This window comes from Phocoena phocoena, chromosome 3 (genome assembly GCF_963924675.1).
Source record: "Phocoena phocoena chromosome 3, mPhoPho1.1, whole genome shotgun sequence".
In the NCBI taxonomy this organism is placed as follows: domain Eukaryota; kingdom Metazoa; phylum Chordata; class Mammalia; order Artiodactyla; family Phocoenidae; genus Phocoena; species Phocoena phocoena.
In genome coordinates, this window is record NC_089221.1 from 25449930 (window position 1) to 25522018 (window position 72089).

The following is a 72089-nucleotide window of genomic DNA, read 5'->3' on the forward strand; positions in this document are numbered from 1 at the left end:
GCACTTAGTAGAAAGCCTTCACAAACACATGTCAGCAGAAATCACGGAAATTATAAAGCTATAGAAAGTTCATGGGAAAACATTGAATATTTTTCTCACCCCAAATAATGTTTTCTCTGACAACTTTATTTTGTACCTAGTTGCTTTAATATTTTTAATCATTTATAACATATTAAAAGATTATTATGCTCCTGACTCAGGATTCAACTTCAAACTTACAGTGTAATACTGATTTGGGGAAAATGGGAAGCACAAGGATAAAAGAATATTAGTAGACTACAAAAGTGTGTTAATTACGAATGCATTTCTTTAAAAATACCAAGAATAATCTCACCCACATAAAGAACACATTATCCATAATGTAAAGTGGAAATACATTAAATGCTGGGCATGTATTCAACAATATTAACTTTGTGATGCTTATAAAAACTGTGAAAAGTGTAAAATTTTACACTTTTGATTTATTGTTCAGAGTCTGTCTTCCATACTAGACTGTCAACTTTCTGAAGGTAGTGGCCGTGCCTGTGTTCTTTAGTATTCAATCCCATCATACAGACCCAGGTGGCCAATACTAAGGTTACTAGCCACATGTGGCTATTGTACACCTGAAATATATGGCTAGTTCAAATTGATTTATAACTAAAACACGCTGAATTTTGAAGTCTTAGTAAAAAATTACAGTATATCAATAATTTTTATGTTGAAATAATACTGTACAGATATTGTGTTAAATGAAATTTATAAAAAAATAAAATTCACCTGTGTCTTTTCTACTCTTCCTAATGTGGAAGTTACAAAATTTTAAATTGCACATGTGGCTTAAATTATATTTCTGTTGGACTGTGCTGATCTCTACTGTGCATAACACCTCATAAACCTTCAGTAAAACCCCCTTATATGAATAAGTGAACACATTTCATAATAAGTTAAAGTAGCTGTATCTTGCCTCAATTATTTATTGTCAGTTTATAATATTAACTGTTTAAAACCATATTTTAAATTTTATTTTAAAATATTTATTTATTTATCTTGCCTGCACTGGGTCTTAGTTGTGGCACACGGGATCTTTGTTGCGGCATGTGGACTTCTTAGTTGTGACATGTGGACTCTTAGTTGCAGCATGCTTGTAGGATCTAGTTCCCTGACCAGGGATCTAACCCCAGCTCCCTGCATTGGGAGCACAAAGTCTTACCCACTGGACGAGGGAAGTCCTTAAAACCGTATTTTTTTTAAATTCTAGAAAATTTCAATTTTATGCTCAAAAAATCTGACTTTTTTTTCCAATATACTACTATCTTTCACATTATTTATACCATGCAGCACAAATAAATTTTATTTTTTTCTAGGCTGTTCATGTGACACATTAAAACATGTCTGTTTAAAATAAAATCCAAATTTTCAATTTTCCACATAAACCAAACAACATATTTCATACTTAATTTAAAATTGAATTACTCTTTTCTTTGAATTGACTAGATGTTTTGACATTGTTAATTTTTTGGTGATACATACTATCATATTTACAATAAATATTTACCAATATACCTTGAAATAAAGGTATATGCCAATATATCCCCCAGCAAGGTTGTTCTGCCTCCACTCTGTTCTACAGACAGCTTGCTCACTGACACACAAGTTCTACTACGAAGAACCAACCTATTCACCTATGTTAGTCCTTACAGGCAAGACCAAACCTCTCTTGAATACTAAAATTTAATAGAGCTTGGGAAAGTCTAGCCTAAGAATAACTAAATTAAGAATTACAGTTAGAGCCTGGATTTTTTTTTTTTGTTTTTTTCTGCGGTACGCGGGCCTCTCACTGTTGCGGCCTCTCCCGTTGCGGAGCACAGGCTCCGGACGCGCAGGCTCAGCGGCCATGGCTCACGGGCGCAGCCGCTCCGCGGCATGTGGGATCTTCCCGGACCGGGGCACGAACCCGTGTCCCCTGCATCGGCAGGCGGACTCTCAACCACTGTGCCACCAGGGAAGCCCTAGAGCCTGTTTTTGAGCACACCATATTGCCATCTGCTTCTCCTCTACCTTAGGCATCCATGGTCTATAAAATTGAGATTTTTGATCTTAATGACAAGAAATAATCATGGATCCTGACAGAATGCAAAAGCAAGAGGAGCTTTCCAGTAGCACAAAGATATAGAACTGCTAAGCAGCACTTTTTTCTCCAGAAAATTTTAGAACTGGCCAGTGAAATCTAGCCCAACCCTCTTATTTTACAAATGAATCAACAGATGCCTTGAGAGGTTGAGACTGCTCATTGTTCTGAGTGAGATCACTGTGATCCTCATCCAATTCTCTTCCCTTTGTAGCACATGATCCTCCTTTCACCCTGAATTTTTTTTCATAAGACACATCCATATTGATTACCTGAACTGGGTTTCAAACAAGACATCAAAATTCCTCAAACTGAGCATATAAGAGAAATAATCAGTAGAAAAGAACAAAGATTGCTTAAATGCAATGAGAACAGTGAAATAAATGAGGGCAGCCATAGATGATAACAAATCACTTTTTTTAGCGTGATAACTTCCAAGGATACCATTTTCATTTTAGTTTTTTATACTTCCGAGCATGTACACGTTTTTCCTTCTGTATTTATGCGTACATTTTCCCTAATTACAAACTAAAATCATATGCAATGGAGGCACTCTGAATCCTCATACCTTTCCTCCTTCTCTTTAGAATCATTATTCTAAAGAATCACTCTTTAAACTCTTTAGAATCATTATTTCTAATCGTCATCTACGGGTATCTTATATGATTTTTAATACTTTAGGCAATCTTCCTTTATAACTAGATTGTGATTACAAGTGTTTTGAGAACAGCTACTATGCTTTATAAATCATTATTGTCCTAAGAGACTTTCACCAGAGGTCTAATACTCAGCAGAGTGCATTTTGCATATTAGACAATCAATAGATGCAAGTTGATTGACTGTTATGATCCATTGAGTTTGTGAGAGGGAGATGAACATGTTCCAGAGGCTGAAGGCAAGATGTGTGTTGTTGGTATTAGCAACTGGCAATACCTATAGTTGATTATGGGTCATAAGGACCCCCGATCAAATACAGAAGTGAAGAGCCAGGCTACGCAGCATTCCATGCTAGGGTTCTATAATGTTTACACAAACTCTGTGGCCTCACACCTCTTGCACTGTTTCTCTGGATTACAGGTCATAGCACTTTACAGACAATGTCATATTTACCTTTACAGTGTTCTCTGATTGTTGAGAAGGGGCTAATGCTTAGCCCATTTCCCTCTATTACCACAGGGAAAAATAGAAGCAAAGAGAGTCTGAATCATTTATACAACGCTGCACCATAAGGCAACGAAAGAGGCAGGTGCAGGTCTCAGACGGTTGTCCAAGTCCAAATTCCACGCTCTATCTGCTAGATAATCCTGCCTTCCCCCTCAATAGAATATTTCCCTAGATAGTTCCTGAAACATTTATAGCAGAAGCCTGCAGAGTGACTGTTATAGAAGTTTGTGGAAAACTTCCAGGCATCTAAAAATGTAAGAAACAGCCACATTTCACTTTGGGTATTCACATTTGAGAAGTGATTTTTTTTTTTTCTCCCCTCAAATATTCAAAAGTTTGATCTAAGGCAAAAGTTTTACTATTCCTCCCTAAAGTGGAGGAGTGAAAACACCCATGAATTTTCATCAGTTTGCTGTAGGCAGAAATTTGCCAGTTTGCAGGAAAATGGCTTAAAAATTGAAGCTGAGATGAAATACTTGAACTTCTTGTGTGAACCTATGAAAGTAATATTTTTCTTTATCAGCTGATATGAAGGTTTGCACGACCCTACATTACTTCAGTATAAAAGTGACTTTTCCTGTCTGAAATATAAAACTGTTTGGAATCTTCAGAACACATTCATAAAAAGATTCTCGTCCCCTTAATTTTGGCATAGGCCATCATTTCCCTTTTATTCTTTATCTATTCCCATATTTAACAGAAGTTCCTTATAACTAACTTCCTATATCCTTCACTATGAGGTACACTTTGGGAGGAGTGGTAAATGGGATAAAACTGGAAAACTTTCTCAGGGTATCAAACCCCGCAAAGGCCAGAAACTTGCCTCCTATCTAGCTGGAAACCATAATCATATTAAATGCAGTTGAGCCCCTGACTGAGTTGCATGCTGAAATATACATGTTGGGTTGGCATTTGCCCAAATCATCAACTACATCGTGTTAACATGGTGCTCATTTAGGCCATTCAGATGTCAGCAATAATTACCATAGGCAAAGGCACTTATGCTGCAGTGTGGTTCTCCCACTAATGGGACCAGAAGGATCCATTTGATGACACCTTGCTCTACTTATTTCTTTGTCACCCCCAGCTGGTGAGTCAGTTTTACCTTTATGGCATGTATTTAATTAAACCCATTTCTCAAAGATATTTTTCATTTCAGACCAACAAATATTTCTGGAGGCATCAACTACCTGAAAGCTGCTATAATAGATGCTGTAAAATATTTTTGCTGATAATGATATTAGCAATGTAAACATGAATTTATAAATCCATCCAATCACAGGCAACCGTTTGCTCAAGAAATTAGTTAGCATTGTAAGATGTGTGCTTCCTGTTTAACTGACTTATGGATGAAGGACGCAATAATCCTTTCACTAATATTCTCCTTCTGCAAACCACCTTGTGAGCTTTCTTAATTATTAGAATTTTAAGCCAATGAAAAGATTAAACAAAGTGGACATATCAGAATATTGAAGCAAGTGGAGGTTTTGACTTTCATTATTTTTTGACTCATACATATCTCTATTTCACTTTCTAATATAGATCCTGCCTTAGATGTATTCTGTTGTCAGACAGGCATGTGTTTTTTAGTTGCTTGTTTAATAATTGTGGGGAAATTGTACATATTCACATGCTCTTGTTGCTGATCCTTCCTGTCTTATATTAAGGAAGAAAGAATTGAAAGGTTGCTGGGTGGATTAGGTGCACTGGTTATCACTACTGAATGAAGAAAAGCCAACCGGTATTTACAAGAAGCAAGAAATACTCATGGCCTTATTAGTATTACGAAGCAGTCTAGATTTAGGATACAGTTTACTTAAACTCCACAAATTGACCTATGTTTCAACACCAATGTGTACTGAAGGTTCTCTGAGAAGCAGATGCCAAGACAAGATCAGATGGGCACGAGATTTGTTAATGTCTGTGAGAAAATTAGAAAGGAACCAGGAGGGTCTTCCCTCAGACCAAGATGTTTATCCGACTCCTGAGAGGACAGAGGGAATAAATGTTGACTGGAAGAAGGTAGATCTAAGAAATCTGGCAATGTCAAAGGCCAATGGGAAGGACTGAGCCAAAGTGGCCCATTAGAGGAGTTCTGCATCTCCAGTAATGATCTAGCCTGCTGCTCTCAGCATTGCTGTCAGCATTGGCTGGGAACAGTGATTGAGAAGGCAGCCTTGGTGTGATAGTGGTGATGGATTTCAGAGCACAGTGCTTGGAGCCATTGCTGAACTATGCTCCCCTCAGTTGGAGCTCTGAGAAACACAATTTGACGCCTGCCACAGGCAACCTATTGCATCACATGTATCTACTTTCCTCACTGGTTGGGGAGCATCTTATCCATGGTTCCCATGGGACTCTCTACCTGACAAGAAACTCAGAAGAGGCAGTGTTGATGAAGTCAATCTCGAGACCATAAATGATATTCAAACTATTCCTCCTCTGTTATGCATTCAGAATTGCCTTCATACTCAGTGATCACCTCAGCACGCTGTTGGTGGCACACCTCAGTACTCGTGTGACCCAAACCTTCTTTCCTGAGAGGTCTGTATCCTTAGTTAATCAGACCCTCAGATGGCGGTTGATGCACATATCCATTCACAGTTACAATGGGGCAAGTGAGTACTAGGAGGTGCCCAGCTGAACCAACTGGGTGCTGCATATATTCCTACCCACTCCTACTGTATGAAGAGTAGCCCTGTGACCTCTTGTTATCAAGGTCAATTGCCTCTACCAGTATGATGACTTCTCTTCTACCCTGGTGGTCTCTGGGCACAAGGAATCCAAAATACCCAGACAGCAGCTGTAACATGCACTTCAGTGGAACCTCTTATGTGTCCCTTGGCAAAAGTATGTCCCTTTTACTCACCAGGAGCTCCAACTCTGCAAAACCCAGAGCATTCCGTATAAAGGAACAAAATCCCTCAGCTGGTCATTGAGAGTGATGGTCCATGAGGATAATCCTGCTTCTATTCTATGGTTCCCAGTTCCCTATATTCTTTCCCTTGGGGACACAGCATCACAGAGAGGTCTCTGATTTAATGAATACACTACATCCTAAGACTGGCTCCCTATAAATTCAGAGTGTTGCCTCTGGACTGACACTTTGTCTGGATTTCTAGAGGCTGTTCCAGAGTTCTGTGGGGCTGGCTGGTACACTATGTTCTAGATGGTACACTATGTGATATAACCAGGGGCTCCCAAGGTCATCTGGCTTTACCTCACTTCTTTCATTGTGAGGTGCGCCCACTGTTTGGATGTTATGGGTTCAATATCTGAAAATTGGCTCATGCTTGGGAACTGAGCAAGAGATTTTTACTTTTTACTGAGGAGATTGTCCTTAATCCTCAGCCTCCTGCTTCTCTTTTGTTTCCTTTTTTTTTTGGTTGTAGTTATTGAACAGCACTCTTGTTCCCAGGGACGCCATGTTCCATTAACCATCTTTAACCACTCCCTGCGAGTCAAGCTCATTTGGCTGCCCCTTTGACCTTGCTGATCTTTAGAGTAATTGTGGCCTCCTGGCATCTGGTGCCTAACTTTGCTATCTGGTTTCTAAAGACTGTATCTGCTTTTCAGCCACATAGCACAGGGAGATCAGCTCGGTGCTTTGAAACCACCTAGAGGGGTGGGATAGGGAGGGTGGGAGGGAGGCACAAGAGGGAGGGGATATGGGGATATATGTATTCGTATAGCTGATTCACTTTGTTATACAGCAGCAACTAACACAACATTGTAAAGCAATTATACTCCAATAAAGATGTTAAAAAAAAAAAAAAAGACTATCTGCTTTTCCTACCATCAGCTCTGGCTTGCAAAGGAGGCTCTTCAGAATTTCTGATACTAGGGTCCCTATCACCAGCATTTTGATGATGGCCTTGGAGAGTAACCTCTGGTTCCCTCTGTGGAACACATTCATCTGCTGGATCTTCTGGCCTCAGATAATATATCCACTCCAGTATGCCTGCTTCTCTCAGCCTCTTTATTCCTGCCTTTAATGTTAGATACCATAACTCAGATGCTTCTACTGCATTTAATGTTGGCCATCATTTTTCTTAGGTCTCCAAGAGCCACTGCAGCAGTGAGTTTACTTCATCTCCTAGGGTCCGTGCTAGGATATGCCTTGTCCCAGGAAAGTCAATTAACTGTCCCACATCAAGAATACTTGCTTACATAGTCTTACATTCTGGTCTCTTTAATGAAGCATCTTCAAATTCCCATCACAGGGGTATTCTCCTGGTTCAAGTACTTATTAGCTATTTCTTTCAACTCATTCATTGTATGTAGTCTCTCTCCTTCTTTTTGAGGCCTTCTTTTTGAGGTAATCCCGGGACTTACCAGGTATCAGCCTGCAGCAAGAAATGGAGAACGGGATCACCTGTCTCCTTGGGAGGAGAGTTTTTCATTTATCTTGTGTTTTTGTTTCAACAGCCACTATTCTTATTGCACATCTACCACATGTCCAATCCTTCCATGCGTGATGCCATTCAATCCTCACAATTAATTACCACAACTAGGACTATGACCAGGACCCTCAAGAAACTGAGGCTCAGAAAGCTTAGTCACTTGTCCGAGTTCCCCAGCTGGTAAGTGTTAGAGGAAAGATTCTAATCCTGACCTGTCACATTCCAGAGCCCATGTTCTTTCCACTTAGCCACCAGTTACTCTTCTCAGTGAAGGGTCCTTGGTGCAGTCTCTGGTGTGCACAAATAGTCACTCCTGTGGAAATTCCTGATGGGTGTTAAAAGGCAGGGTTGGATTTGACGGGTGTTGGTAATAGGAGTCAAGACATTTCAGGGATCCCAGATACTTCTTGGCCTAGAGACTCCACGTACAGCAGACAGGCAGACTCTCACAGTTCCATGGACAAAAACTGGGGTTCCAAGGAGACATACATTCACCTTCCTGTGGTATGAATGTGTAGGTACCCATAGGCTCTGAATCACATATCATGCAATCCCACCAGAGGGCTATACAGTCCTGGGATATGCACCTACTCAAATACGCTCACCGTCTTCTTCACACACACACACACATACACCACTCAGGATGTTGAGGCAAGTGATGGAAAGAAGGGCTCTGGCTAGGTCATATGAGGCTGGATGTGGTTGCATGACCCTGGCCAGCAGACAACCATCGTGAGATGCTGAAGATGCTTCCATTGCCACTGTGGTGGTCACCTTGGGCAGCAGGGGGTGGGCAGGCAGCCACACAGAAGGGTAGGCAGTGTCCAATCACACCCACTTGATACAGCAGCAAACCCAGCAGCAAGAGTGAGCCTGAGGCAGCCAGAGCAATGCCTACTGACAACATGGCAGCCAGTGGCCAAGCAGGGCAAATGGCCAGGCCAGCCAGCACCAGGATGGTGACCAGTAGACAAGGCCACCAAGCAGCACCATGGTGGCATCATCACCTCCACAGCTGTGCAGCTGACACATGCAGTTCATGTCCAGCTCAGCTGAGCTCATCAGCTGCTTAACCAGAACCAGAGGGGCCAGCAGACAGAGCACAGTGCCTACTACCAGCTGCTACTTGCTCAAGCAGCTGCTGGTGGGGGAGAGCAGCGCCAGGCTTGCCACAAGGCCTTCAGTAAGAGTGATAGCTCGTTCTCAGGAAGGTAGTCCACCTCTGAAGCCCAGAAGGTTCATGGACAAATGCAGAACTAGTATCAAGATATCCCCATCCTGTCTCAGGGCCCCAGGTTTTCCCAGCCAGCACCCTGGCTTTGGCATAACAAAGCAGAACACTGGGTGATCATTCAAATGTCTCTGAAGCCCTGCAACTCTATTAGATCTTCAGCCTGTTGAACAGCTCTGTGTTTTCACTACAGGAAATAAGGGCCTCTTTGTAAGATACCAAAGCTTGTTAACAGCCCTCAGTCTCTTACTATTATCCCTCTGCAGGGCATAAATACAACTTAGAAAGAACTAGCCAAGTTCACTGTCTTTAAAGGCATTGTTAACAAAACGCTTTCAAATGCCTGAATCCTCATCCCCTATCACAGCCTTGTTCTCCACGGAGACATTTTCCTGCCACCAGCAGTGAAATCCTTAGCAATTAACATTGCTTTGTACAAGGGAGTACCATTGCCCCACCTACCAAACAGGACAATGTCCTTCCTCTTCACCCACAGGGCGATGAGTAAGCCAGTCCTAAATACCTATCTTGTTTTCTTGGATAACTCCTGATACCACTTGTGTTATTTGGGTACTGTGAGAAGCAGATGACCCCTAGACAGAATTAGACGTGCAAATTTTTTTTAGGGAAAACATCTGTGAAGGAAACTGAGGAAGGAGCTGGAGGAGGGTGGGAGAACTGACAGTATGCAGGGCTGACCCCTGTGAGGGGAAAGAAAAGAAAGGAATGTCAGGTGCACGAGTAATAGAGAATGTGGCAGTTTTAAGAAAGCTTGGCAAGGCTGTTGGTGAATCTTCAAGCCAAAGTTGCCCATCAGAGGAGTCCCCCATCTCCCAATATCAGGCCTGACTTAGCATCCTTCAGACCCTATAACAACAGGATTGCTGATTAAGCTAATGAGTTAGTGTTTAGTTTCATCAAAACTTAAAAGTAAAAAAAGTAATGTAGAGATCTTCATGGACTGTATGTCTTTATTTTTCTATGTTTGTGTCATTACTGTAACCCCTACATTCTCTTGTTCTATAATTTTATTTAATTTAATTAATTAATTTATTTATTAATTAATTAATTTATTTATTTATTTTGCGGTACGCGAGCCTCTCACTGTTGTGGCCTCTCCCGCTGCGGAGCCCAGGCTCCGGATGCGCAGGCTCAGAGGCCATGGCTCACGGGCGCAGCCGCTCCGCGGCATGTGGGATCTTCCCGGACCAGGGCACGAACCCGCGTCCCCTGCATCGGCAGGCGGACTCTCAACCACCGCGCCACCAGGGAAGCCCTATAATTGTATTTTTATTAGCTCTTTGAAGTCCTCAAGAATTTAAAAGTGATTTTGTAAATTGCTTTATGATTAAATTATTATGTCTACATTGTTATGTAGAGAACTCTGGATGAATCAGTCTGTGGGGGAGGAGGGGAGATTACAACTGATTTTTTTTTATAGAATATGCATTCTCAATTATAAATTGAACATAATTAAAATACTAAATTGTTTTGGTAAAGATTAATCAATCATCATATGGTACCGCATCAATAGATATATCACTTCTACAGATGCACAGCAAGCTTCAGCCTTTCCTTCAGTTTATCTGTACTAGCTTTTATTTCCTATTGCCATATTCATCTGTGCATAAAGCCTGGAGATAACTAATTTTACCTGCATCTCCATCTTTGATGGAATCACATCAGGCTGTTTTAATTTCTGTTGAAGTGCAGTGTTCACCACAATTCAGCATTAAATGTCTGGAGACAAGAGAGTGCCTAAATACTCCAAATTATCTCTGTTATAACTTATTTGAGATTATCATTTCACATGTTTGGGGTTTATTTTGTTACTTTTATGATTTCAAATCTTTCCATTTTTACCTGAGTCTCTCCTATATATTTAATACCCTATTCACATTATACATAAAATATGTTTCTAAAGGTCCAAATGTTTCTGGGGGGAGACACAGAGCATAAGGACTTTTGTAACCAAAGTTTTCTTCTGAGTGAAATTCACATGGATGTCTTTTCAAATGATTTCAGAGAAAACAATAAACCTTGTCAATACAGTGCAATTGATTCCAGTTGCCTGTTATTATTTTACAAAATGGCCCATCTCCGAAGAAATTATCAAATCGACCATGAAGAAACCCACACTGACATTAATATTGGCATTAGAACAGCAGAAAATAATGTACTCTGCTCATTTTCAGTTGGATAGACACAGCCTTAGACAACAGACAAACATTTTCAGTAAATAGTATGGTGAGTTAATTTCCTTTGAATCCTTTATGAAGACAAGGGATTTATCACAAATGGAGTTCCCATTATGAGTCATGTTCTTTACCAATTCTCAGTGCAGTCTTTGCTAGGTTTGAAGTATACATGAGCCAAATACACTCCTTTATTGGTTGCAGTATACCTGCTTACCCTGTTGTCATCACAATACGGATGGGATCATGTAGAAAACCGAACAACCTATTTTTGGACTTTCAGCTTAAGTACTTTAGTAGAAGCCACTCTGATAAATGATTTTATCTCTCATTTTCATAGGTTCATAGGTTCATGCTTAGCCTTCAAGGGTGAAGGCAACTGCCAATCAAGGAATATACCCACATCCGCTAGAAGTATAGATATAAAGGAAGAGAGAAGATACCCACCCAAAGAGCAGCCTGAGGAGTAGAAAAAAGAAACGAAGTAATAACCAAAGAAAGTGAACATGTCTCTATGCCTTTCCATTTATTCTCACTTTATTCTTTATAATTAAAACCCATATGCTGCAATATGACATTATCGTGTTTCTGAAGATTCCATTTTTCCATCTAGATATAAGGCTCCCTCAGGCTGGCTACAGATTTAGGGAGGAAGTCTTATATGTCCCCTAAAGTAAAGGTCCTTAACTCAGTGTAAGAGAGTCATCTCACTTTCTAAAATTGTTTGCAAAATAGTATAAACATGCATTTATCTGAGGGGAGGATTCATAGCTCTCATCAAGTCCTTATCCAATCTATAAAAACAACTACAACATTAAATAACATTAAGGATTACTGTTGTACTTTCTATGTGTTTGTTTGTTTTTTTCCTGCTTCCTGTCATATTTCTTTCACTGCTAAGAATTTCTGCAGCACTACAGAAGTACTTGCCTTTGAACTTAACCTGAAAGTCTAGTGCAACTTCACTCTTCCTCCGCTCCAAATCTTTGCTTTCAGAAGATTCTTGTATCTCTATTTCGCTGAAAAGATGTCACGTGATGTGATCATTCCAATTTAAAAGTGCTTTTTCTCTGACAAAGGTAATTTCCTCTTTTTCAGATGACAAGTTCCTCATATTCTCTAATATTTATTTATCCACCCTAGACATCAATCACATTTCTTCTAGTTCCCCATGATCCCAGCTATTAAACTTTCTGCGTTCCCTCAAGCCTCATCAATTCTACCTAGGCCTTAATGCAACTTGTTGAAATTCACCTTCTCCTTTCTTCTTTACCAATACATTCTTCAAATTTTATAACAATCAAAATGTCAAAGAGAATGAGTCCAACTGTAGCAGTTGTGGAGGAAGGCGCAATTAAGTTTCAGATTAGTCTGGGAAAGGCATTTCTAAATACTAATTATATATATATATTTTTATGTGCATGTATATATCTATCTCAGAAAGAAAAATAAGAATATATTTTAATATATATTTTTAAACTTATGAATTAAAAAAACTAAATTTAATGATAAAATACAAACTAAGAAAAATATTGGTAACATTAGAGTAGATACAGTGCTAATAACCTCAATAAAAAATTAGTTCTTATAAATCAATAGCCCATGAAAATATGCCTAAGAAATATCCCAAAAGAAAATGTGTAACAAACATGAACAGTTAATTCAGATACAAAAAAAATACCAAGTTATATTTGTGTTGAGCAAAGATAGTTTGAAAGCCTAATTTATAAGCAAACTTAGTAGGTAATATAAATGAAAAAGAATAGGAAGTTAGTTAAAACAAAAAACAAAACCAAACAAAAACAAAAAAAACTTTGATACACGCATACCACTAAACACCATACAATTTCAAAGTCATTTAAAAATACATCTAATAATCTAGAAAATACTTATATTATTATTTAAAGCAGCAGGTTATAAAACATTACTGCATAGCACCTTTATTTTAAAGCTGTATCTATATACAAATCTGGAAATATATAAACCAAAATGTTAACTTATTTTATTCTCAGTGATAGAATTCCAACTGACTAATTTTCTCTGGGATTATGTCATTCTATAATTTCTAAATTTTCTAAGGAAAAAGTTAGGTTTGTATGTTAGACATAAAAAAAGCAGAAAAAATAAATGTTATTTTAAAATAGATTACAAAAAGATGATTGAAAAATCTATGATTGAAAAAAGTTATTTTTAAATGGAAAATATTGTTGTTATACTAACTTATAAAGTCTACAGCTAGCAATAGAAAAATATTAAGGTACACCTTCTTGTTCTAAAGCCAGTGTTCCTTACAGATTTATGTAAACCTAAAAGGCTTCTGCTCAAAGTAGCTTATCACTATAAGAAAAGCAGTGATTTAATTTTAAAACTTTTCTCCATTAATCATAAATATTAGAGTCCTGGGGGGAAAATGACATGTAATTTTGAAAATCTGACTATCTTTGAAAAAGATAATCAGTTTTCTCTAATAAAATAAAAAGTAATTGACTGATTTTATAATTTTTTGCATAAAAATACAAGAGGAATGAGAAAGAGCCTTGTAAACTGCAAAATCAGTGCACACTTATTTTATTAGTTACACTATGATATTTAAGTGGAATATTTTCTTCTTTTGTTACCTAGGACCTCCGATAGTTAATAACTCTCAAATAATAAATCAATGTCCTAAATGCTGTAGACATACTGCATACTTTCTGTTTGGAATTACTTTCTTGAAAATAAGTTACTTTCTTTTAAAAATAAACTGTCAACTTTTAAAATTAAAAAGAATATTTTTCTGGCATTTAAAAAATGCTATGCTTGGCACTCTTGATTGATTAGATTAGACAGACAGATGATAGATAGATATAGATATGACACGAATTCATATATTTATATGCATGCATGTTCACATTCTCTGCCAAAATAAACAATTTAAAATATCTGAAAAAGAGGTTGAAGATAATTGAAAAGAGAATCCTTCACTCCTTACCAAAAAAATGACAGATCTAGCATCAAGACACAGATATCCATTTTCTTGAACCTCTAAAAGTTAGTTGATAACAGAGCTTTGTTTTTCCCAGAAATCTTACTTCCTCCTGATGTTCCAAGAACTTGATCATTTCCCACACTTCTAGAGAAGCTATGCTTTTCACAAGCTTTGCTGAAACTCCTCTAGTGGTATGAGCAAAATGACTGACATAGCTTGAGAAAGAATGCACAAAAATCACTAGTGTGAGGTTGGCCATGTCCTCCTGCGGGAACAGTCAGAATGTGGCCCAGCTTTAATAGCAAAGAAGGAAATAGAGAACATACATCTGGGCAAAGAGCAAATGATGGTAGCAATTGTACCCTCAGAGATGAAGGGATTAAAAACAGCAGTGCCATTACTCAAAAATACCCATCAAAATCATGAATGCTAAGAAACCCCAAAGAAATTAAGAAAATCTAAATATCTCCCCAAAGGGGCACATAATTTTAGTGATAGGAAAACATTTATACTTCATTATTCTTTTAAAGAGTCCTGCTAGCAAAAGACATCAATATTTGTTTGAAAATAGGATGAAAGCCATATTTGGCAGGAGCACATGTGAAATCTTTCCAGAATGTATTTTTGTTCTCAATGGAACAACAAAACTTGATTTTTCTCCAATTTTAGAAAGGCATACACATATTTATATATGTATATGCTTGTGTCAAAGCAAATGAAAAGTGTAATTTTAACAGGTAGTCCTCCCTCCTCCCTCACTCAAGTCATTCTTTTCCCCTGACCAACACGCGTAAACACAATCAGTAAAGACTTAGACAGTTATGATAGCTGTATTGATGCTTTGAAGGACTGTTTTTGTGTGTGTGTGTGTGTGTGAGAGAGAGAGAGAGAGAGAGAGAGAGAGAGAGACAGAGAGGAAAACTTTGTCAGGTGTCTTTTTTAAAATGTGCTTATATAAATGATATGTATCTATGAAAATATATAGTTTATAAATATTATCATGTTATGTCAACTGTCTGCAACTTACTTACGCTCAGAAATATGTCTTTGGGAACTTTCCATTTTAGGTACATATAAGTGTTCCTTTTAACTATACAGAAGGTCCATTACATAATACTAGCCGATATTTATTGAACACTTAGTATGTGCAAGACACTTTTGGTGGTTTATTTGTATTGTTTCCTTTAATTCCCACAAATGAGTTAGATGCTCTTATCATCTCCATTTTACAGATGAGAAAACAGTCACAGAAAAGTTCAGCTATTTCCCCAAGTTCACACTGCAGGGAAACAGCAGAGTTAGGTTTTTAATCCAGATAGGCTGATTTTTCTCTCAGTATTCGATATCATCCTTTATAAATGCCTAAGATTTTTTAAAGATATACTCTCATTAGTGGACAATTAGCTAATTGCATATTTAAAAAAAAGACAAAACATTGCTACAGTAAACTTCTTTGTCTTAACCCTTTATGTACACAAATGAGCACCCCCTGACGTATACATTTGGAACTGCAATTCCTAGTGGAAAGTTATTTGCATAGGTTGTCCCTTAGAGCTTAGTTTAAACTAGAGCCTAGAGGTTAAGACCCCTCAGCTGTAAAATCAGACAGACCTAGATTCAAATCTGTTTGTCTACTTAGGGGCTTTGGGGAAAAGGTCTCTCTGAACATTTTTATTCATATGTGAAAGGAGTATAATGACAGTACCTCTCTCAAAGTTTTACTAGAGATTAAATAAGTTAATACACACAAAGAGCTTAATCTAGTGCTTAGTACATAGTGAGTATTCATGATCATTATCAACTTCAGTGGGAAACCTTCTGTGAACCCCACGTCTATTCCCATTTCATCCCGCAGTAGCTTATAACCCATACATTATTCCTCCCCATTATATTGTAAGCAATCACTTTTTATGTCTCTCTCTCTCTCTCTTTGGATTTCAAGCTTCCTGATAGAAGGCACTATAGTTTCTATATGTATCAGAAGTACTGGAAGGTACCTAGTACCATTCATGTTTTATGAATGAATGATTAATGGAGTTGCAGAAAATAGATTCCTAAACTCCTTCTAATTCTTCCCCATCTTTTTGGCTATCAATCTAAATACTCTTAATAATACTGATTTCTTTACATTCCTTCCATCGAAGCATACCTAATTTTCCTTTGTTATATTATTTCATGGGGCAATGTAATTAAAAAAAAAAAAACTAAAGAAAATGAAGTTTAACCAGCTGAAGTCTCTCTGAAATATATAGCTGGGCCAAAGCCAAAACAACCAAAAATATTTGACACAGTATTCTGATCTGACCAAGATATGACAACCACACAGGCTCCTGCAGGCCACAAAGTAAAAATGTGGTTTCAGCTCTCAGATTTCATTATTCACATTGATCAAAATAAGTGGAGAATGAGAATTTTCCATTTCACTCTGTGTTGTATAGACACAGCATAAGTTGTTGCAGTTTGTTTTATTCTGTTTGCCTGGAGGAAAAGTTGTTTTGCTGTTTTAATAATACATTGAGACGGTTTAATGACAGACGGGGTTTCAGAACTCTTAATCAGCTTGCCACGATAACTGGGGTAAACTGAGCCTGTGCAGCCATAACAAAGATGAAGAGAAATGTCACCTAACTTACAGTGAACATGCTAACAGAACTTATCATATGCTTTCAAATTGTTTCATTAATTCTGCAAGTTTTTTCCATCCTCTTTTCCTGTCTCTCTACTTTTTATTCTTACTTCGTTCATTTGATTCTACCTTTGTGTGTTCGTAACTGACTCCAACCCCTATATTTGGAAATTTTGCTTTCATTTGAATAGGAATTTGGGATTCATTCTTAGTAAGGTCAAACGAAAAAAATATCTGCAGCTGAATTTGTGTGCTGGCCGAAGTACAAAAGTGAAATGAAACGTAGGGAAAGTATCCAAAATGAGAATGAAAAGAAATATATGAGTGCAGGGAATTGGAAGTGGTCTGGGTTTCATCTGTCTGATCTGTGTAATTTCTCCCTTTTACCACTGTTTCCATCATCCTGTATATGTATGTTCCCTAATTTGTTATAAGAAAACTGTAAGAGAATTTAAAGGATGCAGTAGAGAGTTAGGGGCTGAGTTCAGTTCTCACATTCATTTTCTGTACTGGGCAGTAAAGGGTTCAGGTCACAGAACCTAGAGAGAGCATTCATCCAGAGTGTGATAATGGGATGTGGAGAGACAAAGCATAAAAGAACAAGAAACAGAGTTCTGTCCCTGACCAGATGCAAACTTGCAAAGAAGCTCTGACAGCTTCTGCCAAAAGAGCAATACTGTAAGGCACAGGCCAATGTCCAAATGGCCCAGTCAGCCCCAATCCTACCACCATGTACCCAAAACACCCATTAAAGGTTGGCGCACAGCAGCATTAATCCTGTGCCCACTGTGATGTGCTCCAACTCTAGCTCCAAAAAGCAGCATGATTATTTCTGACTCCTCTCTTACGACTACACTAATGAATTGTTCCTTTAGCAGTCATGTAAGATTTTGAAAGAAATAATTGGCTTACTATAGGAAAGAGAAATATTAAAATTGCATCTTCAATGTCTTAGAAAAACCTCCCCATGTCATAATCAAAGTTCCAAAACAAAGATATAATTAGTTGGAGCTCTAGTGGAAAATATGTGCATGTATAATAAAGTTCTTATATTAAGTCTAGTGCCTTAGCACTGCATTCTCAGCTGTAGATGTCTCTATCTTGGTTTTATCAAGATGCTCTTCTCATGCAAGTTTCCTGGATTTTTTGCATCACCGTATAGTCAGTATCTATGACCAATACCAATCCATAACAAACTTGGCATTTCCTTATATTTGTGCTGATAAATATTTTCATAGAGCTCTTAGTATATCTTATAGTCATTGTTCACCTTTGCAAACCTCATGTAGAATCTGCATTTTTTTAAACCTCTGTGGCTCTAAGCACAGTTACTCCTAATTTGATATACCCACAGCCAAAATGCATTGTGGTTCAGTAATGTGAAATTGGTGTTGGGTAAATGCTCTCAGTAACTTATTACTTGGACAAGGTTGCTTACTGAGTTGCATTCCAACTACCCCAAAGTAATTGATTATACTTAGTTGTTGGACAGTCCTCTAAAATAGCTTCCCAAATTGGCACTAAGATGTTATATACACATCTCTAGGTCAATGAGGTATGGTTTGCTAAAGCATTTCTTCAGCCTCGTAACCATTTACAAATCACTAACTGAACACACACTTGTGGAGAGGCACTGGGAAAGTCCTGGGGCTATGAAGACATAGTTTATTCACAATCTGATGGAGAGAGAGATAAATGTGTAAACTAATGTGCATAACATGTGATAGATACTGTAAAAGGGATACAGCAGAAGAAAAAGGGAGTCGTCAAGTCTACTTGGAAAGAGTGGAATAGTCATTTCTACAGTTCAAGAATTCCTGGTATACCATCAAAAGAATATCAGATGCAGCTGAAATGTGTGTCATTAAACTAATATATTGAATAATGGACAAAATAGGATATTCAGTGAGCTCTCTAGAATTCTTCCCTTCTTTCTATTCAGAAATAAAAAGTGAACTCATAGTTTGCAAAATGTTTATCTCGATCAGGAAAATAAGGAAAAATATTTGTTTCCTAGTATCTCTTCTAGAAACTCCCACAATCTTCTCACCTTGGGTTGTGTTTTAGCTCCTGTCAGGATATAGCAAAGTCAATCTTTCCCGTGAATAGTTAATGGCTGTGCTCACCCCAGAAGCAAGTCAGGGAAACGTATGCATTTTGTACATTTCACCTGCAGAATTATATTTAGGGGATTAATTTTTGTATATTCTATTCTCCTTTGAAGTTATTCTTTTAAAAAGCATATTTTCAAATTCTTTAATCAATATAAAATTTTAAAAATTATACATTAAATATTCTCTGTGAAATACATCTTGGTGGTACAGCCCCTCGTGTTTAATCGTTCAAACAAATTCAAGATAAAATTGTAGAACTATAGTATTAATTGCAAATGTTTTCTATAAAAAACTTTTGATGATTTTCATGTTTTAAGATATGCAAATTCCATTTTGAGGTATCTTTTTTGTTTTTAAAGTAGTCATCAATAGAAGTAAGTCATTCTTAGTTGTCAGACACGCAAAGACTAGTAACAACATTTGTTAGCTGATTCATAGGATTCTCGAGTTAAAATTGAGGTGATTATTTATTGTATAAAATCTCTAAAAAGCATGAAATTCTCTTTCCTACTCTCATCTTCCTGAAGTCTATGAAAATTGATCAATCGGAATACCTCACATTCTACTTCCTCTAAAAAATAAAATCAATCAATAAATATTAGGTAGAACTTGTCTTTATTGCAGACATTTTATAATCCAATCTTAAGAATAAGAATTTTGATCTACAGATGATGATAATACCTAATGCATGGTCCTTTGTTTCATAACAGAAGGAACACAAGAATTATTTGACCTATATGGTCAAATGAAGTTTTTGAAACCATTAAATACTGCCTGCACTTTAGCAGAAAACATAGGAAGGCATTTCAAGGAATATAATCACTCATCATGCTTTCCCCTAGGACAACCACTATTTTCTTATCCACACACAAAAAAAGCATGAACAAAAGCACCAAGAAAATTTCGATTACTATCACTTTCATAGCAATGAAAATTATGATGTAACAAAAAAAGATAGTGAACAAATCACAGCACACATAAATGCTCAAATTTTTGCAAATCTCTTTTGTCCATTAAAGTTAACAAATAAATTTTTTTCATAGTAATAATAGTTACAGACATTGCATAAAGTTAAAATGTCCATCAAAAAGGAATGTTATCACTGATAACATGCACATGTTGTGTATGTTTTGTGTATTTCTCAGGCTTAGAAAATGCCATTGAGACTGTGGGGAAAACAGGGCTGGCACCGGGAGTTATCAAATTAAACAAAACCAAGCAAATAAGTAAACCTTGTTAGTCACAAAGGCAGTGGGAGCAGCAGGGACTGGACTGGAGGCAGCGAAAGATGTGCTTTTTAATCTTACCTCCTACTTCCCCACAGGAAATATGTTGATTCTTGGTGCAATCGGTTCCCATAAGAACTCAAAGGAGCCCTGATGATTTCTTTACTTTCCAGGAACTACTATAATAATATTTTTTAATTATTACAAAGCTTCCACCCATATGCTCAGGGTGCTATATCAACAATTAAAGCATCATCGTAAACAATAATAATTAAAAACACATAAAGAGCACAGCACAAAACAGCCACAGAACACTGAGCACAAGCCGTGTTGAAGGGAGAAGGGTCCTTTTGCAGTGCTCCTTGTAATGTGATATTGCGTAGCCATTTTCTGAAGTTCAAAACCATAAGCTGTTCTAAAAGCATCCTCAGTTTATTAACTACAAAATGCCTACAGGTTGATCTATGGAACATGGCTCTCATACTTGGGAGAATTATCTAGTATCCATTGTCTCCTTTAAAATCAGAACTTTCAAAAAATAATGTAATGCCAATTAAAATGAGGAAAGAACCTGCCAACAGAGCTTCTGACAGAATAGAGAATCTTGGCAGGATTTTAATAATTCTGTCTCCTGTTTCATGTTCCTCTGGTTGTGATGATTAGTAAGTTGCTTAACCCATTTATGGTTTTATTTCAGCATCTGTGAACAAGGAGTAGAATTGTTTCTGGCACTAGAGAAATTGCTTTAAGTTGTACAAACTAAAGATTCTATTTCTCCACCAAGTAATTCACATAACCCTCGCCACAAACCTGATGTTTAACCAGGAATACCAGCTCTCTGATACGAAATACGTATTTTTTTAAAATTTATTTTAAGGAAATAATTCAGTGACATCTTCTTTATAGAAATGCCAAATATATTTTTAATAAAATTAACTTATTGAAGTCTTTTCTATACACTACAACATGAGCAAAGTATACATGTTTAGCTTGATAAATGATCAGGAAGTGAGCATACCTATATAACCACCACTCTGATAAATAAATGGAACAATTCCAGCATCACAGAAACCTCCTTTCTGTCCGCTCAAGTTACTATCTTACTTCCAAAAGGTAACTAGGAGGCTACCTTCTATGGCCATCTCTTTGTGCTACCTGGTTTTGATCTGTATGGAAATAGATCTCCACTGTGCCTAGTCTTTACGACTCTTCTTTTGCTCCACGTTATGTGTGTGAAATTCATCCACTATGCTGTGTGTAGCAGCAGTGCCTCCACTGACATTACTGTTTGGCATCACTTAGTGTGAGTATGCCACAATTGACTTGGTCATACCAGGTGTTCAGCTGCTCTTAGGAACATTCCCATACATGTCGTTGAGTGCACGCAGGTTTTCATTTCTGTTAGGTACACACCCATAGTAGAATTGCCTGGTCATAGAATTTGTGCACCCAAACGTTCTGCTTTAGTAGATATTTCTATTCAGTTTTCCAAAGTGGCTGGCTCGTTTTACATAACTACCATCTGAATGGAAGAGTTCTAGTTGCTCAATATCCTCATCAAGAATTTTTCATTTTCAGCTTTTAAATTTTTTAAGTTCATTTTAAGTTAATTCATTTGGTTTCATTTTTTGTATTACCTCATTAGGGTTTTAATTTGAATTTCTGATGACAAATGATATTGAGCAATTTAGTATATGCATATTGGACATTTGAATATCTTCTTTTGCGAAATGCCTCTTCAATAATTTTGCCCATTACTTTTAGACTGAGTTGTCTGTATTTTCCTTAATGATTTTAAGAAACTCTCTGCATACTCCTGATATGAGTCCTTTTTCAGTATTACCAACATGTTCTTCCACTCTGTGGTTTGTCTTTTCTCTTTCTTACTGGTGACTTAATGAACAGAAGGAATCAATTTTAATAAAGTCCACTTTAGAAGTCTTACTTTTATAGCAAAGGGTTTTTGTAGCCAACTCAAGAAGCATTTATCAACTCTCAAACCACAGACATTCTCCTTTGTTATTTTTCAGAAGACGCATAGTTTTACCTTTGCATTTAGATCTACAGTTCACGGAGACATGATTTCTTTTTTAATCATTTGAAGTAAGCTTCAATTTTAACTTTTATTTCCCATATGATGTCCAGTTGACCTAGAACCATTCACTGCAAACAACATCTTTTTTCCTATTGCACGGAAGGGGAACTTTATCATAATTCAAGTAACTATAATGAGGTTCTGTGTGTTGCTTTATTTATCTATTCTTACTTCATTAAATTCTGAATAATTCCTGAATTACTAGAGTTTTATAAGTCTAGATATTTGAAAATGTCAGATTCCCCACTTTATTATTTTTCAAGATTGTCATTTCTATTCTAGTCTTTTGCTTTTCCATATATAATTTAGCTTCAGCTTGTCAGTTTCCACCAAAATATTTTGATTGGAATTCCATTAAATGTATAGATCTATTAGGGTATATTTGATATTATTACAATATTGAATCTTACAAACCATGGATATGGTACCTCTCTCCATTTATTAAGTCTTCTCTAATTTCTCTCATGTCTAGCAGTTTTGTTTGTAGAGAGTTTACATATGTTGTGTCAAATTTATTCCTGGTATATAATGTATTTTAAAGCTATTCTAAAAGTTATAAGTATATAGTTTTTATGTTCCAAATTTTTCTTATATTTAGAAATAAATCTAATGTTTATGTTAATATTGTATACAGAAACATTGCTGAATTTATCGATTAATTTTACTAGTTTTTCTAAATTATATCATATGCAAATAATGACAATTTTTTTCTTCTCTTCCAATACTTTTCCTCTTTATTTATTTAACCCCATTTCACTGACCAAGATCCCCAGAAAAATGATGAATAGAGGTGGTGTTAGTGGCATTCTTATCTCATTTGTCTCAAAGGGCAGCTTTCAATATTTAACCACTAAATAGGATGCTTGCTAGAGGTTTTGTTGATATCTTTTATGAAATTGAGGAAGTTCCCTTCTATTCCTAACTGCTAAGAGTTTTTATCATGAAAAGGTGTTGGACTTTATCAAATACCTTTTCTGCATCTATTTTAATGACCATATATTTTTCTCCTTAATCCTGTTAACTTAATCCTGGGAAATTACACTGATTGATTTTTGAATGTTAATCTCAATGTTGAATTTCCAGAATGAACATGCCAAATAATTTTCTTTGCATTTTCTATGAGACTTTCAAATAAGAGAAAAATGTTTCATTGCAGAATTAATTGTGCCTTTAAAAATCTGTCCTATTTTCAACAATTTCTGACACCTTTTTCTAAGGCGTTCAAAGTTACCGCCAGACAGAGTTAACGTCACTGGTTTTCATTTACCCTCAAGCATGCTTTTGTAATGATCTGGGAAATTCACATTTTCTTTGTCCATTTCAGCTCCTATAACCTAGAAATCAGTTTCTGAATATCTTAATATAGGAGTAAATATTAAATATTGTATATTTATTTTATTGTAGGAAAATGGGTTACTCTTAAACCAGTGATTTTTTTTTAAAACATTGATCTAATAACTGGTTTGAAATGATACACACATGGCCTTTGTAATAATCAGCTCTGGGGTCCCCTTTAAAACACTGATGAAGGCCTTTATAATTATAAGTCAAAGTTGTCTGAGCTTTCTCAGATCTCAGAGTAGCAACGTATGCTTCAGCCCCTTCTTCCAACCTATCTTACACTTCTAGATGGCAAGTTTCATGCAAACAGGAAGATATGGTTTATGAAAAGTCCATATAAAAATTTTAAAAATCACACAAATATGTGTAGCCTTAATCACTCTAAAAACACATATTTCCTTCTACTATACCGCCAACATTTGGAAATGGAAATGCTATATACTAAGTACCATAGTATGGGAGTACTTAAGTTGGAAGAGACTTGGCTTTTCTAAAAAGTATTTGGAAAAAAAAAAAAGGTTTAATTATACAAAAGGAGCAATAACTAACCAGGAAGTGGGTGAAAGAATTTAAAAGCAATCCATTCAGAATTTTAGAATTGCCCCACATTTTAGGGGAGGCAATTAATAGCCAGTATTTGGGACTCCAGTAATGTTTCATGTTCAAGTAGAAAAATGTGGAAACTAAGCCAAGATGTTAGTCTGGGAAGCAGCTGCAGCCCATTTTAGAAGTACACACAGGCGGGCAGTCCATCAATGCTGTCACTAAGATACCAAATTTAGCATAAAACAATAAAGCTTGGAAAAAAATCTAACAAAAACTTGGAAAAAATCTAACAATCATCTTCACTGAGAACGTAAAGCTTGTGATAGGTTTGCTGTAATATGGTCATATGATTTAGCTCAGCTAAAACTTTTTTTTGTAGTAAAATACGTGGTTTTCTCTGTCTTCACTCTTTGAAGTCTACTAGCATAATCCATTTTACCTAATTTATGAGAATGTTTAATCAAACAGGATTTTGAACTTTTATTGTACCCTTCAAACAATGTCTGAGGATCATCTCCAAATGTTTTGAATTCCTACCAAGTAGCACTGTGCCTGCCATTTCCAATATAGGTAATAAGAAACCCTTATTATGTGATAAATAAATGTTTGATTAAAGAATGAAACAATTCAAATTTTATCTTTCAAAATCCTGATTGTGAATAGTCCATGGATCAAATTCATTAGCCTATATGAGAAAAAAAAGTTCATGTCTTTACTAGTACCTCTCATTTGTTACTACTAACTTTTAGGCAACCTTGGAGTCTGGGATCCATGCTTGAAACTATGTTACTTTAATAATGGAAGTAAAACTTTCCACATACTCTGAAGATAAAACATTATTAAGGTGCAAAAATAAGAATCTTTCCCAAAAGAGAAATCACATATTTGGGGGATATTATTTTGCTCCAGTTGGCCTTACTAATTTTGCACTCAAATGTTACTTTTTTGTGTTACTTTTTATTCTACCCATGCAATTTCTAGTGGGGCACTTCATGAAAAGGCTTTTTCCAAAAATTGAAGTAAAGAGGCTTACTTTTTATATGAACACTTCCTATAATAGCTTTATATTGTACTTTCAGAAATATCTTGATAAATAAAAATGATTAGTTTCACGGCCTTATTTATTAATCATAGGCATCCTTTAATTATCTTCATGCTATATTCATTGATAGCAAATTGCTTTCCTCAGATTGTATAAAGCAAAAATGGCCAGTGTTCAAGCACTCTGAATAAAATATAAAGGAATATGACATCACCTTAAAAGAACAAATGTGGTTCATAGCAACCAACATGGCAGGATTGCCACTGTCATCTTCACAACCAGTGGCTCCCTTGTCAATCCTTCAAATATTCCAGCATTTTGTTTTCTTTAATTATTAATTTAAACAATGAAATAGGGAGGAAACTTTAGCCACTTCTACAAGCAAAGCATAAAAAAACTTCTAGGTCAGATTTTGTTGTTCTTCACACATTTCTCTCAACTTGGTTAAGAGCCTTGGATTATGGAGTGAGAATGGAGAATCTTGCTGGGAATTCTAAGTTCTCTCAATAGCAAGCAGAAAAGTTGATATGTAAAATTCTTTATTAACTAACCGGAATCATCTAAAAATCAGCATGTCACATTCATAATTCAGTTCAGAAATTTAGAGCTAGAGATAGGGAGCATTAACACTTGAGAATCGCACAAAGTACTTCATTGGGTGTTCAGTCTGTTTGTACACAAGAAAAAAGGGGCGCTTCTAGAAAAGAGAAAGTTTTGCTACTTCCATTCCCTGAAAGGATAAATGTTCTTAATTATATCTGGCACTACGTTTGAATGAAACGTGCCATGTTACTACATTTGAAATGTGTTTTTTTTACAGTGTTAGGTTGATGACATTTTTAGTCTTGGAGTTTATTTTTCTAGAAAGTTAGCAATCTAGAAACAACTATGAAGAATCATAGACTTTTTAACTGAAGAGAGGTTATAGATTAATTCAAATAATTACAACCATACTTTAACTTGTTACTTGAATTCATTAAATGTTCATTGAATGGAATTCTAAGTTGAAATATCTCAAAATAATTCACATTTTTACTCTTCTAATGACATCTCCTTCTCCCAGGTGTGAACAGACCTAATATGCAATAGATAAAATTTATTTTATTGTGTACACTATATACTATATAAAGCATCTATAATCTATGTGTAAGAACAACATTTGTATAAAGTACACATTCCAAGGAAATTCCCTGGTGGTCCAGTGGTTAGGACACGGTGCTTTCACTGCTGGGGCCTGGGTTCTATCCCTGGCTGGGGAACTAATATCCATAAGCTGTGTGGTGTGGCCAAAAAAAATTAATAAATACATAAAATAAAAATGTTATTAAAAATAAATTTTAAAGAAAGTACACATTCCAAAGCATCATAACTCAAAAATTCCAATTCATATAAATGTAAGCTATACTAACATTATTCAATTATTTTCAAAGCTATTAATATAATTTATGCAAATTATGCATGTTTATAGAATATATTATATAAATATTAGAAATAAGTATATAAATATTAATATATACAAAATATATTCCTAAATAGATTAGGATTTTTTATAGATTCTGTTACAGCAATTGAAAATAAAACAAATTATGCTCAAAAAATTGAGAAGTGGTTAACAAACTGCATTTCACGATATCTAGAAATAATCACACTCACACATATGCCCAAATATATAATAGCATTGCTTTATCAGTGTTTTCATCTTAATGCAATGATCTTATTACTAGAAAACTGTGTATTCTCTAGAAAGCAGATGTTTCCTACTTTGCAATATGCATCCTTTGAACAAGTTCAATATTCATTAAAGGTGAATTCTATTAAATCCAGATGTCCCTTATGATTTATCTATTACTCTTAATCTCATAGTTAAACACTCTGTTTCTTATACTCCTGTATCTTTTTCACATAGTTCTCATAGTTTCACATAATTACAGACTGTTACAGGCTGTAACTCTGTCCCCTTTTGTTTACATGGCACCTAGTGGATGTTCAATACATGTTTTTAAAATAGTATTTAATAAACTATTCCATTTCAGAAACTCAAAATATTGACTTCCTGATGTAACCTCTCAGTGTGTCATTTATCCATCCATTCTTTTACATTCTTCTGCCATTATTTCATACGTAGAAGTCCCTCAACTTACAGTTTTGCCCATGCTGAATAATGCCATCAGAATAATGATTATGAATCAATACTGTCATCATACCATGCTTCTACAATAAAAATCATCAACACTCTCTATTGCTTATAGGATTAATTAATTAATTCAATCAAAAAACACAACTATTGAGTGTTTTCTATGTACCAAAATATTCAAACTTCATGAAGTGGAATATAAGTCCCTCCGAATTTGGCTGTAATCAACATGCTCAACAACATCTTCAAACTCTGACCCTCTTGGATCTTACATTCTAGCTTAATTTTTTTCTTTTCTTGCCTCCCTTATACATAGCTTGTGCCTTCCTACTTTCCAAATTTTGCATGTTAAGACTGCTCTTTTCTTCATGGTCTACCCTAGTTTTTAAGACATAATCAAATTTTTCCTCTTTTATGAAAATTTCACAAACCATTCCAGATATGAATAATTTATTTTCTATTGTACAATTTCAATTATCCTTTAATTACAAGCTGTCTTCCAAAATATTTAATTTTATTGTATCGATTTTTTTTTTTTTTCTGTACGCGGGCCTCTCACCGTTGTGGCCTCTCCCGTTGCAGAGCACAGGCTCCGGTCGCGCAGGCTCAGCGGCCATGGCTCACGAGCCCAGCCGCTCCGCGGCACGTGGGATCCTCCCGGACCGGGGCACGAACCCACGTCCCCTGCATCGGCAGGCGGACGCTCAACCACTGCACCACCAGGGAAGCCCTGTATCAATTTTTATTAGGGAAATCAGCATTATATAATGAAAAAATTAAGGGCTTTAGCATTGCTCATATTTAAGTTCAAATTTCCAGTAAGCTACATACTAGCCAGGTGATCTTGGTTAAATTAATTTCTGGATGAGTTTCCTATCTCTAAAGTAAAATTAGTAATAACTACTTCCTAAAGTGATGGTAAGAATTCAGTGAAATAGCATTGGTACTTACTATGATTTCCTACAGTTTTGCATTTTTAAAATATACTTATGTTTACTAATTCACAATTTGCAAGCCCTTGAGAGCCAAAGGGCTTTATTATATTTTACTATGTACACTATTGTAAAGAATAGAATCATAGGAAACATTTCTTTAATAATGGATTTTTTAGGTCATTTTCCTATTAATACACTTATGGAGAAAAAATAAACTATGGATATAAGGACATGAGTGGAAGATGATACCCTATCATTTAACAATTCATGCTAAATTGTACATGTGTGTGCATGTATGTATGTTATTTTACATGTGTTTAAGTTTATATATTATATATAATATACATGTATACTTGTATATATAGGTATGTACAATATATAAATACACATACTCTCAAACATGTATATGTGTGTGTGCATATATATGCATACATGCACACACACATATATACAAAAATAATTAAGCCAGATAGGAAATTGAGTATCTTGGGTTGAAATATTTCTACATAGCACAGTTCTGTTGGATATGCATTTGGAATTACTAATGCACTTTCTCAGAGAGCAATATATCAACATTCTAAGGCAGATTTCAAGCCTTTAGTTTGAAGAGGGCTCAAAATATGTACTTTAAACTGATCAGTTTCAATTATATTAAAGGAAGATCAATAAGTCAGTAAAATATACAAAAATTATTTCTGAGATTATACTAATTAAAAACTTATTTCTGGGCTTCCCTGGTGGCGCAGTGGTTGAGAGTCCACCTGCAGATGCAGGGGGCACGGGTTTGTGCCCCGGTCCGGGAAGATCCCACATGCCGTGGAGCAGCTGGGCCCATGAGCCATGGCCGCTGAGCCTGCGCGTCCGGAGTCTGTGCTCCGCAACGGGAGAGGCCACAACAGTGAGAGGCCCGCGTACTGAAAAAAACAAAAAAAAACCCCACTTATTTCTCTAAATATTTGCTTTTAAAGAGCATTTCTGGATTTAGGTGGAATTTTAAACAATCTTACATTGCATTATTAACTTGATTAAAGGAGCATTCCCATTTTTCCATATTTTATATCCTACACTGAATTCCAAGCACACAGTTCTATGGCAGTGCCCTTCACTTGTTCTTTCCAGTTGGAATGCATGGCTAATCTCTTAGGGGAATGTTCTTGCTATTTATTATTGATTTTACAGTTCAAAAATGTAAGTGGGCAGTTGAATGGGCTGGATTTCAGATTAGGGAATAACCACTAAGAAGAAGAAACCAGTTGGACATTTGTGATAAATTGCTATTTTCTGTCTGAATTTTATACCTAGTTATAGGTAGTTTACAGAATTAAGCTCCATATGGACAAAATGTTACTAAGGGGACTACGACATAACCTGTATGTAGTTACAGATGCTTCTCTCACTCTTTCGGGACACATTTTAGGAGAAACATGGCATAATCAGGGATTTAGAAATAATGAAAGATTTGGCTTTCATCTGTTTTTCATGGATTTACCAGAGCTGAGATAAGAAAACAAACACACACAAATGTTAGCTGTAATAGCATTAAAGCAGACTAAACAAATGTTCCCTGAACGTGTTTACACACACACAGGCACATACATGCACATAAACACATAAAACGCTGATACCACCACCACCAGCAGCAGTTAATTCCCAGTATAGAAATAGTTTCAGTGCTTTACAGTATTGGAGAAAAAAAATGATCTGTTATAAAAGAATCTTGATGAATTCCCCAATTGTATGGATTTTTTTGGCTTTATATTATCTAAGCTAAACTAATGCAGATGTCCCAAGTGCTGACCTATCAGGAATCTTCCAAACTGTAATAATGATTTGGGGTTATACATTACTATTCTTTAAAATGTATTATAAATAACGTATCGGCCAATGTTCATCCAGGAAACTGAAACCACTAAGAATATGAAACTGATAAAATTTAACGCAGGGAATTGGTCATACATATGATAGAAGAGCTGAAACGACCAAATAGGGGAGAGGAAGCAACACTAAGATTAGCAAAAGCATGAACCCACTTCTACCCACAGGCTCAAGAGATAATACAAAGGAGTAGATGATATTATTTGGGCCCAGGGCCCTAGATTACAAGGAGTCTGGGGCCAAGGTGGACCTTTCTAGCAGGAGCTGGACCAATGAAGGAGATACAGCTAATGCTAGAGAAGCTGCCTGAAGCAGAGAGCAAAGGGGAGAAATAATCTAGATTCTTCCTTCTGGGGCCTTCCAGTTGCCAACCTGTAACTCTCATTGGCTAACCCTGGCCAGAAGGCAGCTGACACAGGGGAAATACCTCCTGCTGGGGCAATCCTCCCATGATTTTCATTTCTGAGGAAAAAAAAAAAAAAAGAATTGATCTGAGAGTAAATACGTCCAGGATCAAAACAGATTATATATATATATATATATATATATATATATATATATATATATATATATATATATATATATAATTTCTACATAAAAAAAATTTTTATTGGAGTATATTGATTATAGTTGATTTGACAGCAAAGTCAATCAGTTATACATATACATATATCTACTCTTTTTTAGATTCTTTTCCCATTACAGAGTATTGAGAAAAGTTCCCTGTGCTATACAGAAGGTCCTTATTAGTTATCTATTTTTTATATAGTAGTGTGTATATGTCAATCCCAATCTCCCTATTTATCCCTCCCCACCCTTCCCCCCGCCCCACTTTCCCCCCGGTAATCATAAGTTTGTTTACTACATCTGTGACTCTATTTCTATTCTGTAAAAAAGTTCATTTGTACCATTTTTTTAGATTCCACATTTAAGCAATATCATGTGATATTTGTCTTTCTCTGTCTGACTTACTTCACTCAGTCTGACAATCTCTAGGTCCATCCATGTTGCTGCAATCATTTCTATATTACATTGTCAAATGTCAAACTATTTAAAATTCAATCTACTATCTTGAAATCCCAGATTTATGTAGAATTCCATCACCAAACTATAAAAAAAAAACGAAACAAAACAATTTGGAGGTTAAAGAAAAATTGTTTGCATTGCCGAAAAGCTTAGACACTTCTCAACAGGGAGAGGTCAAGATGGCAGAGTAGGAGGACACTGGGCTCACCTCCCCTCATGAACGCATCAAAACTACAGCTACATATAGGGCGACTCTTGCTGGAATCCACCTGAGGACTAGCAGAACAGCTCTTCTACAACCAAGACTGTAAAAAAAGAGCCAAACAGAGTCTGGTAGGAAGGAAGGAAAAACGATCCGATTGGTACCCACACCACTAGTGTGGGACTCAGAAGAGGAGGGGGATATCACAGGCTCAAGGATCTTCCCTGGGGAGCAGGGGTTCAAGCCATATATCAGGCACCCCAGGCCTTGGGGCTGACATCGGGAAGATGAGCCACCTTAGCTGTTTGAAAACAAACGGGACTTACTGGAGGCCAGTAAGAAACCAAGAGTCTGCTCATGAAGAGCTTGCACACAGACTTGCTGGCTCCCAGTCACAGGGCAGAACAGCAGATTGAAAACTGGGGCTCTGGCCAGCTTGCCAGGACTACCCCAGCACAGCCCCCCAGCCCACATTGGGCTCCTGCTCCAGCCCCTCTTACTGCAGTGTTGCTCGTCACTAAGGCAGAGGCTGCCAGTACCAACAAAAGTATGCACACTTGGAGGAAACAGAGCTGGCTCAGACCTGGCCCTGCCTCTGCCTGGGATGGAGGCAGCCATTATCAGCACATACTTTGGTTCCCCCACTCAGGAGGAAGCAAGACTAGCTCCAGGGAGGAGACCTCCACAGCCAGCATGCATCCCTGCAGGCACTCAGAAGGGAGTGAAGCTAGCCCCAGGACAGAGATTGCCATCCCTGAGGCACACTTGTGCACACTTGGGAGGGGGTGGGTCCAGCTCAGTAGTGTGGCACTAACCCCTCTGGGTCTGACCCAGCCTGAATCAAGGCTCATACATCAGCCAGCACTCACTTTGGGGTACACACTCAGGAGAGAGCAAGGCTAGCTCCAGGGCAGAGAGTACTGTCTCTGGAGCTCCCATGCCTGTGTGAAATGAAAAATACATTAGAAGGAATTAACAGCAGATTATGTGATACAGAAGAACACATATGCAATCTGGAAGATAGAATAATCAAATTCATCCAATTTGAACAATAAAAAGAAAAAAAATTAAATAGAACAGTTGAAGGGGTCTCTGGGACAACATCAAGCCTACTAACATTTGCATTATATGAGTCTCAGAAGGAAAAGAGAGAAAGGGGTAGAAAATATATTTGATGAAATTATGGCTGAGAACTTCCCTAACATGAAAAGGAAACAGATACCTAAGTACAGAAATCACAAAGTCCCAAACAAGATGAACCCAAAGAAACCCACACCAAGACATATCATAATTAAAATGGAAAAAGTTAAAGGTAAAGAGAGAAAACAGGGCTTCCCTGGTGGCACAGTAGTTGAGAGTCCGCCTGCCGATGCAGGGGACACAGGTTCGTGCCCCAGTCCAGGAAGATCCCACATGCCGCGGAGTCGCTGGGCCCGTGAGCCATGGCCGCTGAGTCTGTGTGTCCGGAGCCTGTGCTCCATGGCAGGAGAGGCCACAACAGTGAGAGGCCCGCATATCACAAAAAAAAAAAAAGAGAGAGAAAACAAGCAAGAGAAAAACAGAGTCACAAACAAGGGACCCCCCCATAAGGCTATCAGCTGATTGTTCAGCAGAAACTTTGCAGGCCAGAAGAAAGTGGCATGATATATTTAAAGTGCTGAAAGGAAAAAACCTACAACTTAGAATGCTCTACTCAACAAGGCTATCATTCAGAATTGAAGGAGAGAAAAAGAGCTTCTCAGAAAAGCAAAAACTGACAGAGTTCATCAATAATAAACTAACCTTAAAAGTATTAAAGGGTCTTCTTTAAGTGGAAAAGGAAAGGCTACAAAAAGAAATAAGAAAATATAGGAAGGGAAAAATCCTACTGATAAAGGCCAATATATAGTAAAAACTGCGGCTCACCACTTAAATAAGCTACTGTGAAGATTTTAAAAAAATCGTAAAATCAACTGTAACTAAAATAAACAGTTAAGGAATCGACATGAAGATGCAAAATATGACATCAAAAACACAAAATGTGGGGAAGGGGAGTAAAAATGCAGATATTTTAGATTGCGTTTGAAAGTAAAAGACTATCGGTTTAGAACAAGTGTATATATAGTTATAGGTCAACATATATCAACCCCATGGGAACCACAAATCAAAAACCTACGACAGATACACAAAAACTAGAGAGAGAAGAGCACAAAAATAACACTTGAAAAATATCAAACTGTAAAGGAACAGAACAGAAGAAGAAGAAAAGAACAGAGAAGAACTACCACAACAACCAGAAAACAAGTAACAAAGAGGCACTATGTATTAATAATCTGTACATTCCTAACAATAATCACTTTAAATGTCAGTGAACTAAATGCTCCAATCAAAAGACATAGGGAAGCTAATCAGATAAAAAAAATAAGACCCATCTATATGCTGAGGGGATGAAAAAAGATATTCCATACATATAGAAATAACAAAAAAAAAACCTGGGATAGTAATACCTATATCAGAAAAAGTAAACTTTAAAACAAAGACTATAATAAAAGATGAAGAACAACATTATATAATGATAAAGGGATCAATAAAGAATAGGATATAACATCTGTAAAGATATATGCACCTAATAAATTACAATCTAAATATATAAAACAAATGTTAACAGACATAAATAGAGAAACTGACAATAATACAATAATAGTTGCAATTTAACACCTCACTTACTTCAATGGACAGATCATCAAGACAAAAAGGCAATAAGGAAAGAGCAACCCTAAATGACACGTTAGATCAGTTGGACTAAATAGATATCTGTAGCACATACCATCAACAAAAACCCCAGCAGAATACACATTCTTTTCAAATACATGTGTGATGGTGTCCAAGATAGATCTCATGCAAGACCACAAAACAAATCTTAACAAATTTAAGAGGACAGAAATTATATCAAGCATCTTTTCTGAGCACAAGGGAATGAAACTAGAAAACAATTACAAGAAGAATGAAAGGAAAAACACAAACATGTGGAGACTAAACAATATGTTACTAAAAAACCAATGAGGAATGAATAAGGTCAATGAGGAAATCAGAAAATACCTTGAGGCAAATGAAAATATAAATCCAACTTTCCAAAATCTATGGGATGCAGCAAAAGCAGTTCTAAGATGGAAACTTACAGCAGGACAGGCATACCTCAAGAAATAAGAAAAATCTCAAATAAACAACCTAACCCACCATCTAAAGGAATTAGAAAAAGAAAAACAAACAGAAGTTAAAGTCAGCAGAAGGGAGGGAATAATAAAAACCAGAGAAAAATAAGTTAAATAGAGACCAAAGCAGCAATAGAAAAGATCAATAAAACCAAGAGGGACTTCCCTGGTGGTGCAGTGATTAAGAATCTGCCTGCCAGGCTTCCCTGATGGCGCAGTGGTTGGGAGTCTGCCTGCCAATGCGGGGGGCATGGGTTCGTGCCCCAGTCCGGTAGGATCCCACGTGCCATGGAGCGGCTGGGCCTGTGGGCCATGGCCGCTGAGCCTGCGCGTCCGTCCGGGGCCTGTGCTCTGCGGCAGGAGGGGCCACAACAGTGAGGGGCCTGCGTACTGCAAAAAAAAAAAAAGAATCTGCCTGCCAATGCAGGGACATGGGTTTGAGCCCTGGTCTGGGAAGATCCCACATGCTGCAAAGCAACTAAGCCTGTGCACCACAACTACTGAGCCTGAGCTCTAGAGCCTGTGAGCAACAACTACTGAGCCCGCGTGCCTCAACTACTGAAGCCCACACACCTATAGCCCATGCTCCACAAAAAGAGAAGCCACTGCAATGAGATGCCCATGCACCACAAGGAAGAGTAGCCCCCACTCACCACAACTAGAGAAAGCCTGCACGCAGCAAAGAAGACCCAATGCAGCCAAAAATAAATAAATGTATTTTAAAAATAATAATTAAGTAAATAAACCAAGAACTGTTTTTTTGAAAAGATAAGCAAAATTGATAAGCCTTTAGCCAGGCTTACTAAGAACAAAAAAGAGAGGACTCAAGTAGACAAAATAGGAAATGAAAGAGAAGTTGTCATCAATAACATGGAAATACAATCAAATAGAATACTATGAACAGTTATATGCCAACAAATTGGATAACCCAGAAGAAATGGATAAACTCCTAGAAACAAAACACACAGTCTTCCAAGACTGAATGAGAAAAAAAAAAAAAAAAAAAATATATATATATATATATATGTACACACATACATACACACACATTTTTTATTAATATATACATATATATTATATAGTCTAAAATACCAATTACTAGTACTTAAATTGGATCATTAACTTAAAAACTCCTAACAAACAAAAGTCCAGGAACAGATGGCTTCACAAGGGAGTTCTACCACACATATAAAGAAAAACTAGTAACTAACTTCTCAAACTATTCCAAAAAATTGAAAAAGGGGGAATAATTCCAAATTTATTCAACATGGCCACAATTACCCTAATACCAAAACAAGACAAAGACACCAAAAAAAGAAAATTACAGGCCAATGTTTCTGATGAATATAGATGCAAAAATCCCAAACAAAATATTAGCAAACTAAATCCAACAGTATATAGAAGGGATCATACATTATGATCAAGTGGGATTTATTCCAGGGATGCAAGGGTGTTTCAGTATTTACTAAGCAGTTAAGGTGATACACACCACATTAACAAAATGAAGGATAAAAATCACATGATCATCTCAATAGATGTAGAAAAAGCATTTGACAGAATTCAACACCCATTCATGAAAAAAACTCTCAACACAGTTGGTACAGAGGAAATATATCTGGAAACATAGGAAACATAATAAAGGCACAGCTAACATCATACACAATGGTGAAAAACTGAAAGCTTTTCTTTTAAAATTATGAACAAGACGAGGACGCCCACTCTCACCAGTATAGTATAGTATACTATACTATTTATAGAAGACCCTTACATCTCCACAAAAAAAACTATTAGAACTAATAAAGTAGTTTCAAGGTACAATACTAACACTCAGAAATATGTTGCTTTTCTACAAACTAATTATTAACTATCAGAAAGAGAAAGCAAGAAAACAATCCTACTTATAATCGCATCAAAAAGAATAAAATACCTAGGAATAAACTTAACCAAGGAGGTGAAAGACCTATATGCTGAAATCTATGAGAAATTGATGAAAAAAATTGAAGATAGTACAAAGAAATGGAAACATACCCAGTGTTCATAGATTGGAAGAATTAATATTGTTAAAATGTCTATAGCAATCATAGCAATCTACAGATTTAATGCAATCCCTATCAAAACACCTATGATGTTTTTCACAGAAGTAGAACAAATAATCCTAAAATTTGTATGAAACCAAAGTAGAAATCAAATATCCAAAGCAATCTTGAGAAAAAAAAAGAACAAAGTTGGGGGTTTCATGCTCCTTGACTTTAGACTATACTACAAAGCTAGAGTAATTAAAACCATATGGTATTGGCACAAAACCACACACACTGGTCAATGGAACAAAACAGACAGCCCAGAAATAAACCCACACACTTATGGTCAATTAATCTACAACAAAGGAGGTAAAAATATACAATGAGGAAAAGACAGTCTCTTCAATGGTGATGTTGTGAACACTGGACAGCTCCATGTAAAAGAATAAAATTGGCACATTTTCTCACAAAAATAAACTCAAAATGGATTAAAGGCCTAACTGTAAGACCAGAAACCATAAAACTCCTAGAAGACGACATAGGCAGTCCACTCTTTGATATAAGTTTTATTAATACTGTTTTTGGATCTGTCCCTCAGGCAAAGAAAACAAAAGCAAAAATAAACAAATGGGACCTAATCAAACTTCAAAGCTTTTGCACGGCAAAGGAAACCATGGACAAAATGAAAAGACAACTTACTGAATGGGAGAAAGTATTTGTAAATTATAAGAGGCTAATATCTAAAATATATGAACAGCTCATACAGCTCAATATCAAAAAAAACAAACAGCTCAATTAAAAAAATGAACAGAGGACCTAAATAGGTATTTTTCCAAAAAAAGACATACAGACGGCTAACAGGCACATCATACAGGTGGCTAACAGGCACATGAAAAGATCCTCAAGAACACTAATCATCATGGAAATGCAAATCAGAACCACAGTGAGATATCACCTCACACATGTCAGAATGGCTATCATCAAAAAGACAACAAATAATAAACATGGCAAGGATGTGGAGAAAAGGTAACGCTTGTTCACTGTTGGTGGAAATGTAAATTGGTACAGCCATTAGGGAAAACAGTATGGAGGTTTCTCAAAAAATTAAAAGTAGAACTACCATATGATCCCGCAATCCCACTGCTGGATATATATCCAAAGAAAATGAAAACACTAATTCAAAAAGATACATACACCTCAATGTTCTTAGCAGCATCATTTACAAAAACCAAGATACGGAAGCAACCTAAACGTCAACAGATGAATGGATAAAGAGGCTGTGGCATATATATACAATGGAAAATTACTTAGCCATAAAATGAATGAAATTCCGCCATTTTCAACAACATGGATGGGCCTGGAGAGTATTATATTTAGTGATTAAGTCAGACAGAGAAAGACAAATGTTCTGTTTTCACTTATTTGTTTGGAATCTAAAAGAAAACAAACAGAAAAATCAACAAAATAAATATAACAAAACAAACAGACTCATAGATACAGAGAACAAACTAGTGTTTATCAGTGGGGAGAAGGATGGGGTGAGGGGCAACATAGAGGAAAGGGACTAAGAGTTACAGTCTACTAGGTATAAAAGAAATAAGATACAAGGATTTATATATTTCACAGGGAATATAAACAATATTTTGCAATAAATTTAAATAGAGCATAATCTATAAAAATATTGAATCACTATATTATACTCCTGAAACTAAAATAACATTGTAAATCAACTATACTTCAATTAAAAAAAAATTCAGATACATCATGTAAATGCCAATAACAAGTCCATTTTTATTGCAGTTTATCAAGCAAAGATAATAATTGCACTGAATCGTTTGGATAAATATACCAATTATATACTTTACATATACTCATCACTGTATCTTAGTGTTTATGTCATCATCTTTTCCTAAAATCAACATCATTAAATATGGAAAAATAGTGGTGGATTTTTCAAATGTATTTTTGTACAATTGAACAATTTTGTAAATTAAATATTAATACACTTGATTTGAGAAAAAACAGAGACAGTCTTAACCCGTTAAAGTATTACTATCACTTATTCAGGAAATAACTGGCTAATCATGTCAAAGGCAGATCATAGATTGATTTTTTCTAAACCCTTCACAGACTCTGTCACTCTAGCTATAAGTTAAAAGGGTGAAAAGATGGTCGATATTTTTAAATAAATAGAAAAAAGCTTTTTTCAGTAATACACTCTAATTAAAAATTACATTTAAACTCATGGGAATGTAATCAATAAAATAAGCTTGTGGCATTTTTCTGAATCTATTTCCATTATTCCCTGGTGTCTCACCAAAGACCCATTTCTTTAGAAAATCATTTACTTGAAAATAGTCTTATAAACTTCAAGAAGAAACTAAAATTTCTTACCTATTTCCAGTACTGCCATCTCCAATATATAACAAACTTTGTCTTTGCTGTATGAGAGTGCAGGAAATCGTACACAATGACAGATCATAACTACATCACAGGCTACCATGATTTGGCACCTAAATCAGTCCTACCTCATTTGACACATACCCTCACCCTCTTCAGACTACCAGGTTAACCTTGAACACCCGAATTCCTGACCCATCTTGGAATACCTTAAAAGACAATAAAGCAAGATAGACTACTATGATAAACCAACTGAAACATAAACTTATCTAAAATGATACAATTATAAGGACTAACTCCAGTCAAATACCACTGTAAATATGGCTCTTAACTATACCCCTTGGTAAACATACTAGCAGAAATATACTGGAGTGTACTTATCCATGATATACATTCATTGGGATACAACTGATTTTTCTTATTAAAGAAAAACCTGGAATTTATAGATTTATTGGTGGGGGGGTGACTGGCTGTGACAATGTTGGAGAGGAAGGACATTTTGGGAACTGTGTTGGTAGAGGTAGACCATTCCAAAGGAAGAAGCATTTGCCACAATAAAGCATAAGCCAGTTGTCTTGGAATGGCACCTATCTTTGCCCTACTGAAAAATCATCTTCAGAATATTCTGAGGTTTGGGGAAAAACAAACATCCAACAATATTCCTGAGACTAGAGATGGGAAAATCCTAGCACCAAATCTTGAACTATTCTCATGTCGTCATTCCATCCCACATATAAAGTAAAAGGCAATAATGGAATTAGAATTCTAGGTTATAGGGGATGCAGACACTTGGAGCTTCTTTCCATTAAAAGATAATTAGCAAGCCTAAAATGGGACTTATTACAAGAAACTCTAGGTGAATCCTGGGTTCCTCATCTGTACACCTTGAAAACACCCTTTCCTAGCAGGAAAGTGTATCCACTCTTATTCACAATTATATATTCATAATTATTAGAAATGTTTTAAGTTTCTGTTTTAGAAGGAAGTATAAATTTAGAGTAATCTCTTCATTATTTCCAGTTTATGAAAAAATAACCAGAAATTAGAGATCCAAATATCATTCGATAATCAGCAAACAGAATTTTCTGTTTTTAAAAGGGTCTATAATATTAAAGAAAGATTAATCAAAATGGCATGGTCAAAATGGCTATACTGTTTTAATATGAAGGAAATACAATACAAAGGAAACGGAAGCCTCAAAATCAGACTATTTAAGGCTTTCATCTCTCAAGTGGAAGAAATTCTAAATAGAAACGTTTTGAACATAAAATGCCTAGTTTGATCAATGAACCAGAACAAATACGACTAATGGGGGAGGAGAAAGAGGAAGAAGCAAAAAATAAGTAGCTAAAAAAGTTCATTTTTTTCTTATTGTTTTTGTTGTTCTTCAGACCACCTTTTAAAAATAAATTGATCTTTAAGTTAATGAAAACAAGACACAAACACAAAATAAATAGAGTAATAAAATCCTTCCATAATATGAAAAACATAAAAGGGAGCACAGTGGCTTTCAATCCATAAAAGAGCATATAATAAATGGTAGCTTACGCTAAAATCACATATTGTCCTGAATACATCTATTTGCACATAGATAACATATACTGATTGAAAATATATGCCTTTTCAAACTTTTATGTCCAGAGACACATATATCTGATGCCAAGAGACACATACAAAAAGTAATAAATCCATATGTAATTCCAGGTTGATAAACAACATGCACTAACAGATACACTATTGTAGATGATGTATTTCATTTGTGTTTGCTTCATGTTTATTTATTTATTTTATATATATATATATATATATATTTTTTTTTTTTTTGGCGGTATGTGGGCCTCTCACTGTTGTGGCCTCTCCCGTTGCGGAGCACAGGCTCCAGACGTGCAGGCTCAGCGGCCATGGCTCACGGGCCCAGCCGCTCCACGGCATGTGGGATCTTCCCGGACCGGGGCACGAACCCGTGTTCCCTGCATCGGCAGGCGGACTCTCAACCACTGCGCCACCTGGGAAGCCCTTCATATTTTTTTTAGAGGAATACAATGTATACTCATATATGTGTGTATATGTGTAATCTATTGCTACCTATGTACACTCAAACACTTTCAGATAAAAGTGATGGTAGAGAGTGCGTGAATTAGTGGTTGCAAGGAAAGCAATTGTACAATAGAGATTACAAGATGTATACTGGAGTACCTCTCATAGTCTAAAGCGAGTTGGCAACCACACTTCAATGAAATAGGAACCTGATCAAATGTGGATAATTTAGCATCAGCAACCTGTAGATTTTCCCCCTTGAGCTCTACGATTACTGCGACTTAGCCACCAATTCTCAGTAACATGCTTCTCAGTTGTAATTTTCAAGGGAGAGGATTTGATGAACCCAGCTTGAGTCAGGCATTCAGTCATTCATTTAGGCACTCATAAATGAATTGTGCATCCACCGTATACAAGATAGTACAAAGTACTGGATATACAGAGGTTCAACAAAGCAGGCATGTGAAGGCCATGAGGGTGGGTGAGCAGGACCACACAGCAGAAACAAGGTTGGACAGGCTTACTCCTCATGAGCAGAAAAGAGAGGATCTGCTGACATCCAAATAGGGGTACACTACATGGATATGATGAATAAGGAAGTAGAGGTTGGTGAATGTGTTAAGTACAAAAAGACTAGAGCTGGTAAGTAGAGTGTAGTTAGTTAACCGGACAAAGGAAAGAATTTGAGGAGGCGAGTGAGTTGCCTGCCAAAAAATCCTAAGAAACCACTTCATGGCTAGATATTTGAACTCAATGTCTTAATACTATTGGTAAGTGAATTCAGGTTCAATTAATTAAAATTAACCTTCCTGGCTTCCCTGGTGGCGCAGTGGTTGAGAGTCTGCCTGCCGATGCAGAGGACACGGGTTCGTGCTCTGGTCCGGGAGGATCCCACATTCCGCGGAGCAGCTGGGCCCGTGAGCCATGGCCGCTGAGCTTGCGCGTCCGGAGCCTGTGCTCCGCAACGGGAGAGGCCACAACAGTGAGAGGCCCGCGTACCGCAAAAAAAAAAAAAAAATTAACCTTCCTGAAGGATTTGAAGTTGGAAAGAAAGATGCATCTATAAAAGAATTTCCATCTTTAGCCTAGTACAGTGAGTTTACAAAAGGTAAGTATCCTATTTCATGCTCTGTGGACTGTGAAATTTCACCAATAAAATACAACTTTGAAAACATGTGTTACCCTAAATTATTGTCTTTAATGTTGTGTTAATTTAAACTTATTTCTCTTCTCCCTCATACTGGTAGCTTTAAGTCAAGAGAAACTTGCCTTGAGGAGGCAATTATTTAACCCCACTTTCCCATCGTATAAATATTCTCTGTTAGATTAGAGAGGTAATAATTATTTTACGTCCTGACAAAGTGCCAGTTACTGATGCCCTAAACCTTTTTGTACAAAGCTTTATCTTTAAAATAGTATGCCACATAGCTTTTTACCTTATTTTCACTCTACAATAGAGGGATCTTAGTACAATTAAAGGGATATTGCATTTTTACTAAGAAGAGCTGAACCAATTATTAATTAATAGAAATGGCAAGTAATTTTGAAACTTTTCTATACCTCCCCTTGGCCCAACAGCATTATATTAGCAGAATTAGAAACCACACATATGGACTTTTCCAGTTAAATAAATCTAAGGCACTATGAGCTGTGCATAATAAAGTAACAATTTGAGATCCCTGTCAGTGCACATAAAAATCAAACAGTGACTCATTTTTCTTAAGAAAGACAATTTGAAAGATAGTCATCATAAGACTGTGTAGTCTGAAACACTAAGAGAGCTGTGAGAAAGGTAAAAATATAGACTTCAGATTAATAATTTTAGAACACTCATAACATTGATAGAAAAAAATTACAGCATTTTACCTACCTAAAGGAATTATTCAGGAAGTAACTTTTGTGAATTAATTTATTTTATAAATAATAATTATGTGCTTTGAATCAGGGACAAGGTAGGAAAAAATACAGATGGTCTAACCTCACAGAATTTCCAACAATGTGAAAGGCACACCAAGAGGCCATAGTAGTTCAGTAGGCTAAGAGTTAGAAGAAGGGAAGTGAAGACTTCACGTGAAAACCCAGGCTGGGAACTAACCATCCTACTTGGAAGAAGAGGGTGGAGGCTAGGCTTCCAAAGCTTTTTGAAGCTAAGACCTGAAGGCTGATTTAGCCTTGGGAAGAAACAGAAAGTGGGTGGGGCAATGGGGTTAGGGAAGAGGGTTTTCCAGCCAAAGGAACCATTTTATGCAAAAGGTCAGGAGATCAGGAAGGCAAAAGAATAAGACTTGTTTGAAGTTTTGTCTGAAAAAAATTCAGGAGGACTGAGGTCTAACCACATTAAAGAACTTTACTTTTTCCCACAAGAGTGGAAATAATTGTGTGATTGCACGCAGAGAACTAAAATGATGAGATTTCCAAAGTAATCTTTGGAAACATTACCTGGTAGAATATGTGGTAGGATGGGAAGGTAGAAATGGTTAGGAGGTTTTCTCACAAAGGTAGATGAGAAATGATGAAAGCCCAGTGGGACAGTAGCAGAGGGGAGCAGAGATGGACTCATGCAACAGATACTGAGAAAGTAAAACAGAGAGTATTTTGAGATTTATTTCATATGGAGAGTTAGTGAAAGGGAAGAGTCAAAATATGGTGTCCAACTTCCCTGGTGGTACAGTGGTTAAGAATCCGCCTGCCAATGCAGGGGACACAGATTCGATCCCTGGTCCCGGAAGATCCCACATGCCGCAGAGCAACTAAGCCCATGCACCACAACTACTGAGCCTGCGCTCTAGAGCCCACGAGCAAAAACTACTGAGCCAGTGTGCCACAACTACGGAAGCCCGCGCGCCTAGAGCCCGTGCTCCGCTACAAGAGAAGCCACCGCAATGAGAAGCCCGTGAACCACAACAGAGAGTAGCCCCCACTCACCGCAACTAGAGAAAGCCTGCACACAGCAACGAAGACCCAGCACAGCCATAAATAAATAAATAAATAAATAAAATTTTAAAAATGGTGTTCGAGCATCACTTAAGCAATCCAATGGTGTCTGAGACTCTCTGTTAGCAAAGAAGTACTGGGGAAGAAGGAGCTATGTATCATTATCTCTCCCTAAAAATGTGAGGAGAAAAAAAAGCAAGCAGGCTAATGAGTTTCAATTTTGAAGTGCTCTAAGAGCTGAATAATTGAAAAGAGTCACAATTATTCAAGATGACATAAAAATAATATAAATAAAACAGTACTGTCAGAGATGCCATACCAGGAAATAAAACACAAAAGGAAAAGGAAAATAATTGTATAAATGAATTGAAAAATATGAGGTTAGCAAAGGAAAAAATAGATCAATTTGCTAATTTGAAAGGTGAATGAAGGAGATTTGAACTTTAGAATATTGATTTGGCCATTAGTTGATGTTACACAAATCTGACAAAAATCTTGCAAAAGAAAACCCAGGAATGAATTTTAAATTAGGTTTAAACAGTTTCAACATAGTAGATGTTTTAAAACCACCTATCTTATGTACTGTGAAATCCATCTCAGGAATATTTATACTTAAGAATATGTATTCTTTTGAGATACTAGGTAACAAAACAAAACAAAATTGGAATGAGTAACACTTTGTTAAAATGGAGATGTATATCCAGTGAGATATAATTGTCCCCCTCAGGAACCTAATGAAAAATGTTTTCACATATTAAAGCAGGCTACACATATTGGTCAAAAATAAATCATGTCAAGCATAGTGTTTCTCTTTGAACTTTTAGGTAGGAAAATGTAGTATGTGTTATGTGGAAATTATTCTGGCTTTGAACATTCACACTTGGCAAACAAAGATTGGCAAATGAGAAGACTGATAGCTTTCTCACATATAAAGAATGTCAAAGAAGAAATTGGAAAATTAGACAAGAGTCTGCATTGAATATAAAAAGGGGGAAAACTTCAAATGAAAGGATTATTTCTTTCAGTCATGATGACAAAAATAAAATCATACAAGTGAATTTAATAATCTAGACTTGCTTCTTTCAACTAATTAAAGACTGTGTTTAAAGCACATGTAAGAATTATAAAAGGATAATTAAATTGATTCTGTCAATTACACAACAAGTTTTAAGTACCCACTGTGTACCAGGAAAGGCTCTGAGGATACAAAGATGAAAGGTATTATCTTTATCCTCGTGGAACTTAGAGTATAGCAAGGAATTGACAAGTAACAAAGAAACTACAGGTTATGATAGAGGAAAGACCTGAGGAAGCATATGGAAAAAGCAGCTAAACTTATGTGTCAGGGAAATCTTTTCGGAGAAAGTAAAGCCTTAACTGAGATTGGCAGGATGATGAGAAGCTAACCAATGATAAAAGGAAATAGAGTCCAGGCAGAAGGAATAGTATATACAAGCGTCCAACGAGAAATTTTACATGTCCCAAGTTGAAGTATAGGAGAAGAACAGGGTAATGTAAGAGATGTGACTAACTGAGATGAACACATTTTCAATCTTTATCAGAAAGTATACTTATATTTGGTCATTTTACAGATATTGATACTTTGGGCACAACAGCATGGTTTATTTAACACCATAATGAATCAGCAGTTCATTGTGTACTTCCCCAAAACAGCAACGAAATGCTTCCAAATAACTTTCCAATTTTATGGCTAACTTATGGCCAATTTTTATTCCTGGTGGTATAGTAATTAATTAATTAATTAAACAATTAATGTATTAAGTATTTCTGTTGAGTAAATGAGATAAGAGGATAAATAGTATTTCTATAACTTGTTAGCCAACTAGAGTATTTCTAGGTTCAGTGCTTTATCATTCTCATTACTTTGTCTCTGTTGATTTCTCTTCCTAAAAATGAAAGTTTACCAATAGAATCACTTGACAATATCCATTGAACTCCTCTCAAATAGGCTACTTCTTCTTTAGCATCACTCACCTTCCAATACGCATCACATGCTGAAGAAAAAAAGAAAAAGAAAGAGGAAGGAAGGAAGGGAGGGAGGGAGGAAGGAAGGAAAATTTTGGGGGAAAAATGTGTTCTGTTGGCGGTAACAATACCCAACCGTGATCAGCTTAAACCAAGAAGACTGGAGTTGTTTAACACATATATTTGTTTAGAAAATAATCTGGAAGAAGTTGATTGCTGTCATTGGATTAGTGGCTCAACAATGTCAGAACCAGCATGCCTATAGTTTTCATGTCTTTTCCTCACAGTTACTAGATAATGATTGCAGTCCTGATCATTTTTACTACAGTCACAATGGGAAGAAAGTGGAAAGGAAAGAATCAGCTTTACCTTTTCTTTTCAACAAAAGAATAAAAATATTTCCAGAATCCTCCTAGAAGACTCCCATTTATGTCTTACTAGTTGAAAATGTTTTACAAGGTAGCACTTAGTTACAGGGGAAGCTGGGAAAATAATTACAGCTTTTCTAGATACTATATTGTGTTAGTCAAATGACAGATGTTGGGAATGAGTGTTGGACCTATACTAATTTTGATTTCTATAAGGAAAAGAATCAGAAATTTAAAAACTGAATGAGGGGCTTCCCTGGCGGAGCAGTGGTTAAGAATCTACCTGCCAATGCAGGGGACACGGGTTTGAGCCCTGGACCGGGAAGATCCCACATGCCACAGAGCAACTAAGCCCGTGCACCACAACTACTGAGCCTGCTCTCTAGAGCCCGTGAGCAACAACTACTGAGCCCGCGAGCCACAATTACTGAAGCCCACGCACCTAGAGCCCGTTCTCTGCAGCAAGAGAAGCCACTGCAATGAGAAGCCCATGCACCCCAACGAAGAATAGCCCCCGCTCGCCACAACTAGAGAAAGCCCACACAAAGCAATGAAGACCCAATACAGCCAAAAATAAATAAATAAAATGTATTAAAAAAAGAAATTTGATAACTGCATGAATATTTTTAAACTTGCAAAGAGTGGATACCTCTAACTCGAATCCCCGCTCCCTTGTTGGATAGAAACTTTTAACCTCTCTGAGTTTCAGTACCTTCATGGGAAGGCAGAAATACCATACACTTAGGTAACACAGTTGCAGTATAAAGATCAAGTGAGATATTGCATGTGAAAATGCTACGTGAGCCACTGAGGACTATAAAATATTATATATTATTATGTTGGGACTGTGATAGACTAGAGATATGGATATGAATAACCAAGTAACAGATAGTGTGAATTATTTTAATTCAAATGTCTTTTTGTTGGGTGATCTGAAGGTAAAGGAGTAAAACAAATGGCCAGCTACACTATTTAACTCAATGGAATGAAACAAACCATGACGGGTATATTGCCTTTAACCACTTTTTTTAAAGCTATTTCAGTCACCGCATTCAACTCCTAAGAACAATATCAGTATCAAAAGGTTTTTAAACCATGTTTTTCTACAGAAAAATTGAAGCATCTATAATATTAATCCAGAAAATGTTCACTAAAGCCACTAAATAATCTGCAGATTTTTGAAAGCTTAGCATATAAAAAGAGGGTTTGAGGGTTGAAACTTTTCTATATGGCCTTAAATGTTTCAGAAGAAAAATAATAAAGAAATGAATTTAATCTCAAATATAAAGGAAAAAAATTGATAGTCAATGTGGCTGATGAAACTTTCCAAAGATGGCAACAATTTCTCTCTCTCTCACAAGCTGTTCTGTGATGTAACCTTGTCACTCTGGCACTCAAGAGATGGAATCTATCCACCCCATTGAATCCAGGCAAGCCTTGTGACTGCTTGGATCAACAGGATATGGCAGAAGCTGCAGCACGTAACTTCTGAGGCTATAGGGCATATTAAGCCTTTCTACATCTATTTGGGTCACCTGTAATGCTCGCTCTTGGGATGATCCCTTTCATGACCCAGTCATCATGCTCAGAGAAGCTTAAACCACCTGGAGAGGCTAAATGTAGAGATAGTCTCAGCTGAGCTCCCAGTCAACAGCCAGCTTCAGCTACCAGCCATGTTGTGTGCCCTCTTAGACATCCAATTCAGGCAAGTATTCAGATGTCTCTGGGTCCTCACTTACACATGTGAGAAACCAGTGAGAATCACACATCTGAGCTCAATCAATGCACAGAAAAATGAAAGCAGTGATTTGTTATGCAGTGAGAAATAACCAGAATAGTCAAAGATGAATAAACGTAGTAAACACTATTTCATAAGGCATCAACTTTCTAATGTTTATTGAGTGCCAACTATATGTCAGGTACCATTCTGAAGTACTTTATATACAATATGGCACTGGGTATTCACACAAACATCTCAGGGAGATGCAATTATTATCTCCATTTTACAGATGAAAAAACTGAGACACATAGAACTTAAGTAAAATGGGTCACCTAGCTAATGACTCCTTAATTTGTATTAACTTAGTCTTCTTTAAACACATTAATGACAAGAACAGATAAGAAGTTACCTTAGGTGTACACACAGCTAAGTGTTAGCTTCTTGTTTCTAGGATAGGTGATTTCTATGCCTGCCACACAAGGAAAGGAGGAGGAAGGGGTAAAGGAGGGATGGCTAGAGGAAGAGTAGAAAGAAAGTAGGTCACATATATGTTTTTATGCCAAAATTACTATGCAGTTAAAAGTAGTTCAGAGTGGTCCTTCATTCTTTAATTCATTCATCAAATTTTTGTAAGGTTATAATAGATACTAAGTACTGTTTAGACTCAAGAGATGATAACAGTGGGGGAGAAAAAAAGCAGTCCCCATGCCCTCAAAGAGCTCACATTCCCATGACTACTAGGTTTTTTGTTAGAAATCTATATAAAAAGACTAGAGAACCACCTGGAGAAATTATTGAAGACAGATCCAAGAATTAGAAGTGTTGCAATAGGAAGCTCTTAAGCTTCTTTTCAGTCCCAAGACCTTAAGACTTTACTTTGCAGAGGACTCATATCCACTTTTCACAGTCTGATAATAGGTCAGATAGATACAGCCCTGGTTAGCAGGAAAAAAATATTGGTGGTGTCTTTTAATTCCAGCGAGCTTTCTGTGAATTCAATCAGAGATATTATTTTGTAGGGTGTTTCACCACCAGGTTGCTCTTTCCTCCCTAAACTAGGCTGACCTCAGAACTGAATGACATATTTCTTCTTAGTATCTGCACTGCCACAGAAGTCCCTAATGACACCACAGCTATAGAACAAGGAGACTCAAATAAAGTCTATTTTTGGAGAAAACTTGGGCTTTACCACTTTTTTGAAGGTGACACGGGAAAGTAGGGCAGGACTAATCACAGGTAAGATTGGATTTAAAAAAAGAAAAGAAAAAAGGCTTTTCATAAAACAGAGAGTGTTATAAAAAAAATGAATCATAGATTGTGGGTAAGGGTAAGAAATCATGACTAACAGAGACAAAACTTCAATAAGAGCAGGGAGAGATCTTCCTGCAATGAAATAAGATATTTTTAAGAAATAGCTCTGAACTCTTTTAGCCCTTCTAAAGGTAATTCTTAAACCCTCTCCACCCACTCAATGAGTTAACTATTATATTTTAGCTCATCTGCAGTACATGAATTGTGCTTTATAGGCTTTTGCCATTGTTTTCCATGATCTAAAGTTAATTTCATTTGAGGGGACGTCCCTAATAACTCATAAAGTTTTAAAAAATGCCAACTTCTGTTTTCACAAGACCCTTTGACTCAAGTTTTGGTGACTTTTTAAAAGCCAAGTTCCACGAAGGAAATTCTACCACGAATGCTGCCAACACAGGACTCAGCTCCCCAAGGAGCCGAGACAATCTTTGTCAATGCTCTAAGGTAAAATTTCTTTTACTTCATCTGTATGGTTTTTATCATTTTGGGTGAACCTGATTCTCATTCCATTCTACATCCTTTGAGGCATTTCTATTCAGAGGGCTCACACTGACTTCATTAAGAGGAACTGTGAAGTGCAGCTCCACTTGGCCCTGAAAGCTTCTACTGCCTTAAGAAGCACAGGAGCGTGTTTTAGACAGTTAATGTAGCATCCGTAAGCACAATGCCTTGACAGCCACTACAGGCAGAGAAATGTTTTTATCTCCCTTGATTTTTTCCCCTTAACTTTCTCTGATGAATATTCTCCAATTTATAAAAAGAGACTTTATTACTTTGTCACATTTTTTAAACTTTTTCCACACGTAGGCAGTATTTCCATGTCATATGCACCAGATAGGCATTTTTTTTCCTTTTCTTTTTTGTGGATTACCTCAGTGAGTTAGTCAGCTGGTGCTTTGTGGGTGAGGGGAGCTAAAGAAATAGAAGAGAGCTATCCAAGCCCTGGACTTGGTCCTTACCCTCCAAAAATAAAGGGTAATGATGAGATCCCTCAGATGGATCTCATCAGCTCTATGCTAGCAGGGTGCCTGGAAATGCTAAGAGTACTCCTTGCTGGATCCTTTGCTCTGGAGAACTCCAAATAGCTAAAGCAATTGCCAGTACGCAGAGACCACAATGAAGTCAATTCGAACACGATCCAATGTAGTCAGATGTCCTACATGTCAGGCTACAGTGGATGAGACACTACCCTGGTCGGTCCAAGCATTGTCCCAGGGTTGGATCTTCCTGGGAGCATTACACACAGGAGCTCATTTCTAGGTCTGCCTTGGACTGCTATCATTCCTCAAGGAACATCTTAGGAGTAAAATCCCTCAGGAATGGTTTGAGGATGTTCCTTTGCCCACTTTTTAGCTAATGAAGACCCAAACTGTTCACTGATATCCATAATATGGCAGTGATTTGCTTTTTCTGAGGAAAGCTTAGTATAGTGAGAAAAGAGAAGACTGTATAGTACTCAGTAATTATTGGGATTTGAAAGCAGAATAATCACCATCTGGCCACACTTTACATGTATCAGCTCATTTATCCTTGCAACAAACTCATAATCAGGCATTCTCAGGTCCATGGTTCATACACACAAATGTGCCCATATACACATACACAAATGTGCATATACACAGAAGAATCTTAGGGAGAATAAATACCCCAAAGTTTAGACATTACATGGAGAGCAAGTATTAAAATTTAAGTCTATCAGACTTTTGAGCTTTCTCTCCTGTGATTCTGTCCCATCTTTACTTACTAAATGTTAGAATTTAGTGGAAGGTAATTCAACTTCTTTAAAACTTAGTTCATTCATAAAAGCAAGAGATAGAATATATTTGCCTATGGAATTACTGTAAAGATTAAATGGGATAACATATACATAAGCCAGTTCTAATCAGTCCTAGGACAAGGTCCTAAATAAATATTAGCTCATTTCTCTTTGCCTGTGTTTCCTAGTGCATGTCCATCAAGAGGCTCTTCCAATAATTCTAAAGGCCAAAAGCGTAAGTTATTCATAGAAATTGTCTATACATGTAAGACATATATTTAGGGATTTTATTTGTTTTTTCATTATTTCAAAGGCCCATTGTTTTCACTCAGGCAGTCAGTCTTTAGTCCCACAGACATTCATTGGCTCCAGACTCTTTATAAATGGCCCTGGAACTAAACAGATGAAAACACAGGCCCTCCGTCTAAGACGTTGCTGAGTCTGAGAAATAGACATTTGCAATACAATGTGAAATCCACTGTAATACAAGTGAGAACTCACAGAAGGAAAACCTACATTAACACTAATGCTGTCTGGAAAGGTTTGGGGAGAAAGAAATGCGTGAGCTGAGAGTAGAAGACTGGGTAGGAGGTAGCCAGGCAACAGAGAGAAGAGGTACTGCTGGCACCAAAACACATAAGGCACGGTGGCATCCAGGAGCTCTAAGTACTCATCCTTGAGGGAATAGGCATTAAGTGAAAATCCAGCATCCAAAAGCCTGTGTGGCCCCATGTTGATTTAGACTGGCATTCTTACCTAACCAAGTCTACAGCAAGAGTTCAGACAATGAAATGCCTCAAGTTGGGTGAAAAATATTGACACTTGGCTATCAACCCATCGGAAGGAATGTAGTCACTCGTGTGAACTGGGTGCTTAGTCACATTAATACTGGGAAGAGGTTCTAACCTTTATCTTGGCTGGCAAGGAGAAGTAAAAGGAAAAAACGACTCAAGGGCGAAAGATCAAGTGCAAGATTACTCTCCTTCAGGGAACTGAAACACCAGAGAAGTATTTGCAGTAATACTGCAGTGTCTGCAGTAATCTGCAGTATTACCAGATACTGCAATCAAAAACCTAAGGACAAGGCTCACTTGAAGAAGAGCAGTGCAAGGCTCTGGTTCCACTAGACTGTGCCAGACTCACCCCAAGCAGCCACCGTACAGGGTAGACACGTAATTTCTGCCTCAGCTAGCTGGCTGCCCTTGGTCAGCTGTTATGCTGTCTTGAAAAGCAAGGAATACAGTATTTGAAGCAAAAACAAACCAAAAAGTTCCGGGCTTTAGATTCAGACACATAAAATCTCAGTTTAGCCAGATTCTCTGTGTGCCCTTGAGCACATTAGTACTACCATCTTCGAGCCTCAGTTTCCTTATCTGTAAAGTAAGCTGCAGAGCCCGAATCACAGAGATGTTGGGATTAGCAAACATAGATAGAAAAGAACTTTTCACACTGAAAAACACTGTATATTAATATGAAAATATTATTTAAATTTGAGTGCACTTGATATACAGGTATTACAGTTTGCATTATCTTAAATATACAGAATATTTACGGTTTAATTGATTTCTGAATATGGCTGTCTATTCTGAAACAATAGAACCAAAGTAATTCCCATTGTAGTACCTCACTCTAAAGTTAATTCTTCTATTTTCTAAATTTAGTTATTTCTACTGATTCAGATTTCAGCAGTTGTAGTGCTTTTTATTTGCTAACTTTCCTCTTATAATATAACTGGAATCTCTAAGATCAAATCGATATTTTCATAACAATGTCTCCACACTGTTTTATAATATCATAAATGACAAGATAAACTCACAGTTGTTCTTTTTTAATTGATTTTTAAGAGTTAGATTTAGACCTGCAAATTTTCCTACTATTGATTTGATGCTTCTGAATGGAAACAGCAATGTTGATATTTAAAAATTATTCCAACTTTACATATTTCCTCAACACAGATCAGCTTTGGGCAAATCTAGCCATGTCAGATGCCTGCTTAAATGCCTTCAATGGCTCCTTATTGCCTTCAGGGGCAAATCCAAGCTCCTTAACTTGGCAATCAAGGTCTTTCTCGTAATCAGTCCCTTATATACTTTCAGCCCATCCCTGCCACTAAACAACCAGCACCCTGAAACCTCAGCTACTACAAACATTTAAAGTCCCAGATGTGCCATGCTCCATTTTTCCTCCCTGATTTTTTTTTGGCTGTTCTTTGTCCAATAAAGTCATACATTCCATCACTATATGTATATATTTATACACACACACACACACACACACACACACACACATATATATATATATATAGTACCTTCCACGTGTAAAGCTCCAGGAATGTAGTCAATGGCATCAGCTCTCTCAGTGTCCTTTCTTGCTCTCATCCAAAGCCACCGGCCTCTGTTTAGCTTTGCTTTTAGATAGAATCTTTTCCTAGGGCAGCAAGGTAACTACTGCTGGTCCCCGTCCTACATGTTGTATGTTTCCTGAGAGCTCCAGCACAAATTGCAAGAAAAACTCTGATCAACTCAACTTAGATCAGACCAGAATCAATGTGGTCATGGGAAGGGAGAACTTTCATTCTTGCTAGTTTGAATGATACACAATCCCAAATTTACAAAATACTATGAAAAAAATAAAGAGTAATTCTGGTCTTCCAAAAGAAGGTATACTGAAATGACGGAACTCATATATAAGATATATATATAGAGAGAGAGAGAGACGGAACTCATATATAAGATTATATATATATATATATATATAAAATCACTTCTTTCACAAGCATTATATGCATCAAACCTAAGGAATTAAGTACCTCTTACTTACTGTTACAAATATCTCTCAGGTTCCAGTTGTGTATTAATTCTTTCCACTGAATCAGCTTATTGGACAAAGGAGCCAACGTTTAAAAAAATAATGTAATATCTAAAATTTAGAAATCCAATTATCATGGTAGTGCTTAGTTAAAATTTGGAAGAACTTTCAAATAAAGCATTTTTAAATTAATAATTGCACAGTGTGAAAATGAGTAATCCTAATATAAGAGCTAACAAAATCAAAGTTACCACACAGCAAGCACTGGTCCTAAATATTTCTAAAAGAGAAATACAATGCTGGAGAAGGAAAGGCAGAAGGAGAAAGGAAGAGGAGGAAAAGACAAGAGAGAGGAAAGTAGGAGGAAGGGAGAAGGAGGAGAAAAACAATAGAGCTATTATAGTAAAAGAAAAGGAACTCTTTGAGGACTAGATGTTTTTCTCTCCTCACAACACATACCAAACCTAAAACCTCATGGTGCAATAATCATGGATGTTTTAAATATCTAAGACACTAAGGCTGTCTGAATCTGTTCCTGAGAACTGGAAGTAAGAAAAATAAATCCTTCCTCATGTACAAAGATTAATTACATAGTTTAGCAAGGGTTTCTAAGGCAGCAGGTTTTCATTGACATGCAAATGGAAATCTTTCTTTTGCATGAATCACCCTGAAAGTACTAATTAGAACTTAAAATTCTTGTTTGTAAATCATATGAATCTTATGAAATATGCTTCTGCCTTAGAGAACTGTTTCCTAAGGGCTACCATATGACCAGAGTGTGGAGCAGATGTTATCAAACAGACAAAGACAACCTTTTAAAACTCACAGCAGCTCGTGATAGCTGGGGTAGCAAAGCCCTATTGGATTTCTATAAGTAGGCATGAAGAGGGGAAAAAGCTTTCTGCTAAGTGGTCCACTAGGCTTTTAGTTAGGTGAGCATTTGTACTCCTAGGTCATAGTCTGTGAAAGTAAATAAGTTAAAATCCCTGATTCAGTTAGGAAGATGCAAAAGTGATCTGCTTATAATTTAGAGGAAACCATTAGAAGCCAGGACTCAGATTCAATTGGAACTCAATCTTTATTGATCTGTATGTAAACTATATGCTGAATATGGTCAGCCAAACAGTGTCTGTAAGGATCTCTTCAAATAGAGCTTGTTTTGCTTTACTCTGGGAAGCCATGTGGCAAGATTATAACAGTGTAATGGTACCGGGAGAGGCCTTGAATCTGAATATATTTAAGATATTTGCTGAAAACAAAATAAAACAAAAAACTGAATCATTATGCTGTATACCTGAAACTAACCCAATATTGTAAATATTCAATAAAAAGAAAAGAAAAACAAAAAACAAAATGCCTCTAAGAGGAGCTCCGCAGCCTTGTCAAAGATGTCCTTAGTTCATGTTGTCCATTGTCCTGATCTGTAGGTACCATCTTGATATTTTTCATTTGCAGCTGTTATAATCTGGAGCACATCTTGGAATCTGGACCATGAGAGCATTTTTGTTCATGAGGTAAATTATTCATTTTAAATCAAATTAAAAGAGTACTGGAACATAAATGACAAAAGAATATCTTCCAACTTCCATCTACTTTCTCTTTGACCCTGATAAGTCTTCTATACCCCAATATCTTCTTTTTCTTTGTTTTTTCACTCATAACACTGAAATAGATCTGAACCTGAGCCCTGTCCCATGTTCTCTTCCAAGATACAAAAATCATGTGACATCCACTTTGCCTCCAACCAGTGAGCTTCTTAATTTAATACATACTTTGAATAGTAAAGGCCGGAGACATAACCAGGAAGTCACTTTAATGGCATCAATCCTGCCTTCTCTTTTGCTGCTTTCCTAGCACAGCTAAGTTTTAGCTTAGATGACTGCAGTCCTTCCCTTTCTCACTCACTCCCCTCCCCTTCAGGTGCTCAAAGCATATTTCCTGTGGTCCTATCTTAGTATTACTTATTCTCAGCAGAGCAAACTTTGGTTGAAAGGGATTTTAGATATCCAAAAGCTGGTTTGTAAATAATGTAGAAAATTAGGATTGATCTTTGCAGGTCTTTAAAAATCATGTCACCTGTCCTGCTGTTCAAGGTTCAGAAACCAAAGAAAAAAATCTGAAAATATGCAACTTAATCCTAGCACAGCTTATATTTTCCTATTTGGTTCCCATATCTATGCAAGACTGTACTTAACTCACCAGCCAAAGCACTGCATATGTGCTCAGAGTTTCAAATGATACTATCAGTACTCTGTGAAACAATGCACTTCTATTGTCAAAAACACACAGCTGCCAAATTTGTAATTACTTTATTATGTAAGCAGAATTCATTCTTCATCTCTCAAGGTTACAGGAAAAGAAAAGGAAATACTAGGTTATCTTGTTAGGAAGTATATGTTCCACCATGGCAAAGTGGAAAATGCTATTACCTTAATAATTGTCCATTTGCCCTTTAGAGAGAGAATAGGTCTTTCTTTGGGGAAGAACCTTGATAAGGCACTTGGTATGGTAAGATCCTGAGAATATGGGTCTTGGAAGGAGAAGCCACAACAAAGTTAAAGGATGAACAAGCCTGCCTGAGACAAGGAGATGAGTTTTAATCTCTCTTTGGAAGGAGGAGAGCACAGAGGGACATGCAGAGAGAAGGAAGCAGATGGGTGGGCAAGAAAGAAGCTGAGATGCAGAGGTCCTTCGATTGGGAGGATCAGTGGAAATTTTCTGGAAATCGAGAGACTAATATTTTAAAGTGCCAGGGTTCAATTTGAAGTTATTTCCACTATAAATGACCTTTTACCTTCTCACACTTCTCCGATTCTACAACTCTTGAAGATACTTTGTATGAGGGGTGCATATTTGGGGACAGTTAGGGTAGAGTCTGCTTCATGTCTGCATAAATGCCATTACAATGACTATATGTCAGAAAAGAAGGAAATAAGAGGTAGAAGGAACCTGGAAAACACAGGCACCACCCTCTCCTCAAAGTGCAGAAGCTTGAGGACTTCTTTGTCTTCCATTAGGCATGAACAGATGTCCAGGTGAGTCTCAAGGGGTCAGGAAATCCCACTTGATATCTAGGTTATCTCATTTCCTAATGGGGAACTTTCATCCATCTGTCTGTCAGAGTTTCAGGAATACAAAACACTAAGGTGTCTTGCCTGGCTGGCAAGGGCATCCTCTTGCTTCTGCTGCCAGTCTTAATGACATTGATAGCAGAGGCTAGATAAGCAGTGCCCTGAAAGAAACTCACAATGGCTTTATGAACCCATATGAATTAATCCCAACAATATGTGCATAAGCAGTCAGGTCTTTTTTTCAGCAATTGAGAGTAGAATAAGAAAACAATCCATTATTAAATGGGTCATTTTTGTCACCATTGTCTATGTCACACTTAGTTTAGATATGCAGCACAGAACATTTTATCAAGTACAGAATTAAACTTAAGGTCAAAGAAAAACTAAGGAAGGTGGTGTTTATTTATTTATTTTTTTGGTCAAAAATACGAAAGTTTAGTTAATATTCTTTGAATTAATTAAAAAATTAACCACTGGATGATGTATGATCTCCAGCAACCATGGCATAGTTACTGCAGGCAGAGAAAAACTACCCATTAGTAGCTGTATAAAATCCAAAGGATAGAGCTGCAAAGCATTGATTCCCTGGTAAAGGATCCCAGGTACAGAAGAGGGAGAAAAAATACCCACCCCGCTGTCACACTTATTCCATTCTTTATAACACAGAGGAGTTATAAGGTTTCTTTGACAAGGGCTGTAAAATACTGAGAGCTCCCCAGAGGAAGGAGTAGCCGAGGAACAAGGTTTTATTAATTGCAGGGTTTATTAAGCATGAATCAATTCCCTATGCCTCCTCATATAACTTGGGCCTACTATTCATTTATAGGAATTTTTAGGTCCAGAATAATTTTTACAAGCCTTTATCTTTCAAGGCAGATGGAGGCTGGGATGCAAAGTAGTTCTTACTATATTTTTTTCTACAAGTGACTATTTTATACTTCATAATATCTTTTCTTTATAGTGAATGTTTTCCTATTTTTGTTTTCCTTAGTCCCTTTTTAATCTGTATGTTTCAGAAAAAGTTGTTTTTTTGTTTTTCTACTTGTGAGAATTATGGTCTGTTCATATTTTTAGCCCCAGTGCCTAGCACAATACATAGTATATAACAGATGTTCAATAAACATTTTCTGAGTGAATGCCTAAATTATCCTTCTGAGCTCATAAGCTGGCTGTGTTCTGTTTTTCTCCCATACCTAATTTCAGTCCTTCTTCCTTGAGCTCTGTGTCTTGCAGGTAAAGCTAACTAGTACAAAGTGCATCAACAGGGTCCCATGCACTGAGGCTTACTTATGACTTTAGTCAATGGGAAGCACCACAGGGTAGAAAGGAGAATGAAGTTTGGATATTTATTCTCCACACTTCCTCCCTGACAGGTTACTACCAACGACCACAGCTCCTGTCAGATGACCCTCTCCATTTCTCTCTATTCTAGGAACCACTCTGTCCTGGTGTCCTTTCAAGTCTTGGGATAAACATGACTTCAAACAGTTGTTAGCCCCAGGGAACTTCACAGTACCTTACTGGTATCTCTAAATCCTGTCCATGACTTTGGAAGTAGTCCCTTTATTAAACTCTCTTCAATTACTCAATTGATTGTGTCATCTGTTTCCTGCTGGGACCCTGACTAATACAGCCTTATGATTTATAAAATACTATCAAAGTTCAAAAGGTAATTAAATGAAAATTTCAGTATCTGAACATTTTTTTAAATGACAGCTGAGTCTGTTGATCATCTGCATACCTCAGGCTGTCCTTTTTTTAATTGAAGGCAGAATTGTTTTTTATTTATTTCCTGAGTAAATGTTTAACCAGTTTTATTGAGCTAGTTATGATGTGGGAGCTCTTTTCTGATGAAGGTGCTCAGAGGTGTTTTGTAGCTAGTAGCTACAATAGTTATGAAAATACCTTTTTATTTAAAATGTGCACTAAATTACACTTCTGTGAAATTTTAGATTAAAGTAAGAAGAGTAATAAAAAAAACTACATGAAATATATTGTTAAGAAAAGTTATTTCGATGATTGTACAGTAAAATTTTACTAAATGTTCATTTATACTGCAAATAAGGATATTGAATTAAAACACGGAGCTTAAAATTTCTTTGAATCACTCTATGTTATTATACATGATTGAATCAATGGGGTTGTATTTTTATTTTATGCATCTATAATATAATAAATTATACATGTAATTAATTAAGAGTATAAAATTATTTCCAAAAATATCCAGTGTCCTGAATTTTAAGTAAATCATTATTTGAGTGGAATTTATTTCAATATATAATAAAAACTAAATTAAAATCCATACTGCTTCAATATTAAAGAAAAATTAGTCATTTTAACCTTTTCCAAGATATTTAATTTTTTTAAATATCTTTATTGGAGTATAATTGCTTTACAATGTTGTGTTAGTTTCTGCTGTACAACAAAGTGAATCAGCTATATGTATACATATATCCCCATATCCCCACCCTATTAAGCCTCCCTCCCACCCTCCCTATCATACCCCTCTAGGTGGTTTCAGAGCATGGAGCTGATCTCCCTGTGTATGTAGCAGCTTCCCACTAGCTATCTATTTTATGTTTGGTAGTGTATATATGTCCATGCTACTCTCTCACTTCGTCCCAGCTTCCCCTTGCCCTCTGTGTCCTCAAGTCCGTTCTCTACGTCTGCATCTTTATTCCTGCCCTGCCACTAGGTTCATCAGTACCGTTTGTTTTTTTTTTATGATATATCAGAACAACAACGAAAAAGGCATGATAGCATTTTTTCATTCATCTTCATACTAATTTCCCCAACTCAAATAGAAAGATAAAGAAAAAGTCACAAAGGAAAAGGTATAAGAAAGAAAACACTAGGGGAAAAAAGCTGTCAAAATATTATTTCCCTTCTTTCCTCCTTGGATATCACCATTGGGGCTCTTTATGCCAAGTGGAAGCTTATAAAATGTAAGATTATAGCTGGATTGGATTAAATTCAAAATGCCCTTTAGCATCACACTCAGTTTTTTCTTATATGGATGAAAGAATGGATTTATCTTCCTGGATTATCATTTTTTCCCACTTGCCAGTGTGTTTTGGCAGAGTGAGAAGTGGAGGTGGTAAGCATGGTGGTACTCATATCTTCATCAATTATAAAATCTCTCCCTCAGTCATTTTTTGCTACTGAGCTCCTCTCTTTTTTCACTTTTCTTTGTACACTGGTATATGAACTTCTTGCTCTCATTAAATCACTTAGCCCAGATAGAAATATTTATTAGGGATAACTTGAGAACACCACTCTAGAAGCAATAACCAGAACATTGGTTTCTTATGCTGGTGCATACTATCGTTTAAATACCCACTTGCCTGACTCTGTCATTTTTTGGTACCAAGCATTTATCACCTCATAAATGTGCATTCTCCAAGTTCTGTCTCTCCTCCTTGAAATGCTGTCTATACAGTTGCCCAATTGAGTTTCCTAAGAACCCAATGTTATAATTTCAGAAAACAAAGTTGTTGATCACTGTTCATTGCTTCCAGTCTAAACTTCTCTGTGTAAATTTTCCCAAAGCTGCTTGAGTTGGTTGCTCTTGTCACGCTCAATCATATGCCCTATTTCCTCCTACCCAGTTCCCTTGCGCTAGTCATACCAGACCCAAGAATACTATCTAACTCTTTCTGTCAACCAAAGCTATGCTTATCCCTGCTTACACTGGTCTACTGCCTTTTCTATTGGTTTATATCTGTTCTATTTTTCTTTTTTAATGTTTTTTCAAGCAATCTTCCAGGCAGTAGATGTTGGGGATGTTTTGGAAGGATGAAAAAGCAAAGGGATGAAGCATCATCACGTACTGAGTTCTTAAAGTCATTGGCTTTTGACTTCAACGGCAGTGACACAGGGTCCCAAAGAGCTACACAAAGCCAGAGATCCCTTGAGTTTTGGAAAAGAGAATCTGAAAGCCTCCAAATCTATTGCTTATTTTTAGTTTTATTAAATTTTGGCCAGAGAAGGTGGTCCATGTATTACCAATTCTTTGATATTTCTTAAAACTTCCTTTATGGGATAGGATGTGGTCAAACTCTGTAAATGTTCTACATATGTCTAAAAACTATGATTTTACTTGGTTTATTGGGTGAAGCTACACACACACACACACACACACACACACACACATAAATGTAATGAAGATGATAGTTTCTTGTGTTGTTCAAATTCTCCAAATCTTCTCATTATTTTTTCCTGCTTAATTTATAGTTTCTATTATAATTCTCAGTGAATGCAGAATTTTTTCAATTCCTCCTTTTATATCTGCCAGATTTTTTTAAAGTATTTTGAGGGTGTATTTGAATTGGATTAGCCTCTGGATTTATTATCCAATTTGTCAGTGAATCCCATCTCACCAAGTGAGAAGCTTGATGTAGCACTATGACTACAGGACTGTGTCATAAACAACAGACATATTGGATTAGAAACATATTTAAGAACTATTAGTATGGCTGATAGTTCACATATTATTGGAGATGAACACGTGTTATTTGATGGTAGGATGACATCTAATTCATTTGTGTCCACATTGCCCAGTTCACACCCTGGAACTCAGCGTTGTCAATAAATGACTTTCAAGGGCAGCAGAGTTTTTTCTCAAGTATGGTGATAGTAAAGCAAAGTCAGGACAATGGTTATAAACCTGCTGAACCCATTGTCAAAATTCTGATTCCCAATTGAACAGTTCAAAGGAAGGTCTCTTTTTCTCTTCTTTTCTTTTGGCTGTGCCATACGGCATGCAGGATCTTAGTTCCCTGACCAGGGACAGAACCCGCGCCCCCTTCAGTGGAAGTGCAGAGTCCTAACCACTGGAGGGCCAAGGGAAATCCCGAAAGGAAGGTTTCGTTTGTAGATTTTAAAAATCATATGAGTTACAAATCATAGATCAAACAACTGAGAAGATTATTATGATTGAATTTGGGGAAAATCAGAAAAGGAAGGAAAAGGAGAAAATACTATGAAATGAGAGAAATAGACTTTAGGAAGATGGCTGAAGAGTAAGACGCGGAGATCACCTTCCTCCCCCCATAGATACATCAGAAATACATCTACACGGGGAACAACTCCTACAGAACACCTACTGAACGCTGGCAAAAGACCTCAGACCTCCCAAAAGGCAAAAACTCCCTACATACCTGGGTAGGGCAAAAGAAAAAAGAATAAACAGAGACAAAAGAATAAGGACGGGACCTGCACCAGTGGGAGGGAGCTGTGAAGGAGGAAAGATTTCCACACACTAGAAAGCCTCTTCACGGGCAGAGACTGCGCGTGGCGGAGGAGGGGGAGCTTCGGAGACAGAGCAGAGCGCAGCCACAGGGGTGCGGAGGGCAAAGCGGAGAGATTCCCGCACAGAGGATCAGTGTCGACCAGCACTCACCAGCCCGAGAGGCTTGTCTGCTCACCAGGCGGGCGGGGCTAGGAGCTGAGGCTCGGGCTGCGCAGGAAGAGGACTGGGGTTGGCAGCGTGAACACAGCCTGAAGGGGTTAGTGCACCACGACTAGCCGGGAGGGAGTCTGGGGAAAGTCTGGACCTGCCATAGAGGTCTTCCCTCTTTGTTTCCTGGTGCGTGAGGAGAGGGAATTAAGAGCGCCGCTTAAAGGAGCTCCAGAGACGGGCGCGAACCGCGGCTAACAGCACAGACCCCAGAGACGGGCATGAGATGCTAAGGCTGCTGCTGCCGCCACCAAGAAGCCTGTGTCCGAGCACAGGTCACTATCCACACCTCCCTTCCGGGGAGCCCGTGCAGCCCGCCACTGCCAGGGTCCCGGGATCCAGGGACAACTCCCCCGGCAGAATGCACGGCGCGCCTCAGGCTGGTGCAACGTCATGCCGGCCTCTACCGCCGCAGGCTCGCCCCGCATCCGCACCCCTCCCTCCCCGCGGCCTGAGTCAGCCAGAGCCACCGAATCAGCGGCTCCTTTAACCCCGTCCTGTCTGAGCGAAGAACAGGCACTCTCCGGTGACCTACAGACAGAGGCGGGGCCAAATCCAAAGCTGAACCCCAGGAGCTTTGTGAACAAAGAAGAGAAAGGGAAATCTCTCCCAGCAGCATCAGGAGCAGCGGATTAAATCTCCACAATCAACTTGATGTACCCTGTATCTGTTGAATACATGAAAAGACAACGAATCATCCCAAATTGAGGAGGTGGACTTTGAGAGCAAGATTTATTATTTTTTCCCCTTTTCCTCTTTTTGTGAGTGTGTATGTGTATGCTCCTCTGTGAGATTTTGTCTGTAGAGCTTTGCTTTCACCATTTGTCCTAGGGTTCTATCCGTCTTTTTATTTTTTTTTAATTTTTTTCTTAATAATTATTTTTTATTTCAATAACTTTATTTTATTTTACCTTACTTTATTTTATTTTCCTTTATCCTCTTTCTTTCTTTCTTTCTACTTTTTCTCCCTTTTATTCTGAGCCGTGTGGATGAAAGGCTCTTGGTGCTGCAGCCAGCAGTCAGTGCTGTGTCTCTAAGGTGGGAGAGCCAACTTTAGGACACTGGTCCACAAGAGACCTCCCAGCTCCACATAATATTAAACGGCAAAAATCTCCTAGAGATCTCCATCTCAACACCAACACCCAGCTTCACTCAATGACCAGCAAGCTACAGTGCTGGACATCCTATGCCAAACAACTAGCAAGACAGGAACACAACCCCACCTATTAGCAGAGAGGCTGCCTAAAATCATAATAAGGCCACAGACACCCCAAAACACACCACCCGACATGGACCTGCCCACCAGAAAGACAAGATCCAGCCTCATCCACCAGAACACAGGCACTAGTCCCCTCCACCAGGAAGCCTACACAAACCACTGAACAAACCTTAGCCACTGGGGACAGACACCAAAAACAACGGGAACTACGAACCTACAGCCTGCAAAAAGGAGACCACAAACACGGTAAGATAAGCAAAATGAGAGGACAGAAAAACACACAGAATATGAAGGAGAAAGATAAAAACCCACCAGACCTAACAAATGAAGAGGAAATAGGCAGTCTACCTGAAAAACAATTCAGAATAATGATAGTAAAGATGATCCAAAATCTTGGAAATAGAATAGACAAAATGCAAGAAACATTTAACAAGGACCTAGAAGAACTAAAGATGAAACAAACAATGATGAACAACACAATAAATGAAATTAAAAATACTCTAGAAGGGATCAATAGCAGAATAACTGAGGCAGAAGAACGGATAAGTGACCTGGAAGATAAAATAGTGGAAATAACTACTGCAGAGCAGAATAAAGAAAAAAGAATGAAAAGAACTGAGGACAGTCTCACAGACCTCTGGGACAACATTAAACGCACCAACATTCGAACTATAGGGGTTTCAGAAGAAGAAGAGGAAAAGAAAGAGACGGAGAAAATATTTGAAGAGATTATAGTTGAAAACTTCCCTAATATGGGAAAGAAAATAGTTAATCAAGTCCAGGAAGCACAGAGAGTCCCACACAGGATAAATCCAAGGAGAAACACGCCAAGACACATATTAATCAAACTGTCAAAAATTAAATACAAAGAAAATATATTAAAAGAAGCAAGGGAAAAACAACAAATAACACACAAGGGAATCCCCATAAGGTTAACAGCTGATCTTTCAGCAGAAACTCTGCAAGCCAGAAGGGACTGGCAGGACATATTTAAAGTGATGAAGGAGAAAAACCTACAACCAAGATTACTCTACCCAGCAAGGATCTCATTCAGATTTGATGGAGAAATTAAAACCTTTACAGAGAAGCAAAAGCTGAGAGAGTTCAGGACTACCAAACCAGCTTTACAACAAATGCTAAAGGATCTTCTCTAGGCAAGAAACACAAGAGAAGGAAAAGACCTATAATAACAAACCCAAAACAATTAAGAAAATGAGAATAGGAAAATACATATCGATAATTACCTTAAATGTAAATGAATTAAATGTTCCCACCAAAAGACACACACTGGCTGAATGGATACAAAAACAAGACCCATATATATGCTATCTACAAGAGACCCACTTCAGACCTAGAGACACATACAGACTGAAAGTGAGGGGATGGAAAAAGATATTCCATGCAAATGGAAACCAAAAGAAAGCTGGAGTAGCAATTCTCATATCAGACAAAATAGACTTTAAAATAAAGACTATTGGAAGAGACAAAGAAGGACACTACATAGTGATCAAGGGATCGATCCAAGAAGAAGATATAACAATTGTAAATATTTATGCACCCAACATAGGAGCACCTCAATACATAAGGCAAATACTAACAGCCATAAAAGGGGAAATTGACAGTAACACATTCATGGTAGGGGACTTTAACACCCCACTTTCACCAATGGACAGATCACCCAAAATGAAAATAAAGAAGGAAACACAAACTTTAAATGATACATTAAACAAGACGGACTTAATTGATATTTATAGGCCACTCCATCCAAAAACAACAGAATACACATTTTTCTCAAGTGCTCATGGAACATTCTCCAGGACAGATCATATCTTGGGTCACAAATCAAGCCTTGGTAAAGTTAATAAAATAGAAATTGTATCAAGTATCTTTTCTGGGCACAATGCTATGAGACTAGATATCAATTACAGGAAAAGATCTGTAAAAAATACAAACACATGCAGGCTAAACAATACACTACTTAATAATGAAGTGATCACTGAAGAAATCAAAGAGGAAATCAAAAAAAACCTAGAAACAAATGACAGTGGAGACACGACGACCCAAAACTTATGGGATGCAGCAAAAGCAGTTCTGAGAGGGAAGTTTATAGCAATACAATCCTACCTTAAGAAACAGGAAATATCTCGAATAAACAACCTAACCTTGCACCTAAAGCAGTTAGAGAAAGAAGAACAGAAGAACCCCAAAGTTAGAAGAAGGAAAGAAATCATAAAGATCAGATCAGAAATAAATAAAAAAGAAATGAAGGAAACGACAGCAAAGATCAATAAAACTAATAGCTGGTTCTTTGAGAAGATAAACAAAATTGATAAACCATTAGCCAGACTCATCAAGAAAAAAAGGGAGAAGACTCAAATCAATAGAATCAGAAATGAAAAAGGAGATGTAACAACCGACACTGCAGAAATACAAAAGATCATAAGAGATTGCTACAAGAAACTCTATGCCAATAAAATCGACAACCTGGAAGAAATCGACAAATTCTTAGAAATGCACAACCTGCCAAGACTGAATCAGGAAGAAATAGAAAATAGGAACAGACCAATCACTAGCACTGAAATTGAAACTGTGATTAAAAATCTTCCAACAAACAAAAGCCCAGGACCAGATGGCTTCACAGGAGATTTCTATCAAACATTTAGAGAAGAGCTAACACCTATCCTTCTCAAACTCTTCCAAAATATAGCAGAGGGAGGAACACTCCCAAACTCATTCTATGAGGCCACCATCACCCTGATACCAAAACCAGACAAGGATGTCACAAAGAAAGAAAACTACAGGCTAATATCACTGATGAATATAGATGCAAAAATCCTCAACAAAACACTACCAAACAGAATCCAACAGCACATTAAAAGGATCATACACCATGATCAAGTGGGGTTTATTCCAGGAATGCAAAGATTCTTCAATATATGCAAATCAATCAATGTGATAAACCATATTAACAAATTGAAGGAGCAAAACCATATGATCATCTCAATAGATGCAGAGAAAGTTTCCGACAAAATTCCACACCCATTTATGATAAAAACCCTGCAGAAAGTAGGCATAGAGGGAACTTTCCTCAACATAATAAAGGCCATATATGACAAACCCACAGCCAACATCATCCTCAATGGTGAAAAACTGAAAGCATTTCCACTAAGATCAGGAACAAGACAAGGTTGCCCTCTCTCACCACTATTATTCAACATAGTTTTCGAAGTTTTAGCCACATCAATCAGAGAATAAAAGGAAATAAAAGGAATACAAATCAGAAAAGAAGTAAAGCTGTCACTGTTTGCAGATGACATGATACTATACATAGAGAATCCTAAAGATGCTACCAGAAAACTACTAGAGCTAATCAATGAATTTTGTAAGGTAACAGGATACAAAATTAATGCACAGAAATCTCTGGCATTCCTATACATTAAGGATGAAAAATCTGAAAGTGAAATCAAGAAAACACTCCCATTTACCATTGCAACACAAATAATAAAATATCTAGGAATAAACCTACCTAAGGAGACAAAAGACCTGTATGCAGATAATTATAAGACACTGATGAACGAACTTAAAGATGATAGCAATAGATGGAGAGATATACCATGTTCTTGTATTGGAAGAATCAACCTTGTGAAAATGACTCTACTACCCAAAGCAATCTACAGATTCAATGCAATCCCTATCAATCTACCACTGACATTTTTCACATAACTAGAACAAAAAATTTCACAATTTGTATGGAAACACAAAAGACCCCGAATAGCCAAAGCAATCTTGAGGACGAAAAACAGATCTGGAGGAATCAGGCTCCCTGACTTCAGACTATACTACAAAGCTACAGTAATCAAGGCAGTATAGTACTGGCACAAACACAGAAATATAAATCAATGGAACAGGATAGAAAGCCCAGAGATAAACCCACACACATATGGTCACCTTATCTTTGATAAGGGAGGCAGGAATGTACAGTGTACAAAGGACAGACTCTTCAATAAGTGGTGCTGTGAAAACTGGACAGGTACATGTAAAAGTATGAGATTAGATCACTCCCTAACACCATACACAAAAATAAGCTCAAAATGGATTAAAGACCTAAATATAAGGCCAGAAACTATCGAACTCTTAGAGGAAAACATAGGCAGAATACTCTATGACATAAATCACAGCAAGATCCTTTATGACCCACCTCCTAGAGAAATGGAAATAAAAACAAAAATAAACAAATGGGACCTAACGAAACTTAAAAACTTTTGCACAGCAAAGGAAACCATAACCAAGACGAAAAGAAAACTTTCAGAATGGGAGAAAATATTTGCAAATGAAGCAACTGATGAAGGATTAATCTCCAAAATTTACAAGCATCTCATGCAGTTCAATATCAAAGAAACAAACAACCCAATCCAAAAATGGGCTGAAGACCCAAATAAATATTTCTCCAAAGAAGATATACAGATTGCCAACAAACACATGAAAGAATGCTCAACATCATTAATTATTAGAGAAATACAAATCAAAACTACAATGAGATATCATCTCACACCAGTCAGAATGGCCATCATCAAAAAATCTAGAAACAATAAAGGCTGGAGAAGGTGTGGAGAAAAGGGAACACTCTTGCACTGCTGGTTGGAATGTGAATTGGTACAGTCGCTATGGAGAACAGTATGGAGGTTCCTTAAAAAACTACAAATAGAACTACCATATGATCCAGCAATCCCATTACTGGGCATATACCCTGAGAAAACCATAATTCAAAAAGAGTCATGTACCAAAATGTTCATTGCAGCTCTCTTTACAGTAGCCAGGAGATGGAAACAACCTAAGTGTCCATCATCGGATGAATGGACAAAGAAGATGTGGCACATATATACAATGGAATATTACTCAGCCATAAAAAGAAACGAAATTGAGCTATTTGTAATGAGGTGGATGGACCTAGAGTCTGTCATACAGAGTGAAGTAAGTCAGAAAGAGAAAGACAAATACCGTATGCTAACACATATATATGGAATTTAAGAAAAAAAAATGTCATGAAGAACCTAGGGGTAAGATAGGAATAAAGACACAGACCTACTAGAGAATGGACTTGAGGATATGGGGAGGGGGAAGGATAAGCTGTGACAAAGTGAGAGAGTGGCATGGACATATATACACTACCAAACGTAAAATAGATAGCTAGTGGGAAGCAGCCGCATAGCACAGGGAGATCAGCTCGGTGCTTTGTGACCGCCTAGAGGGGTGGGATAGGGAGGGTGGGAGGGAGGGAGATGCAAGAGGGAAGAGATATGGGAACATATGTATATGTACAACTGATTCACTTTGTTATAAAGCAGAAACTAACACACCATTGTAAAGCAATTATACTCCAATAAAGATGTTTTTTAAAAAAATGAGAGAAATAATAATACTAATTCCTGTGTTACCGCACAATTAGGGTACTTTAAATTGCTTATCTCAACAAACACCTTAACAATCTTATGGTAAATATAATCATCTCCATTTTATAGAGAAAAAACAAAGACCAGAGTACCTAAATAATTTGCTCAATTTCAAATAACTAGTAACAAACTGAGACAAACAGCAAAAATGTGTCAATGTCCTGCAGCCAAAGATCACCAGGAATACAATTCTAGTTGAGAGAGGTTTGATTTAATACTTACTGTATTGGGAATCATGGGGTGTCTAAGAGATGGTTAAAAAGAACCTTTCATTGGATTTTGGTTTTGATTGGCTGATTTGGAGCAAGAGGATCTAAGGAAGCAGGGGTTCACACAAGATTGCATGCTGTCAGAAAACAGGGGAACTTCCATGATTGTGTATCTCAACAAACCTAATTGACAAGGAGTGGAGACAAGAATGAAGATAAAACTGTAATTGATAAAGAAGTAGCAGTCATGAATTCTGGATGAGTAAGGGGGTGTTTGATATTTTGTGGGTGGCATAGCAACCTTGTTTTTGTCTGTGCTTAGACAGAATTATGAAGTGGGCTTGCTTTATCTCCTTTTATCATGATCTCAGAATAACCTTGTCTGAGGTTGGTATTCTGTGAGATAGTTTATGTCTACTTAGAGAATAACATGACCTGCTGTGAGTGCCAGGCGGGCTTCTGAATGTCAGGGGCTGCTCCTTATATCTTTCCCAGCCAGAACTCAGAAGAGATCATGTTCTTTCTAACCTCACCATTTTTCAAAAGTGGAGAGAAACCTGAAGAATGATTTTTGCATGTCCGTTTTCCACCTCTGTAGCATCTATTTAATAGCGATACATTGAGTTAATATCAGAGAACAAAATGTTCTACTCTTATTTCCCAAGAGGGAATAATATATTCTGAACCAAACTTAAGAGTTCTATAAGGAACATAGAAGTCTAAACCAAAAGGAGATATTTATAAACTACTCCTTCAGTGAAAGACACTGCCATTTACTACAGAACAAAAAGAACCTTGTAAAACAATGTGGGAGTAACATTTGACAAAGCTGTCTACTTAGGTGTTGAACTTTTCTGCCTTCTTTCCTTTTAAAATTCTAGAACACATGCTAAAAGAATAAAAGTTGACTCAGATGGCTGTAAAATTAAATACTTCAAAGGATGAGGGTGAAAAGCAATGATCTCTTCCTCCGTTGATGGAAAACAGCCTTTGTGCTTCATTCATGCACAGACAGCTGTCACTTATCCCTGATGGAAGCCAGAGGACACAATCCTTGAAACATATATCTACTTAAATACAGAGAGATAAATCTTGAGGGTACAGTTTAGTGAAAAACAAGTTACTGCACAAATTATCACATGAAATACCTACCAAGTTATTTGGCAAAATTTGATGAAACCTTAAGGAATGTTTCTTTCTAAAACAGTCAATCTATTAAGAGTATATATAGACAATACTGTTGGCTGTTAGGGGAAAATGAATGTGATGGTATTTATAGAGTGACTCTATGTTCTGTCAGATCCTGGTTCTGCTACCTATTAGCTGTGTGAAGTGATCAAATAACCTTTCTGTGACTCAGTTTCTTTTTAGGTAATAAAAATACCTGCTTAGGACAGAAATAAAGACACAGACATAGAGAATGGACTTGAGGACATGGGGAGGGGGAAGGGTAAGCTGGGATGAAGTGAGAGAGTAACATTGACATATATACACTACCAAATGTAAAATAGACAGCTAGTGGGAAGCAGCTGCATAGCACAGGGAGCTATCAGCTCGGTGCTTTGCACCACCTAGAGGGGTGGGATAAGGAGGGTGGGAGGGAGATGAAAGAGGGAGGGGATATGGGGATATACGTATGCATATAGCTGATTCACTTTGTTATACAGCAGAAACTAACACAACATTGTAAAGCAATTATACTCCAATAAAGACATTAAGGAAAAAAGAGGAAAAGAAAACAACAAAAACCTGCCTAGCCCTTCCCACAGGGCTTACTGGAGAAGAAGAATGTTTATAGAAGTACTTTGTAAACTAAAAAGCACCATACATGTATAAATTATCATTATCTAAGATACAACATACCCAAAATGTTCTAAAAATCATCTGTATTCGTTCACAAATAAGGGCTCATTTTATACTTTTACTTTATTTCCTTAGTTTGATCTTATACCATTATTAATTCAATATATTCAATATTGAATTGTACTGAATATGTGTTCACATGCCAAGTATATGAAGCATCATGTTACTGTGAAAATTTTAAAATTTAAATAATCATTTACTTTCTAGAACAAACGAGCATAATAAAAGTGGGTATCTTAAATTTAAAAATTAATAGGATTGATGAAAGATACAATTTATTTCATACTTTGAACTTCTATATATTTTGGATGGTTGAATTAGGTTTCTAAGGGCTCAGTTTACATCTTCAGAGAGAGTTTAAAATGATAAACTCATGGTACAGCTAACTTCCTAAGTAATTGTTACCTTTACAAAATTTTCCCTGGACCCTGAGGATCAGTTGCAAGTCAATTCCACTGTATTTAAATGCTAAGAAAGAAATATAATTGCATAATAAAAACTTGACTTTTCACATTTTATTATTTCTCATTAAAATAACACTATTGCAATTAATTTAATTTGTAGCTATTCTGAAGACAAGAGAAGCACATCAGTAAAGAAAAATAGATTCTGAGATGCCTGCTGATAAATGTACACACACTTGGGGGTAGCAAGAGGTTTTGTCCATAGTGCATCTCTATTTTCAGCACACTACTTTTGTACAAATTATAAACCATGGGTGATCTCTGTTATGGCAAAAAAAAATTAACAATAATCTATAAGACCAGTTGGGCACAGACTCATCTTTTCCTTTGACTAGCCAGTTCCTTTCATCAAGTCAGAGCCAAGTTCAGAAATCGAACAAGTAGTTAGAAAAAAATTTCTTACAGAAAGATATCGACAAACTTATTTGTGACATGTTCTCTATATCTACTTAATAAATTTCATATTAGATCCCTGGCTTTAAATTTATAGCTACTGGTCCTGCTGATAGTGTTCTTTGCCCTCAACGTGTTAAGTCACTTAATAACAGACTCCCTATGAGTTATTTTCTAATAGAAACCCTTTAGGGCCATGT

General features: G+C 37.0%; 1 pseudogene; it reads right to left on the reverse strand.

Annotated features, from left to right (window-relative positions):
* Positions 1-8359: 8359 nt before the first annotated feature.
* On the reverse strand, positions 8360-31851 carry LOC136120127 (transmembrane protein 125-like; annotated as a pseudogene).
* Between the last annotated feature and the right edge of the window lie 40238 nt (positions 31852-72089).